The 72,089-nt window shown below is 39.7% G+C and overlaps 1 protein-coding gene and 1 pseudogene across 3 annotated transcripts, besides 5 other annotated features; both read right to left on the bottom strand.

Moving 5' to 3' along the window:
• Positions 1,067-1,925: an enhancer, noted in NCBI's record as "OCT4-NANOG-H3K27ac hESC enhancer chr4:109635605-109636463 (GRCh37/hg19 assembly coordinates)". NCBI's record gives its function as "activates a minimal SCP1, AML or CMV promoter by ChIP-STARR-seq in naive H9 embryonic stem cells {active_cell/tissue: H9 hESC(naive)}" and the evidence as "EXISTENCE:reporter gene assay evidence [ECO:0000049][PMID:30033119]".
• Positions 1,926-2,784: an enhancer, noted in NCBI's record as "OCT4-NANOG-H3K27ac hESC enhancer chr4:109634746-109635604 (GRCh37/hg19 assembly coordinates)". NCBI's record gives its function as "activates a minimal SCP1, AML or CMV promoter by ChIP-STARR-seq in naive H9 embryonic stem cells {active_cell/tissue: H9 hESC(naive)}" and the evidence as "EXISTENCE:reporter gene assay evidence [ECO:0000049][PMID:30033119]".
• On the bottom strand, positions 48,554-65,775 carry OSTC (oligosaccharyltransferase complex non-catalytic subunit). 3 transcript variants are annotated; one of them, NM_001267818.2, is made up of 5 exons: positions 65,580-65,775; positions 60,717-60,810; positions 58,727-58,924; positions 53,068-53,141; positions 48,554-49,127 (listed from the first exon to the last, which is right to left on the bottom strand). In NM_001267818.2, exons 1-5 carry the CDS (start codon positions 65,716-65,718, stop codon positions 49,117-49,119), a joined length of 516 nt encoding a protein of 171 aa, NP_001254747.1. In that variant the 5' UTR covers positions 65,719-65,775; the 3' UTR covers positions 48,554-49,116. The 3 variants fall into 3 exon arrangements, with proteins under 3 accessions (NP_001254747.1, NP_067050.1, NP_001254746.1); NM_021227.4 differs by lacking the exon at positions 53,068-53,141; NM_001267817.2 differs by lacking the exons at positions 53,068-53,141; positions 58,727-58,924.
• Positions 62,865-63,379: an enhancer, noted in NCBI's record as "H3K27ac-H3K4me1 hESC enhancer chr4:109574151-109574665 (GRCh37/hg19 assembly coordinates)". NCBI's record gives its function as "activates a minimal SCP1, AML or CMV promoter by ChIP-STARR-seq in primed H9 embryonic stem cells {active_cell/tissue: H9 hESC(primed)}" and the evidence as "EXISTENCE:reporter gene assay evidence [ECO:0000049][PMID:30033119]".
• RNU6-431P (RNA, U6 small nuclear 431, pseudogene) lies at positions 64,119-64,224 on the bottom strand (annotated as a pseudogene).
• Positions 64,822-64,871: an enhancer, noted in NCBI's record as "active region_21800". NCBI's record gives its function as "activates an Ori minimal core promoter by ATAC-STARR-seq in GM12878 lymphoblastoid cells {active_cell/tissue: GM12878}" and the evidence as "EXISTENCE:reporter gene assay evidence [ECO:0000049][PMID:35858748]".
• Positions 65,486-65,835: an enhancer, noted in NCBI's record as "active region_21799". NCBI's record gives its function as "activates an Ori minimal core promoter by ATAC-STARR-seq in GM12878 lymphoblastoid cells {active_cell/tissue: GM12878}" and the evidence as "EXISTENCE:reporter gene assay evidence [ECO:0000049][PMID:35858748]".

Here is a 72,089-nt window from a genome sequence, read left to right as displayed (position 1 = left end):
ATCAGACGTTTGTATTTTTCTTCAAGAGGGCCAGAGACTGCATAAGTTTTAGGACCCACACAACCTGGATTTGCACCTACATCCATGGTTGTATAATTTGGGACTACATCATGACAATTTCGAAACTTTGATTTAATTATTATTCCTTTTTGATTGTCTGATCTTAATTTTTATCCTCCCTGTTCTTTCTCAATCTTTCCTGCTCTCTCGGGCTCTTTCTATTATTTGCTAGGTCTTCATGGAGGTGGGGACAAAGAAAGGGTGGTAGCGAGGACCACGTTTGTGCCTCAGACTAAAGAACAAAAGGGTCAGAATAAAATGGCAATAGACAAAGTCCTGGGTCTACAAGCTGACAGGCCAAAGCACCTTATTTTCTCTCATTTTTATGTCTTTTTAAAAAGTACTTTAAGGTCATTAATGAAAGGTTAAATGTTAATTTTAACAAACTCCCCATGATTTAGAATTTTTGTATATCTTTCTAAAAATATTACCAAGCTGGGCTTGCTCTTGCTGTATTTGTGCCCCTAAGTACAAGGGTTACGTTCAAGCTGACAGTATCCAATACCCCGACTCTCTAACCCCAGCCTGTGACTGCAGTGTAGACATGTTTAGTAAATGTCAACCCTGAGGAACCATTTTAAAGCCCATCTACACTAAACTAGAGGAGGAAAGGAGAGATGGTATGGTTCACAAGAGACCTGAAGACAAGATGAGGTGACAAAGGCATGATCATCCATGCCTTCGGCAGTTCCTTTTTGGATTTTTCCCATGTTCCTGCCTAGCAGTGTTGGCTTCTACCAGGAGAACAGAGGTAAACAGCACAATGACAGCCCTCCCTTTTACGAGGATTCTTGTGATTACACTAGATCCAGCTGGATAATCCAGAGTAATCTCCCCATCTTGAGATCCTTAACTTGGTCACATCTGCAAAATCTCTTTGCAATATAAGGCAACATTCACAGTTCCAGGGATTCTAATGAGAACATCTCCCAGGACCATTATTCAGCCTGTCACAGTGGTAGCTTCCAAGTGACAAGTCAAATGAAGCCACAAAATACAAGGGAATAGCTTAGAATTAGGGAGCTCTAGGAAGGAAAAATTTAACATTTGATTTTATTTTCCCATATGCAGAATAAGAAACGTGTTACAAATGAGCAGACCATCAACAAATATACTCAGGTGATAGGAATTAGCATTGTGAATGTTGTAGCTTTTTTCTCTTCTTATCCAACGTTTTCACTACAATTTTTGTTTGCTTTAATTACGTAAGTGCTGTAAATCCAGGGTTGCAGTGCCCCACAGAGTCCTGCAAAACATAACAATGCTCTTTCATGAGGCTTTGATTACAATCTCGAAGTTAGCAAATGCTGCAGTGAAAGCACATTGATGTATAGATATTCAGGGAATATATCTTAACTATTTCTCTCTTTGAGGCCCTTGAGAGCAGGAGGTCCTCTGATTCATATTTTTATCTCCCACAGAGTGATACACATTCTACAGTAGACATTTGTTGTCGGGTGTTTCACGCGCGTCTGTGTGAAGAGACCACCAAACAGGCTTTGTGTGAGCAATAAAGCTGTTTATTTCACCTGGGTGCAGGTGGGCTGAGTCCGAAAAGAGAGTCAGCGAAGGGAGATAGGGGTGGGGCCGTTTTATAGGATTTGGGTAGGTAAAGGAAAAAGGGGGGTTGTTCTCTGGCGGGCAGGAGTGGGGGTCACAAGGTACTCAGTGGGGGAGCTTTTGAGCCAGGATGAGCCAGGAGAAGGAATTTCACAAGACGATGTCATCAGTTAAGGCAGAAACAGGCCATTTTCACTTCTTTTGTGGTGGAATGTCATCAGTTAAGGCAGGAACCAGCGATCTGGATGTGTACGTGCAGGTCACAGGGGATATGATGGCTCAGCTTGGGCTCAGAGGCCTGACATTCCTGTCTTCTTATATTAATAAGAAAAATAAAACGAAATAGTGGTAAAGTGTTGAGACAGCGAAAATTTTGGGGGATGGTATGGAGAGATAATGGGCGATGTTTCTCAGGGCTGCTTCGAGCGGGATTAGGGGCGGTGTGGGAAGCTAGAGTGGGAGAGATTAAGCTGAAGGAAGATTTTGTGGTAAGGGGTGATATTGTGGGGTTGTTAGAAGGAACATTTGTAATTTAGAATTATTGGTGATGGCCTGGATACAGTTTTGTATGAATTGAAAAACTAAATGGAATAAGAGAAGGAGAAAAACAGGTATAAAAGGTCTAAGAATTGGGACGACTCAGGACATCTGATTAGAGAGTGCTTAAGGAGATTCAGCATAGTCCTGCCAGCAAAGATTATTTATTTACTTCAAGAGTTAAGAGTGGCAGTTTGGGGATAGCACCAGGAGATATCAGCTGTGATGGCTTGGAGAAACAGTGTAAACCGGCAGTGTAAACAAGAGCAGGGCATGTATGAGTAGTTGAGAACAGTGAATAGGAGTATGACTAGACAGAAGATAGTAGGGATGACAAGTTTTTTTGGGGCACAGACTAAGTTGGTCTGGTGTCTGGAATGAGACTAGGGCCTAATAAAAAGGAACGTCTATACAGGAGCTCAAATGGGCTGTACCTTGTAGCATTCTGAGGACAGGTCTGACTTCTGAGAAGGGAAAGTGGTAAAAGTATTGTCTATTCCTTTTTAAGTGTGTGGCTGAGCTTGGCGAGGTGTGTTTTTAAAAGACCTTTAGTCTGCTCTACTTTTCCTGAAGACTGAGGACTGTAAGGGATATAAAGGTTTCACTGAATACTAAGAGCATGAAAAACTGCTTGGCTGATTTGACTAATAAAGGCTGATCTGTTATCAGACTGTATAGAGGTGGGAAGGCTAAACTGAGGAATTATATCTGACAGAAGGGAAGAAATAACTGCGGTGGCCTTCTCAGACCCTGTGGGAAAGGCCTCTACCTATCTAGTGAAAGTGTCTACTTAGACTAAGAGGTATTTTAGTTTTTGTGACTCGGGGCATGTTGAGTAAAGCTAATTTGCCAGTCCTGGGCGGGGGCAAATCCTTGAGCTTGATGTGTAGGGAAGGGAGGGGGCCTGAATAATCCCTGAGGAGTAGTAGAATAGCAGATGGAACACTGAGAAGTTATTTCCTTGAGGATAGATTTCCACGATGGAAAGGAAATGAGAGGTTCTAAGAGGCGGGCTAGTGGCTTGTACTATAGCATAGCCTGCCTTTGCTGGTGTGTGGCGATTAGGCCTGGTGGAACCGCCATCAATAAATCAAGTGTGATCAGGGTGAGGAACAGGAAGGAAGGCAATATGGGGAAATGGGGTGAATGTCAGGTGGATCAGAGAGATACATTCATAGGGGCCAGGTGTGGTATCAGGAATAATGTGGGAGGCCGGATTGAAGTCCGGGCCAGGAACAATGGTAATTGTGGGACTTAACAAAGAGTGAGTACAGCTGAAGGAGCCGGGGAGCAGAAAGTATATGCATCAGGTATGAGGAAGAAAATAGATTTTGGAAGTTATGAGAAATGTAGAGAGTAAGTTGAGCATAGTTTGTGATTTTGAGGGCCTCTAAAATTATTAGGGCGGCAGCAGCTGCTGCACGGAGACATGATGGCTAGGCTAAAACAGTAAGGTCAAGTTGTTTGGACAGAAAGGCTACAGGGTGTGGTTCTGGCTCTTGTGTAAGAATTCTGACTGCACTAACCATTCCTAGGAAGGAAAGGAGTTGTTGTTTTGTAAGGGATTGAGGTTTGGGAGATTAATTGGACACGATCAGCAGGGAGAGCACGTGTGTTTTTATGAGAATTATGCTGAGATAGGTAACAGATAAGGAAGAAATTTAGGCTGGACTGAAGTAATGGGGGCTGTCTGTGAAGGTTTGCGGCAGTACAGCTCAGGTAATTTGCTGAGCCTGATGGGTGTCAGGGTCAGTCCAAGTGAAAGCGAAGAGAGGCTGGGATGACGGGTGCAAAGGAATAGTAAAGAAAGCATGTTTGAGATCCAGAACAGAATAATGGATTGTGAAGGGAGGTATTGAGGATAGGAGAGTATATGGGTTTGGCACCATGGGGTGGATAGGCAAAACAATTTGGTTGATAAGGCATGGATCCTGAACTAACTTGTAAGGCTTGTCTGGTTTTAGGACAGGTAAAATGGGGGAATTGTAAGGAGAGTTTACAGGCTTTAAAAGGCCATGCTGTAGCAGACGAGTGATAGCAGGCTTTAATCCTTTCAAAGCATGCTGTGGGATGGGATATTGGCATTGAGTGGGGTAAGGGTGATTAGGTTTTAATGAGATGGTAAGTGGTGCATGATCGGTCGCCAAGGAGGGAGTAGAGGTATCTTATAGTTGTCGGTTAAGGTGGGGGGATACAAGAGGAGGACGCAAAGGAGGCTTTGGATTGTGAAGAAGGGCAGCAATGAGATGTAGCTGTAATCCAGGAATAGTCAGGGAAGCAGATAATTTAGTTAAAGTGTCTCAGCCTAATAAGGGAACTGGGCAGGTGGGGATAACTAAAAGGAGTGCTTAAAAGAGTATTGTCTAAGTTGGCAGCAATGAGATGCGGCTGTAGTCCAGGAATAGTCAGGGAAGCAGATAATTTGGTTAAAATATCTTGAGTTAATAAGGGAACTGGGCAGGTGGGGATAACTAAAAAAGAGTGCATAAAAGAGTATTGTCTAAGTTGACACCAGAGTTGGGGAGTTTTAAGAGGTTTAGAAGCCTGGCTGTCAACACCCACAACAGTTATGGAGGCAAGGGAAACAGGCCCTTGAAAAGAAGGTAATGTGGAGTGGGTAGCCTCCGTATTGATTAAGAAGGGGATGGACTTACCCTCCACTGTGAGATTTACCTAAAGCTTGGCATCCGTGATGGTCTACAGGGCTTCTGAGGCGACAGGACAGTGTCAGTCTTCAGCCACTAAGCCAAGAAGGAGTCAGAGAGCCTTGGGCCAGAGTTCCAGGGGCTCTGGGAGTGGCTGCCAGGTGAGTTGAATAGTCCGATTTCCAGTGGGGTCCCACACAGATGGGACATGGCTTAGGAGGAATCCTGGGCTGCAGGCATTCCTTGGCCTGGTGGTCAGATTTCTGGCACTTGTAGCAAGCTCCTGGGGGAGGAGGTTCTGGAGGAACACCTGGCTGCTGCAGTTCAGGCGTTTGGAAGTTCTTGTGTGCTGGAGATGTGGCTGGGGTTTGTCTCACAGTGGAGGCAAGGAATTGCAACTTTTTTCTATTATTGTACACCTTTAAGGCGAGGTTAATTAAATCCTGTTGTGGGGTTTGAGGGCTGGAATTTAATTTTTGGAGTTTTATTTAATGTCGGGAGCAGATTGAGTAATAAAATGTATATTGAGAATAAGACGGCCTTTTGACATTTTAGGGTCTAGGGCTGTAAAGTGTCTCACAGTTGCTGCCAAAGGAGTCATGAACTGGGCTGGATTTTTATATTTGATGAAAAAGAGCCTAAACGCTATCTGATTTGGGATAAAGAAAAAGGAGCATTAACCTTGACTATGCCTTTAGCTCCAGCCACCTTTTAAAGAGTAAATTGCTGGGCAGGTTGGGGAGGGCTAGTCATGGAATGAAACTGTAAGCAGGACCAGGTGTGAGGAGGGGAGGTGATAAAAGGATTATAGGGTGGAGGAGCGGAGGCTGAGGAAGAATTGGGACCGGGCTCGGCCTGGCGAGGAGCAGCCTGGGGAGGAGGGGAGAGGTCAGATTGGTCTGTAGAAAAGGAAGATTAGAAAGACTCAGCGACGCTTGGGGTTGGGACTGAGGGGACAGGTGGGAGGGAAAGAAGGAAGATTTGGGATGAGTTGCATTGGGAACAGAGACTAGAGAGGGACCGATGTGTGAAAGAATGCCTGGACGTCAGGCACCTCAGACCATTTGCCCATTTTACGACAAGAATTATTTAGATCTTGTAGGATGGAAAAATTGAAAGTGCCGTTTTCTGGCTATTTGGAACTACTGTCAAGTTTGTATTGGAGTCAAGCGGCATTGCAGAAGAAAATAAGATGCTTAGATTTTAGGTCAGGTGAGAGTTGAAGAGGTTCTAAGTTCTTAAGAATACAGGCTAAGGGAGAAGAAGGAGGAATGGAAGGTGGAAGCTTGCCCATAGTGAAGGAGGCAAGCCCAGAGAAAAGAGAGAGTAGCAACATGGAGGGAAGGGGTTCAGGGGTTCTTACCTTCCAGAAAAGTGGGAAAGGGGTTGGGGCATGGAAATAAGGGGTTGGGGCACAGAGATATTAGCAAACTGTAGCTAGAGCAATGTAATTTTCATATTAAATATTCTATGTATATGTGTGTGTACATATGGGGGTGTGTGGAATAGTGGGGTCCTCAGACAGGAAAACTGTCTTTCTCAAATCACACTCAAGTCTACGTCCTCACACATTGTAAAACGTCTGATCTCCTTCTCATTCTTGTCTGCACCTAGAGGCTGGAGAGAGCGGCAGTGGCAGAGTAGAAACGAATCCCAGGCTGCCTATTAATGAGGGGGTGGAACCTAGTTGAAAGCTCCTTGCCTGGAGAATCTCCAGCATCGTCAGCCCCATTTGTAGCCACAACCAAACTGCCACCTCCAGGTATCTGAGCCCTCGGACAAGGGTCTTCCTTCCATGAAAGCTCTCCCTCATCTGATAGCGTTGTTTGAGAAAATGGAGAGAAGAAAAGAGTGTGGAAATAGGAGGTACTATATAGGTACGATGTTATTATTCTTGACAACAATAACAATGACAGGAGGCTTGCAAATTGCACCTATGTCCACCCATTCATGCCAGGGTGGATTATCTGGCTGTCCCAGGGTCCAGGGATTCTGAGGAAAATGGCTGAGACACAGCAGTGGTTAACTTTCTGATCTAGAAGGCCAGCAAGTGGTTGTAGTTGCTCAACGAATTCCCCTGGGATGACAGAAGTGGTCGTTAATGGCGGGAGGAGCCTGAGGTGGTGCCCAGAGCCGCGAGTGGGTGGAGTCATGGAGGAGAGCGAGAGGGGCTGCAGTGTCCCACCCACTTCTCGGCCTCTGGCTGAGCAGAGCAATTGCTGGGGAGCTGCACTAGAGTGCGAGCACCCCCAGGCTTGATGCAACTTAGACTTGACCAGTGTGTGAAAACAATCTGATGTATACGAGGGCGTAAAAGTGGATAATGGGCAGGGCTGGGAGGAACTGAGAGAGAGGGTAACTGAGGAAACAGTTATTCACTTTCTTTTTTTTTTTTCTGCCAGTGTTTATTTTATTTTATTTATTTGTTTGTTTGTTTTTTATACTTTAAGTTCCAGGTTACATGTGCAGATCATGCAGTTTTGTTACATAGGTATATACGTGCCCTGGTGGTTTGCTGCACCCATCAACCCGTCACCTACATTAGGTGTTTCTTCTAATGTTATCCCTCACCTAGCCCCCTACCCCGCAACAGGCCCTGGTGTGTGATGTTCCCCTCCCTGTGTCCATGTGTTCTCATTGTTCAACTCCCACTTATGAGAACATGCGGTGTTTGGTTTTCTGATCTTGTGATAGTTTGCTGAGAATGATGGTTTCCAGCTTCATCCATGCCCCTGCAAAGGACATGAACTCAACCTTTTTTAATGGCTGCGTGGTATTCCATAGTGTATATGTGCCATATTTTCTTAATCCAGTCTATCATTGATGGATATTTGGGTTGGTTCCAAGTCTTTGCTATTGTGAATAGTGCCGCAATAAACATACGTGTGCATGTGTCTTTATTGTAGAATGATTTATAATCCTTTGGGTATATATGCCCAGTAATGGGATTGCTGGGTTAAACGGTATGGAAATAGTTATTCGCTTTCTCCCTGTTCCTATTTGCTAGCATTGAGTTCATAGCTAAAGCAAATGAACCATCTACTGTCGTTTGGTAGGCAGATAAGGCAAGTAGCAAGTGGAGGAGAAAGCTAGCCACCAAGTACAGCCTATCCAGCTCTAACCATTGCCTGCCTCCTGCAGGATGTCTGCAAGCTCTAACCATCTGCCTGCTTAGTGCAGGATGTCTGCAATCAGTCCTCTGTGTGGAGGTTGAAAGAGACAGAGGAATTCACACAAGGCTTCCTGACCTGCCTTCTGAGCCACCTATTATACATAGTCTTCTTGATCTGGTCCCAATTTCCAGAAGGAAAATAATTTAGGCCAATTTGAAAGGGAAAGGAGTCTTGGGTAAAACATGGCGGCTCTTCTGTAAAGATGTACCCCGGTAGTTACCAGAAATGATTGGTTGTTGGGCTCTAGAAAATTTCATAGAATGGCTAGGCACGGTGGCTCACGCCTGTAATCCCAGCACTTCGGGAGGCCGAGGCAGGCAGATTACGAGGTCAGGAGTTCGAGACCAGCCTGACAGACATGGTGAAACCCCATCTCTACTAAAAATACAAAAAGAAATTATGCGGGCCTGGTGGCTCATGCCTGTAATCCCAGCTACTCAGGAGGCTGAGGCAAGAGAATCGCTTGAACCTGGGAGGTGGAGGTTGTGGTGAGCCAAGATCGCACCATTGCACTCCAGCCTGGGCAACAAGAGTGAAACTCCATCTCAAAAAAAAAAAAAAAAAAAGAAAAAAAGAGAAAGAAAATTTCATAGAATGAGAAAAGGAGGGGCACTGAGTTTATAAATACAGCAAATTGAAGCTGTAATTGATTACAAAAAAAGATGTTTGATTTCAACCCCTTCTTATTATATAGAAAGAAATAGAGACCTAGGGAGATTAAGTGATGTTCCCAGGGTTGTACAGTGCCCCTCTGAAGTAGACAGCTTTTGGTGGGTCTGCCAAGTCTGTAAGCTAATAACCTCCCCACACCTTCTGTGGGAATTTTCCTTAACACAAGCAGATCCCTAAGAGCCGTGTTTGTGCCCTGTGCACTTAGCCCACTTGCTATAACTGATTGGGCCAGGGATGTATACCCAGCTGTGTCAATCACTTGATTTGCCTCCGTAATTGAACTACCTATGATTAAGACTATGTGGCTAGAAATACAATTTGTAAATTCAAGAAATATCATTTTAAGTATGTTAGACAACCATATTCCCCTGCCTTGTATCTATGTACAAAGGAACAGAGAAACTGGGCAGCATAGTGAAGCAACTGTGCAGAAATTAGAAAAACATGGAGACAGTGAGCCCTAGGCCTTCTCATTCCCCTTTCCAGTCCCTCACTTAGCCCAACTACATTCCTGCTCTTGAGCTCCATGGTGCCTCTTTTCCTCCCTCCCCCTGCCCCTTTCCCCCCTTATATTAATTCAAGTAACTTGCTTCTATTACTTGCAACCAAAGAATACTAATTAATACCTTCCATACTAAGTGCGAGTAGATATTAGTGCTGGGATAACTCTTTCTGCTTGTGCTCTAAACCATCAAGCAGGGAGCCTGTCTGATCCTCTCTTCTCCTGTTGACTGCTGAGGAAACACTGACACAGAGAGACATGGAGAGCTGCTTTACTAGTCCAGAAGGCTAAAGCACGGAAGGGACATTGCTAAGAACACTAGGATGCCCACTTGACGGGGATGCATATAAAAAGCTGGCCACAAGGGCCTAGGCCACAGCTCAGCTTGTCTGATGATCTGGATTACTGCCCTCAAACGCTTCTTTGGACAGCCTAGCAGTGGCTTTCTCCATTTCTCTATCTGCAATCCCATCATGACTACTTGCCGTCACGGTCTCTGTGTGTTCTTGGATCATGTCGTTAGGGCCCTTTCTGCAAGCCTAGCTAATCTGGGTCCCCTCCCAGGAAACAAGCACTGTCTAATGCAGTTCTTCTGCTGTCCCTTCTACCTGACAGACTCAGGACTGTGGACTTGGCATTGTCCAGCAGGAAATAAAATCAAAAGACAAATCACATATGGGGACCCCAGATCCCTGTACGAAGAAGTGACAAGCTCCAGAACCTCGTGACTCATGCTGGTGCTCATCCCTACTCAGCTTCGGCTGTCAGGGAGCAGAATTAGATTCATTTCACCTGATTTTGCACACAGAAGATGCTATTTTGGGGCATTAGTCATGTATGTGTAAAGATGATGGTGTTTGTTGTTAAGAAATAGCGTTACTTCCAAGGCTCTTCCAAGATTTTTTAATCCAGTCTCTCTTTGTCTTTTTTCTTTCATAAATATAAATGCAGCATCAAGAAATCCACAGGACAGAGATATTTGTCCCTCTGTTAAAATGTGTCATAATCAAAAGAGCATGGACTTTGACCCAATCAATTATAGACTTAACTCTAATTCTGCTTTTGTGGCTTAAAAAATCCTTCCAAACCCTGAAGTCATGAAAACATATTCCAATATATTTTCTAAAAGCTTTATAGCTTTAACATTTCAGTATTTAATCATTCTAGCATTGACTTTTGTATTTGGGGATTTTCCTCCATATGGTTACCCAATTGTCCCAACAACGTTTATCAAAAAGACCACCTTTTTCCCACTGGTCTGCAATGTCACCTTCTTACATATCAAGTATCTACATGAATATGAGTTTGATTCAGGCTCTTTTCTGTCCCATTGGTCTATGTGTCCATTCTTGGGGCAACACCACCCTGTCTTCCTCAGTATGGCTTGTAAGTTTTTCTATTTGGTAGAACAGGTTTTCCTACTTTATTATTTTACTTCTAGACTGCTTCACCAATTCTTGGCCTTTTAAATTTCTGTATATATTTTACAATCAACTTGTAACAATAATTATTGGGATTTTGATTGTGATTGTTGAGTCTATAAATCAATTTTGGGAGAATTGACATATTTACAGTATGATTCAATTTTTATAAAATTAAACACCAGTGGTTCTTAGGGGTTGATAAGTTTTAAATATAGCAAGGAATTGATTACTACACAAGTCAGTAGAGTGGTTACCTGTAGGGAGATGTAAGGATCATCATTTGGGAAGGATACATAAGGAGTTTTATTTCTTGACTTGATTATAGTTATATATCTGCTTTATAATTATTTATTAAAATATGTATGTTTTTTGTTTAACTTTTGTGTGTATATTTCATAATGAAATACTTTTAAATTTCCAACTCCACTTCTTAGCTAGTTGTTACATTAGTCCTTGTTCCATTAGTGTCTTTCTCTCCTCAGCTTTCCCATTTGTCAAATGGAGCTAATAACTGCATCACAAATTTGTCTCCTCATACAATACAGTAGTCCCCCCTTATCTGCCCTTGCACTTTCTACAGTCAACTGAGGTTTGAAAGTAGGTGAATACAGTAAAATTATGTAAATATATATAAAACAGCATGACGGTAACCACCCCGTGATTCAATTACTTCCCACTGGGTCCCTCCCATGACATGTGGGGATTATGGGAACTACAATTCCAGAAGAAATTTGTATGAGGACACAGCCAAACCATATCACTGGGATTGCAGACATTCACCACCATGCCCAGCTAATTTTTGTTCTTTTAGTAGAGACAGGGTTTGCTATGTTGGTCAGGCTGATCTCAAACTCCTGGCATCATGTGATCCACTCGCCTCAGCCTCCCAAAGTGCCAGGATTACAGGCATGAGCCACTCAGCCCGGCCATTATATTTTGAGACAGAAAGAGAGAGAGAGAAAGGCCATAGTCACATAACTTTTATTACAGTATATTGGGGGATTTTTTGTTTGTTTTTAAAGTGGAAACGAGTTTATTAAGAAAGTAAAAGAATAAAAGAATGACTACTCCATAGGCAGGGCAGCCCTTTATTACAGTATATTGTTATAATTGTTCTATTTTATTGTTAATTATTGCTGCTAATCTCTTACTGTGCCTAATTTATAGATTAAACTTTATCATAGGTATGTATATATAGAAAAAAGCATAATATACATATATAGGATTCCATACTATCCAAAATTTCACACATCCATTAGGGGTCTCAGAACATAACCCCTGGATAAGAGTGGACTACTGTATTACAAATAGCACATAGTACAGTACTTAGCACATGATAAATAATTTTTTAAAATGCTGATTTCATTCCCCCGCCCCAAAAATCTCTAGTAAGATCAGAGCCAGAGATGAGAGGACAACTTCTACAGGGGTTACATATTCAGGAGTGCCCTACATGCTGTCTTGGACTTACATTCTGTCCTGTACAAAAGCAATGTTGACTGGACAGTGAGGTTACCTCTTGCTCTTTCTGAAAGTCATGACGTCTATCAGTTTTATCACCTTAGGTGTAGGGCAAAGTGAAGCTCGTTCAATAATGCTTATCTCTAAACAAGCCTTCTGCCAAAGCCACCAACTGGCAGAGGGTTTTCTCCCCACCCCTTTTACTCTGCCCTTGAGTCTAGAGAAAGTGAACCTGTAGAATTTGATCCCTATTGGTAAGCACTGCCAGATTGTAACAAATGGAGGTAGAATTTTTTTTTTTTAAGAATTCATCATGAATTGAGATCCCTTTAAAATAATGTCATAAAGCACCTATAAAGACATATATTTAGGTTTTATATATATGTCCTTTGCAGATTTCGTGAGTTAGGGACGAAGATTGGTCTCTTAATAATAAAAACTAAAACAGTAATTGTTAAGATATCTTGAGTGATTATTAAATGTGCCAAGTGTTTTGCTAAGCATTTTAGGTGTATTATTGTGTTTAACCCTCACATGATAATAAGTATTATTTTTCTTCCTCATCTGACAAATAAGTCAACTGGGCCTTAGAGGAGGTATAATTTACTCAATGTCCCACAACTAGTAAACTGGAAACATTTACTCAATATCTAAATTTGTGTAAGGACAAGTTATGGATTGAAATGGTAGATATACACACACACTCATGCATACAATCCAGCTCACATGCCATGTGTTCTATTTCTACAATGAATGACTGTCACAATAATAGTACATTCCCCAACATGTGTCATTTATCTACAGCTGATGGCCACATATCAGTAACTGATTCATCTGATTAGATAAACAGTGAAAAACAGAGAGAGAGAGAATTGGCAAATAACCATGATGTTATTGATGGATGAGTTCTCATTTATCATGGTAAAAATGAGATCATGGAGGAGGAAGAGCACACACCTTATAATCCCAGTTACAAGTACATTTTATAGTCGAATTGTTCCACCATCTGAAGGAAATGAAATTACCAACTGCACACAAAATTAGCTGCTGGTTGGCCTTAGAGAAATTATCTGTGTAGTCACAAGTTATGCCTGACCCAAGACCATTAGGATCCTCTGCTACAAAATCTGAAACTAGAACAAAGAGTGGTTTGAATCTGTTTGTTTAGCCAGAAATGTAGCACATAAACTCAGGAAGTGTGAGGAAACCACATACCCTGTGCCTAGAGGAGCAGAGAAATCTGTTCACCAGAGAAAGAGCAGTAAAACCGTTGTACAAAAAGAAGCAGAAAAGCAGGGTTAGGAGAAGGAACTCTGAGAGTTTGGGGTTTTTCATTCCAGCGGCCCTGGAATCTCCATCCCATCCTATCATCCTTTTCACTTGTATCCGTGTTGGTTGGTTGTGTGTGTGTGTGTGTGTGTTATTTTTTGTAGAGATGGAGTCTCACTATGTTGCTCAGGCTGGTCTCGATCTCCTAAGCTCAAGCAATCCTCCCACCTAGGCCTCCCAAAGTGTTGGGATTACAGGCATGAGCTACCACACCCAGCCAGTTGGTTGGTTTTTGTCTTACACTAGTTTGAATGTAACCAGGAGGTCAAAAAGAAATTTCCTCCTTTTTTCCACAGCAGAGCTTAGAAAATATTTATTTGCCAATCCTTCCAGCAGAGCTCCCTAGCTTTCCTTCATGTCTGTCTTCACTGGGGCTTTTCACTCCTAGTCCAAGCTTCCCTCTCAAGCTCCTCATGTGCGCTTTGAAGGTCATTTAATAACACACCTTACCAGCATTGTCATTTAGCCTTAATTCCAGACTTATATGGTGAGTCCATTTTCACAATAAACAAGATGGACACCAGAACCTGTCCCTTTTAAAAACAATCAAAAAGTACAATTCTCTAATTGGCTAGAGGTGGGCATGGCATAACCCCAGGCTATTTTCCAAAACAAAATTGGAGGCTCAAGCCTGCTATTGGACAGAAAGAAAAGACAGAAAATGAAGGGAATGTAGACAGACGCATGTTGGACTCACCTGGGGAATTTTTAAAAATCATGATGCCATGGTCTCACCCCCAGAGATTCTGATAGAATTAATCTGGGAACCCAGCATCAGAATTTTTAAAACACCCCAACTCATGAGATGATTCTAATGAGCAGCCAAGACTGAGAACCACTGATGTAGAGGGGAGTTGGACAGGTTTTAGGAAAAAAGAAAGTTGATGACAATTACATTGTCTAAATCTCTTACCCTCCACAGCATCTAGTTTCAAGTAATGACTCTCTATGGAGCACATGCTGTATGCCAGAAACTATGCTTTACATTTCTCCTCTCCATTCCTCAGAGGGACCCTGGAGGTTTTTCAGCTAAGGAAGCTGAAACTCAGTGAAGTCAAGTAACTCCACTAAGGACAAACAACTTCTAAGTTGCAGAGTTTGTATCTTTCCTGATTCAGTGTTGTTCTCAGCCTTCTGTGTGCATGAGAATCACGAGGGGTGTGAGCTAACAATGCATTTCTTGGCCCTATCATGCTGGGAGTATATTTGGTAAGTTTAGAGGGGTTCAAGAGTCTTCCTCCCCAGCACCTCAGGTTAATCTGATGCAGGTGGTTTACAGACAACTTTTTGAGAAACTTTTTTTTCTTGACTCTACTGTTTCCTTTAGCAGAGTGTCCCAAATATAGTAGATACTAAAGAAAAAGGAGGAAGGGGGCCAGCTGCGGTGGCTCACACCTGTAATCCTAGCACTTTGGGAGGCCAAGGCAAGCTAATCACCTGAGGTCAGGAGTTCGAGACCAGCCTGGCCAACATGTGGAAATTCCATCTCTACTAAAAATACAAAAAATTAGCTGGGCAAGGTGGGGCACACCTGTAGTCCCAGCTACTCGGGAGGTTAAGGCAGGAGAATTGCTTGAAGCTGGGAGGCGGAGGTTGCAGTGAGCTGAGATCGTGCCACTGCACTCCAGCCTGGGTGACAGAGTGAAACTCTGTCTCAAAAAAAAAAAAGAAAAAAAGAAAAAGGAGGAAGAGAAGAAGGGAGAGGAGGTAGGTGATGGACTTGGGACTTGGCTACAGGAATAACTGAGACAGCGGTGACACAATAGTTAGAAATATTAAACGGTACACTTCACATATCTGTGAGGCTTATTTGTCAGTCTTTCTTTTCATTTGATGTCAAAGATGTAAAATAAGGAATCCTGAAGGTCTGGTGCTTAGAGGCAGAGAAGGGGCCAAGCCAGCAGTTGGAAGCAGATGAGGTGGATATGTCCTTCTGCAGAGCCATCAGCGTGGATTAGATAACAGCAACAGACACATCCTGTTCCAAAGACAGGTCTCTTGAGCACAAAGGTGCTTTCTTGTCCACATACCTACTCTACGTAGCTTGGCTTTGACACTTGTGAATAAAAACATCCATTAACACACATAGGATCTCAGAGAGTGAAGCCTACAATTCTAGCTAGCATTTTAGCTCTGCATAGTAAATAGTACCATCCAGCAAGAAGAATCTCATACTTGAAGAAAAGATTATAGGCAAAGTGGCAAAAACAAACTAGATTTGGAGATTAAATAAGTCTTCCTGCATAAGCAGGAGAGAATCACTCCAAGTTAGATGCCATTGCCTCCAAAATTTCTGTATTGAAAAAAGAATAATTTCCAAGCTCCAGTGGCACACAATATTTCATCCAACCACATTTGTGGCCAATAAAGGAATCTGGAAAGTCCCTCAGAGTCTGTTCTCTGCCAAGGGCAGAATTATATTATAATGTTGACAAAGGGCCAAGCCACATCTCTTCCTGCATCTCCCTTCTCCCCAGTTCTCTACCATCACCATAAATTACCTGTCAAACTGAGTGAAAACAGCTGAGCAGGGACCCAGAGATATAACTTCAGTGAACATTTCCCCTTATAACCAAACATGTGGACACGACTGGTCTATCATGGACTTTCAATATGTGTTTGTTGAGTGAATGAACAAACTAATGAATGAATACATGAAAGAATGCATTAACCATGAGACAGCCCAGGAATCAATGTTAACAATGTTATATAGCAGGAGAAAAAGTCAAATGCTTGGCATTGACTCAGAAATACTGTAGTAGTTGCTCAATAAATGACTGTTAAATGACAAGGGGTAAGTACTTATGAGACACTGACACATAAGAAGCATATTTATTCAAAATCCCAGGGCAATGTTCCATAATTTGCCTACTACTAAAAAGTATCTAGTGTTCTTATTAAAAATACTAATCTGCAAACTCTATTTCTTCAGATCTGTGGCAAAGTCTGAAAATCTATATTTGCAAAATACCTAAGTACCCTAGGGCCACAGTGATAAGGCAGTTTGCTATTTTTCTTCAATCTACTAGAGTTTGACCAATTTATTCATTCATTAAACAAACATTTATTGAATTTTTACTCTATACCAGGCACAGAGTTAGGCACTAGGTATACGGTATGATGAAAAAAATATATAAGGTTTTCTTCCTGATAGGACTTATCCTGGGGGAGATTTGAAAGTCATTAGTAGGAACAAGATAACACTCATCAGCCTCTGAAACCAACACAAACAAAAACCACCTATATAAAGTCCCTGGACTGGTGAATGAGAAAGGGTAGAGGATACACACACACACACACACACACACACACCTCTCTAAAAATGATTAAAATTCAAAGTTTAGGCAGGTGCTAGAATTTGTACTGACTGCCTCTTTTAGGCAGGTGCTAGAATTTGTACCGACTGCCTCTTTTCTTATCATTCCCCATACCTTGGCTGGTGTGGCCTAAGAAGGGAAGCATTCAGGGTCACTTCAGTGACAAAAGGTGACAGTGGGGCCAGGGCTAATGCTCCCCCATGACTTCCAGAACAGGAATGCATCTCTCCCTGGGACCTATGGGACTTGACTAAGAAGAGGTTCCAGAAAATAAATGTTATAATTACTGCAACAGATGAGTGAAGCTTTCATTGCAAGCGGAAGAGCATCTGTTGTGAATGTCTCCTTAGGGAGGTGATTGTGAGCCTGGGGCCCTAGTGTTTCTATCTTTATTTCCAGTAGAAAGTAGGCAGGGCTGAAGTGCAAAATAAGCACCAGTTTTGGGGTTAGGGAGAATTGGAATCCTGATTTCTCCACTTATTTATTGGGTTAGTCAAGGTAATACCTTGAGCCTCAGTTTTCTTGTCCCTCGGTGTCACTGGGGTCATTAAATGACAAAATACATACAAAGTGCTTAGCAGAATTACTGGACCATAATAAGCAATTCACAAATCTTTGCTATTATTTTCATAGGTGTGCAAAAAAGGGTAGCAAGGATCTCCGTCTATATTTACCTATATCTGTGCATATTAATTTTGTAGCTGTCATCTTGACAAGTTTCCTACTTATAGAAGCTTGGAGTTTTCACACTTGCCTTCCAGATTTTCTGTATATGAGATATTCATGAATTGGGGAAGGTTATGAAAGTCGAAAAATAAAGATATTCATGAAAAACTTTCCTTATTCAAAGGTGTAAAAGTGAGGACCTAGTGGGTTTAACACCATCGAAGGAGGATCCTGGAAAGACATGGCTGAAGACATGTTTCTGGGGAGTTCATTTTCACCTGTAATCCCTGCCCAGTGAGAATTTTTTCTGGTATGTAAATCATTAATAGTATTGATTCTTTGGCTAAAGAGAGGGTGGAAAGAGGGCTGAGGGTGTTGGTGGATCACAGAACTTAAACTTTGAGGAAAAGATGGTTTCAATGGTGAGGGGAAGCACCCAAAGTGTTGGGTACCGGAGGCAAGCAGTAAGGATGTGGGGTAAGGGGAGTCCCAAAGGAAGAGAAGATGATGAAAGAGAGGGCAGGACACCTCTCTTAGGTCCTTGGGTACTTTGAGCATTGCCTGGGTCTCACCCTGGCATTGAACCCTGCCAGGTCATTTATTTATGGGTTCATTTGTTTGTTGATTCAACAGATATTTATTATGCACCTATTGTGTAGCTGCTCCTCATTGCAGGTGTATAATAAATGATTGGACTGGATTATCAGGTTGCTCCATGTAATGACTGCCTTTGGGCAGGTTACTTTACCTCCATTCCTAAATTGACTAATTGGTAAAGTGAGTATGATAGTAGTATTTACTTCATAGATATGTGGTGAGGATTAAATTAACACTGTATATGTACAGGGCTAAGAAGAGTGCCTGGCAAATGGTAAATTCTCAATAAATGTTAGCTACTGCTTACTGTTAACACAAGGCCATTTGGGTGTCAAGCTAGGAATGCTATTTTTAGGAGATTATCAGTTCTTTTTTTTTTTTTTTTTTCTTTTGAGACAGTTTCACTCTTGTTGCCCAGGTTGGAGTGCAATGGTGCAATCTCAGCTCACTGCAACCTCTGCCTTCCAGGTTCAAGTGATTCTTCTGTCTCAGCCTCCCAAGTGGCTGGGATTACAGGCACTGGACACGACACCCAGCTAATTTTTGTATTTTTAGTAGAGACGGGTTTTCACCATGTTGGTCAGGCTGGTCTCAAACTCCCGACCTCAGGTGATCCACCCGCCTCGGCCTCCCACAATGTTGGGATTACAGGCGTGAGCCACCACACCTGGCCGAGATTATCAGTTCTTTCCACTATGCTTCCCCTCACAAAACATACTCCAGTTCAAGAATACATGATTTATACAGTTATTTTAGCTTTCCCAGACTTCAAAATTTCAGAGATTTTTCCTTTTCATTCCCCTATATACCTGACATAAGATTCTCCTGTTTGGCCTCATTTTTATTCCTTTATTTAATTTTAGCAGCTTTAGAATTCCTGTTTTTGTTTAGAGTATTCATTTTTTTCTCAAACTTCTTGCCCTCTGCACAGGAATGAGTCCTTACTTCTCTGACACCTATGATTGGAGACAGTTTAAAGAGTTCAAATAGAAAGCGCTCGCTAGATTTTTTTTTCTCTTTCCTCTCATCATTTCTTCTAACATGACTTTTTGTTCTTAAAATCTATGATACAGGTTAAAAATGGCTGGTTCATCTCAAGGTGATTGATAGACTTTAATTCATTCATATACCTCCAAACTGATGACCCTCACGGGATTCAACACAAGATTTACTTATATTTGAGCTATGTCTACAGTTTTCTTCAAATCTCCCTGTCTCCATTTCCCCACTAGGGAGAATGGAAATCTCGTCAAATTCCTGCCGACCTCACAAGGGTGTTATAAAGGTTAATGAGGCAATTTCCCAGCAGTTTTTTGAGTGCCGAGAGTGTATGAATTTTATTATTGCAAGATTATTGAGGCTTTCCGTGCTTATGAAATAGCAGACATTCCCCTCAAACTATTAGATAAGAGTTCTTACTTTTGATTTTTCATATTTGGTAAACTCAGCTTCTTTCATCTTTAGAGTTTTGTTAAGCATTTTGTTAATATTTTGATGAGATGGAATTCTGAAAGTATTATATAAATCAGAATATATAAATACAAATATTTATATACATTTATGTGTGTGTAAATACTTGTGTACCACATCAGTGATTTTACATATAATACTAAAAACATTTTCCAGATAAAATTTTCTCAAAGAATAAATATTAAAGATTTGAGAAAGGAACACTTAACTCTCACTAAACCCTCCATCCAATACCTGAATTCCCCCCAAGACATCCCAACAGTTGTTGTCCTATCTCTGCATGCATCTCTCCATTGACAATGTGTTCCATTCTGTAAACTTCTTATCATGTAGAGATTCCCTCCTTTTGCTAGGAAAGGGCTGTGTCATGTTGTCTTCTCTCCCCTGAAATGTCCAACTCTTCCTCCATCCTCACTAAGTGAACAGTCTTCTTCCTGCTCTGCTGAGGAAACTGAAGCAATCAGAAGAGAACTTCCACAGTCTCCATCATGCTATATTCTGCTTTCACTCCTCTTTCTATGGTTGAATAAACTTTCTGTGCTCCTAGCTAAGGCCTTTCTCTCTCATCTACTTTAGGACATTGCACAAGCATTCTCCTTGCTGTCACTTGCGTCATCCATTTTTCTTTCTCTACTGAATTACTCCTATCAGCATGCAAATGTATTGTTAATTTGCTCGTCTAAAAATAACTTTTTAAATCTCACTTGTCCCACCAGCTAACATTCATTTCTCTTCATCCCTTTTCAGTAAAAGTTCTTATAAGTATTGCGTATACCCACTGATCTGATCTCTCTCCTTCCATTCCATCACAAACACATCATTCAAGTTTCCGCCTCCACTGCTCCCCTGAAACTACTCTTTTTAAGGTCACCAGTGAACTTTGCATTGCTAAACCTGACGATGATTTCCCAGTCCTCACCTTACTTGACCTAGCAGGGTCACTCTTTCCTGCTTAAATACCTTCTTTGCTTGCCTTCCAGGACTTCACATTTGCCTTGTTTTCTTCTGACTTTTCTAGCTGCTCATTCTCAATCTCCCTTGCTTGTTCAGCTTCAAAACATATCACTTCTAGCCCCACCCTGCCTGTCCCTACCCTTATATAAGCTCCTATTATCTGTCACCTACATTATTGCAATTAGCCTCATAATTGATCTTTCAGCTACTGCCCTTACTGCTTTAACAGTAGCCAATTGATGCTGTTAAAATATAAGTCAAGGCCAGGCGCGGTGGCTCATGCCTGTAATCCCAGTACTTTGGGAGGCTGAGGCAGGTGGATCACCTGAGGTCAGGAGTTTGAGACCAGCCTGGCCAACATGGTGAAACCCCATCTCTACTAAAAATACTAAATTAGCCAGGTGTGGTGGCACATGTCTGTAGTTCTAGCTACTTAGGAGGCTGAGACAGGAGAATTGCTTGAACCTGGGAGGTGGAGGCTGCAGTGAGACAAGATCACACCACTGCACTCCAGCCTGGGCAAGACAGTGTGAGACTCCATCTCAAAAAAAAATAAAATATATATATATATATATTCATATTATATGTCAAGCTGAGTTATTCTTCTGTTCAAAACACTCCAGTGGCATCCCATCCCATTTGAAGTAAAAGCCAAAGTCATTATCACGTCCCACCAGGCCCAATGTGATGTGACCCTGTGTTATCTTTCTAACCTCTTCTCTCCTGCTACTCTCCCCTTGTTCACTCAACTCCACCACACCAGCTTGCTCACTGATCCTTGACTCACCAGGTCCACTTCAACCTCAGGACCTTGGTACTTGCTCCTTTTTCTACCCTTCCCTAAAGGACTGCATGATGAGCTCCCTCACTTCTTTCATTTCTTTACTCAAGAGTTACCTTCTTAGTAAGGCCCTCACTGGCCATCATATCAAACACTGTGAACCTTCCCACTCCCCTAGCTCATATTCCCCTTCTCTACCTTTTTCTTCCTTATCAATTCTCATCTACCCACAGTTTACTCATTTGTTTATTATCTGTCTTCCACAAAAGAATATAATCTCCATGAAGACAAGAATTTTGTTGATTTATTTACTGTTTTATCCAGTGCCTAGAATTATGTCTGGAAAACAATAATCACTCATTATAAATATTTGCTAAACAAATGAATGAATAAAGTAAATAAATAAAACCATTTATTAAATCTAGCATATTGTTAAGAAGATAAAATCCAAATATTGATAATCCATATTTGGATTATCCTAATCCATAGATGGATTAGGCCATCTATGTGCCCTGTAGGCTCTGGTGTTACTGAAGCACCTGGCTGAATGACCTTCACCCCAATTCCACAGCATCACTTTCTGGCGACATGCTTCCCTGCAGTAGCTTGGTATGTGCCCAGAGAATACTGGCTCTTTCCCAGGAGTTTGCCAATCTCATCACTGTTAACTAATCGACAGAGGCAAATAGGATTTTGTCCTTTTTCAATATTCAACTATGTTATCAGGTCTCAATCTTATTAGCTTTTGCTTCTTAGTCTTGTTCCCAAATCCAACCGGTGATGATTTCTATTCAGACTTAATTTAACTCTTAGGGAACTGGCTGCATTATAATTTTCTGCTTCTCTAGTTTGCCTAAGTAAGATATCATTCATCAGTCAACAAACACTTATAGAGCTATCAGGTTACAGGCATTGTATAATGGATGCAAAAATAAATAAGGCCCAGTTCTTGCCTTTGAGGAGATCAAAGTCTAGAAGACGAGGGAGACTTGTAGACGGACTCGGTACGTTAGAAGCTCAGTGATAAACAAAGCGTTATGGAAACACTGAGCAGAGAGCAATTAAGTCTGCAGAAGTGAGTTTTGAAGGATGGCAAGATGCTTTCTGAAAAGGTAAAGTGCATTGTAGTCAAAATAACTGCACAAGATTCAACCCACCCTCAATGTCTCCAGCTTTGCACAATACCACATGAGTCACTTTCTGCTTGCCTTGAGGTTGAACAGTGTTCCAGAGCTCCAGTTTAAAATAACTTGAATTTTTACTAAATTGTATATATTTCATATTCATAGCATTTGATCCATCCCTAGGAATTCTCCTCTCTGGAGATCATCAGCCTGGATAAAGTAATCCAAGGTGCCTACTTGGTACATTTTTCACTGTGAACTCACCGACTATTACAGCTGTGAGTTTGGAGACCAACTTTGCCCAAACTTGACCCTCTTCACTGTGGAGAAAGCCAAGGCCCTGAGAAGGTGACAGCCTCCCCAAGTGTGCATGGTGATTTAGGTCACCTCATCTCTCAAAAGAACCTAATCTGAAGATGTATCAATTCATGCAACACATGTCCAGCATCAAGCCTGTTTTACTTCCCTCCAGACTTGAAATAGGCAACATTGCTCTGTTCTACTGCCCTCTCCCGTCTTGGCAATTTGATTGCCAGGGGTCTATGTAGCCAGGAGAAGCCAGTGTCAGCAGTCTGACCTAACCACTTTCCCACATCTTAACACAGTCCTTGAGTCGCCCCAAGCTTTGCTTTTAAAAAGGTTCCAGTGTGTCTTGAAGGTCTATGAGTCAAACTTCATACCTAGGTCTTTGTCGGGTGTTAAAGCCTATCACATCTCAGCATTGCAGACTTTTTCAGATTCTCCAGGGTGTTCCTCACTGACTCAGATTCTCCAGAGCTTGCCTAGATATAGAACAAGAAAAGGAATGACATGTTCCCTGCTCAGTACTTATCTTCCCTACCTGTCTGTAGCTCTGTAAAGTAAATGTATGTAGCCCAGCATCATCTAATGTGAATGTTTGGCTCTTTCAGTTTCCATGCTCAAGTTGCCTCAGTTAATGAGGACTTATTTAAAGTACCAAAGGGAAATAAGAACAGGAAACCCTCTTAGCAGTCAAATCATTGGCCTGTGCAGTCACTCAGGATACCATGGTAGACTGGTAGTCCACCAGTCTGAGTCTGGGCCATCCAGTCATCTCTGCTCTGTTGCCTCCCCTATTCCCCTCCCCTCTGCCTACTTTTTCATCCTTTATTATTGCTTGGTCTACCTCTTCTGCTGCCACCAGTTACCATTTAAAAATATATGATTAAATCATTTTTCACAGTTTAATGCATTTCATTTCTGTTAGTCTTGGTATAGGCCACTAGTTGGTCTCTCTCTCACTGCCTTGGCCTCAGGGAGCATCTGTGGATAGGGTGAGATCAAGGCCGCCAAGCTGCAGCACATGGAGATCTGGACATAAAGAACTACCTGTAATCAATCATCTCAGAAGGGGGCAGGGTAAATGCAGGCCAAATGGCAGGTCTACCCCAAATGGCCTATTCCATACACACAGTTTCAAACTCTGTGGTTTCTTTGAACTCTTCCCTGAAAAACAGCATCTGTGAGAAATGTCATGTAGAGAGGAAAGTATAAGAGCCATATACATGCATGAAGTAGGCAAAATTCCTTATCTTTTTCAGTTTCATCTTCTTAAAACTTGGGCTTAAAATACCCAACTTACAGTACTGTTTGAAGGACTTAAAGTGCTGCACACAAGGCCACACACTGCAATACGAATGTTCATTCCCTTCCTCTAAAGCATACAATTACGCATGTCAAATGTTTAAACAAGATCTGCTCCTCCCTAGCTAAGCCATGGTCTGGCTACTCCTTTGGATCCAGACGAGGGAGAGCAATAGTAACACCTCATGTCTGCTGACAGCTTTACCTATGTTAACTCCTTTATATATAAAACCCCTTTATATATATAACTCCTTTATATATAATATATGTGTATATATGTATATATTGTGCATATATATGTGAATTGTATACCCTGATTCATTTATATATAAAACATGTGTGTGTGTATATATATATGTGCATATATATATTGGTGAAAATAAATATATAATGTCAGGGAGACAAGTGTTATGAAGGAAAATGAATGAAGGTAAGGACATGATGATATATATGTATATATATTTTATATATACACATATATATGTGTGTATATATATTTTATACACATATATGTGTGTATATATATTTTATATACACACATATATGTGTGTATATATATTTTATATACACACATATATGTGTGTATATATATTTTATATACACACATATATGTGTGTATATATATTTTATATATATGTGTATATATATTTTATATATATGTGTATATATATATGTGTATATATATAGATGTGTGTATATATTTTATACACACATCTAGATGTGTGTATATATATATTTTATATACACATATATATGTGTATATATTTTATATATATACACATATATATGTGTGTGTGTATATACATACATATATACATATATACACACACATATGTGTATATGTATATATATACATATGTATATACACACACACACACACATATATATATATATATATATAATCTTGAATGTAATCTCCAAGAGTTTAAGAACCTATGGTTGCTCACTGTTATATTGCCAGGGCCTGCAAGTATACTTGACAATTAGCAGCATCCTTTAAATGTTTGTTGAATAAATAAATTTAACCCACCAATGACCTATGATCCAGGTATTATGATTACCCCTTATTTCAGGAAAGGAAATTTAGCACTGACTAGTCAAGCAAATAGCCCAATTCACATAGCAAATAGGTGATGGAGGGCAAATTAAAACCCAGATTGACCCTGGAATCCCCATGCTTCACCGTTGTCCTCCATGGCCTCTTGGCATATGGGACTGCCCAGGTGCACTGAGAAGAAAGCTTTTCTTTCACTCTGCTTATTCGAATCAGAAGCAGACCTAGTTCAAAAAAACAGAAACAATTGTTATTTTATGAACTAATGCTATTTATGATCACCAGCAGCACAATTTTTACCCGCCCCCCCGACTACAAAAGGAAGCAGCATGGCAATCACTATATCCAAAAACATACCTGGTAAGGGGCCATTGTCAGTTCCAGAGAACCAAACCACCTGGAACCTCAGCAAAAGTGATGAAATACCAGCATCTCAGAAAGTTAAAGTGGATGATCCTTCACAGGGGTTGCCCAATGGTGCTGTAATCTGAACTATTGCACAAATAAAGGCCTTTTGACAGCTGGTTTGTGTTTTTCCAAAAGATGAACCATCAGTTCTTCACAAACAATAAAGAACATGTCCCACATTGATGTGTCCTGAGAGAGGAGTGTCAGGGTCACTTCATTTACAGCCTGTTGAAACTGTCACATCAAGATTGTCACAGAGGAAAAATTTTCAGCTATGTCTAAGGCAACAAAAAACCTTCAAAAACAGAAGTGGCTGGCTAAAGTTGGGTAGTAATACTTTTTTCTCACAAGTAAACATGTCAAGAGAAGAATAATAATGTAATTTAAATGGGATCAGAATTATAGTATTTGAGCTAGACTTAAATGACTTCCCTTTCATATCAATTTATCAAACGTGACTGGTATTTATGGAATACTGTAATTTTGGCCTAATAGCTATATTCTAAGAAATATAATTATTCAAAAATATATATTTCTTTACAGATAAATACATATCTTATCATCTGGGATTTACTTCAAATCAACCTGGGTTGGGAGCGGAGGAATGAGGGTATACATTGATTAAACAAGACTGGCCATACGTTGATAACAGGAGAAGTTAGGCAATGGGTAAGGAGAGGTTTATTAGTACTATTAACTTTGCTTTTACTTATGTTTAAAATGTCCACAATAAAAGTAAAAAGATAAGCAAATAATACAAACAACCTTTAAACAAGACTTACTTAACCCCTACAATGTGCACACTCTGCTCTGTACAATGGGTTGTGCAAAACCAGGTTCTGTCCTCAAGGAGCTTAACAGCCTCATAAAGGAAAGACAGCAAGCACGAACTCACTCAACAAACTGAAATCCAAAGTAAGTGTCAGTACCGAGAGAGAGAGAGAGAGAGAGAGAGAGAGAGAGAGAGAGAGAGAGAGAGAATGCAAGGGGCTCAAGTTCCAGTTGCCCGGTTAGGCTGTGCTAATTGAAACAGCTCTTTCATTAAGAGCTGCAATGCTATTCCTACCTAACTTGCAGTGGCCATGATACTAGTCATATAGAATAAACATCTGACATCTTGCATGTTGTGGGATATGGAGGAAAAGTAGAGAAATTAATTTTCTTCTTGACCAGGATATAGCTACACTCAAGTATAATATTTTAAATAAGATACAAATACTTGGCTAGGAAAAAAGCTGGGGGTTGTAATGACGGACATAGTAAGTGTTGTAGGGATAGTCTCAGATAGAGATTTTATAAGAATTACATAAACTACCTGAGACTAAAAAAGAGTTTAAAATGTTGGGACAAAGTTCGGTTATTTGCAGAAACTCAACAACTTTTATAAGGCTTCAAACAGATGTACTGTGATGCTTCATAACTATATATTACTGACTGTTACTAAAGGCTAATGCCATTACCTGGATTTTTAAAACAGTTTGCATGGCAATGAATATAGCAAGAAAATAAAAAATAAACATATAGGTAGGTACAGCCATTTGATATAAATCTGAACTCATTTCAGTAAATGAAATGGCAAAAGACATGGCACTATCTAAGAAGCTGAACTAATTCATTTCACATATCAAAAAATAATACTAAACGATAAAGTATATAATGAAACTGTGTGCACAATGTCAGTAAAGTAATACATAGCATTAAAAGTGATCCACTTAATTATGCCAACCTTGAAATGCTTTACCAACTAAGTATACGTTGAGAAAGGCAATCCACCATGGGCCCTGAGCATCCTCACAACTTCTTGCTGGGTATGTAAAGCATGCAAGGCCGTGACTGATCTTTACCCAGACCATTGCTCAGGATCATGCTTGCAGCAAGCAACCTTGAGGAATAAGATAATGTCTCCCTCCAGACAGACAGCAGGTTTGCTTACTATAAAAGCAGCATATTCCCTAAGCTTAGTGCTCCCTGGCTGCCACACGAACCAGCTATGTGTAAACATCAACATAGGCCTTTCTGCATTGCCCCTGTGGGACTTGAAGTGTGTTGGAAAACCAAAGCCAACATAAAACTCATTTTACTTGCTCCATTGTGAGTAATAAAGTCCTTTCTCTCTGATCCAGAAGTCTCATGTCTTCTGCCAGTATCCATGAAATAGTAATAGGCTAGCTTACTAGCTTGCAAACGGAATAAAATTCCAGATCCTGACACTGCATTAGCTTTGGAAAAACATAACCAGATTATAAAATACACCAAAGCACGAACTGTAACACAAGTCAGCAGCTCTAGCAATTTACTAAATGTTCATTGGCTCAAGTGGCATAGATGGCAGACAAATTAGTTGAGAATTTATTTTACTTGTAACATCTCACATGATCTAAACATTTTAGATGAAGAAGTCGTTTCCTAACAAGGTGTGGGCTATGTGACTGGTTTTTATGTAGCTTGAATGTATGTACAGTCCTGACCTCTATTGTCAATTATTTGTTAAGTATTCATTAATCAACTATATGTCAAATGTGGCAGCTCATGTCTGAAAATGACTCAAACCTGATTACTTCTTACATTGATTAGTGAATTAGCCAAAGATGCCCCAAAGATGGCTGAACAGAGACAGCTAACGTGAAGTTTTGGAGTTTTACTGACAGATCGTCAGGCGGGCCTCAGGGGCTCCAACTGATAAAATTGCCTCTATGGTTCTAGAAGTTCCTCAGCTTTACACGATCAGAAATGCAGTTTTGCATGCACTTTGAATTATTCAGTCTCAAGAACATGACCATATTTATGAGATTTAATTTGTAAATTCCAATCCCAATTTCTTACGTGAGTGTCTAACATGATGTTTGTCACAACCAAAGCCCTGTCTGAGGTGGCCTTGTGAAAACACACCTCTAGGTATAACTGCCTGGATCAGAAGTGGGCTTCCAATGTGTGGATAACCAAAGCATGAGGCCTGGCTCAGAACGATAAACTAGACGAATTATAATTATCAGTAGAATGAGTCTGCTGCAAATGAAGCTGAAGCTGAAAATATACATAGAGAGAGACTACAAAAAAATCAGGGGACTTAATGTGTAGAGATGAAGTTAGGGATATAAAGAGTTAAGATTAGTTCAAGTTGGCTGGGCAAGGTGGCTCATGCCTGTAATCCCAGCACTTTGGGAGTCCGAGGAGGGCAGATCACGAGGTCAAGAAATCGAGACCATCCTGGCCAATATGGTGAAGCCCCGTCTCTACTAAAAATACAAAATTTAGCTGGGCGTGGTGGCATGCCTCCTGTAGTCCCAGCTACTCGGGAGGCTGAGGCAGGAGAATTGCTTGAACCCAGGAGATGGAGGTTGCAGTGAGCCGAGATTGCGCCACTCCACTCTAGCCTGGCGACAAAGCGAGACTCCGTCTCAAAAAAAAAAGATTAGTTCAAGTTATAAAGAGGAATAGACAATGAGTAAGAAAGTTGTCAGGGAAGATATTTGGCAGAAAAAATTAACTCCAATTGTCCTGAGATGCTTAGATGCTTATAGCAAATCAGCCAATTCTTATATTTTCCTGAAGGGTTACATTGAGCAATTCATTGAATATTTATTGAGCATGTATTATGTCCAGGCACTGATCTATGTCTTGCCTTCATGTAGCTTATATTCTAATCTAGATAAATAAAATGAACAAGGCAATTATATAGTATGATAAACAGCACTGAGTGCTATGGAAAAGAAATTAGAAAGGTAGAAGCTGTAATTTTTAAACAGAGAAGGAAAGCTTCATTGAGAAATGACCTTTGAACAAAGACTTGAAGGAAATGAGGGAATGAGCCATCTGGGTAGAGGGAGAGGAAAGGCCATGAGGCAGGGTGTGATTGGTGTGTTTGAGGAACAGTAAGGAAGGCAGTATGGACAGAATGAACTGGAGGACTAGGAGATGAGATCAAAGGATGGAGAGGGGGAAGAGGCGATGTACAGGGCCTTTGGGGCCACTATTAGGAGTTGGGCTTTTATCATGAAGATTTTATCTGAAAGATTTTAATCAGAGGAATAAAACTTTAGCCAATCAAATCAGGAAGTGGCTTTGGTGAGTAGAGCCAAAACAGTGGGAAATGAGTGAACCTAAAACGTCTCTTAAAGAAGAGTTTGAGGCACTTCTTTCCTTTACTGAAATAATCTTGCAAAGGCTCCTTCTAATCTGGACAGTGCAGGAGAAACCTTGGTTTGGGGGATTTTCTTTTTATGGTCTGGCCTGATCCTCCTGCTTCTATCTCCTGTCTATCTGCAGACCCACCACAGCACAAGTGAACAGATCCCGGGGATCAAACGTAGCTCACCTTGATTGGAGTTGGGTGTTCCCCAAATTTTCAGTTCCACATTATTATGATTTCTCAGCTTATAATCCAAGATAGCGAATCACCTCTATTTTAGGAACATTTTACCAGCTTCATAAAGGGGTTCTCGTTTCTCATTTTTCTAAGTTTATAGTATAGCTTACCTCATTACTGAAGCCATGAACCACCTATATGAGTAAATTTCCTTGATTTATCCTCTTCTCATGCCTGAATTTAGTAAAATGAAATATAAAAGCTGCATTATCAAAAGAAACATATGTACATATAATCTTGCACATACAGTTTGGGTAGAATTAAACTAACATGCTTCCAAAGGGAAGTTATATGAAAAAATACTTTTCTAAATTTCAAATAAATGAGGCCATGTTAAATATCTATAATTAGTCATAGGTAAAGCAATGAACATACCCTTTGTAAACTTTAAAGCATTCTCCAAAAGTTATTTCTATATAAGTCCCCAAACATATGTCAAGATAGATATAAGATATATGTAATATATAATATTATATATTTTTTGGCCATGGTGGCTCACACCTGTAATCCCAGCACTTTGGGAGGCTGAGGTGGGCGATCACTTGAGGTCAGGAGTTCCAGATCAGCCTGGCCAATGTGGTGAAACCCCATCTCTACTAAAAATACAAAAATTAGCTGGGCATGGCGGTGCGTGCCTGTAGTCCCAGCTACTCGGGAGGCTGAGGCATGAGAATCACTTGAACCTGGGAGGAGGAGGTTGCAATGAGCAGGGATTGCACCACTGTACTCCAGCCTGGGTGACAGAGTGAGACTCTGTCTTAATAATAATAATAATAATAATAATAGATACTAACCATTGTGCATATTGCTCAGATGCAAAGGCAAGTGAGACTAAACTGATAAAACTTCTAAGTGCTACGACAAGTGGGTATGAATATATAGCTAGAGGTATGGTGCAGAAAATTTTGTAAAGTAACTAAGAAATAGAATCAGACCCTGAACTTAGGCACTTTCCAATCTAGTCAACTCTTTTTTAAAAAATATTAAAAGATTATTATTCCTTTGAGGCCAAATAAGGACACGTTCCTAGAAGACCCCGTTGTGGTTAGGAGCAGAGGCTATGGATCTCTACTGCAGGCTTGCCACCTAGGACCTGTGCAATCTTTGGCAAGTGACTTAATCTCTCTGAACCTCAGTTTTCTCATCTATGAAATGGCCTTAGTTGTACTATCTCATAGCATTTTATGAGGATGCAGTGAGTTAATATGAAAAGTGCTTGGAACAATATCTGGCATACAGTATTCTCTTAATAAATGTTATGCTCTTAATAAATGTTAGCTATTTTTATTACCCATATTTCCTTGAACAACAAAGCTTTTCACAATCAAAGAATAGCTTCTCAAGGAGAAGAATTAGGGGTTAAAAGGGTTAAAAGTTCTGAAGAATGAATCAGCATTTTTCTCTCCCTTGTCTTTCCCTGTCTGTTTAGCAACACTGATTAACAGCTCAGAGGAAGAGGTCCAGAATGAACTTGAATGACAAGGAAAACAACTAATCTTCCCTAGGCAATATCCTTATTAAAGTTTCACTTTAGTAACAACCAGGTTTTCACTGAGACAGGTTGGTTGGGGTGGGGTGGGTAGAAAAGGAAAAAGTAGGCCAGGCACGGTGGCTCACGCCTGTAATCCCAGGACTTTGGGAGGCTGAGGCAGGCGGATCACCTGAGGTCAGTAGTGCGAGACCAGCCTGGCCAACATGGTGAAACCATGTCTCTACTAAAAATACAAAAATTAGCCAGGTGTGGTGGCAGGCGCCTGTAGTCCCAGCTACTCGGGAGGCTGAGGCAGAGAATTGCTTGAACCAGGGAGGCAGAGGTTGCAGTGAGCCGAGATCGCGCCACTGCACTCAGCCTAGGCAATGAATGAGACTCCATCTCAAAAAAAAAAAAAAAAAAAAAAGGGAAGAGAAAAGAAAAAATAGATCTGCCTCGACATGCGAGACCTGAAAGACCCAGAGATACAGATTCCTTTTCTGGGCCACTTGTCTGCACTTCTGAAAATGCTGACCAGGTGTGGCACACAGGCTATGGGACACCAAACCACATGGTCCAGACAGATGATGAGCGTGCTGTGATTACCTGCACAGTTGACTCATCCTCCGGGTACCTCCATGAAAAAGCATGTACACCAAGGGGGAATATGCCTTTTCCAAAGGGACACATGTCCAGGTTTACTAAATGGAAAAGCTAGTAATTTGTCCTGGCTTCTCTCTGAGAGGTTATCTAAGTGTTTGATGAATCTTATTTGATTGTTCGAGCAGTTTTAAGTGGTATTGCCAGCTTAAGTTCAGCCCCTGTCTTGGGACATCTATAACTTAGAAATGTTAAATACACCTAACTACTACTCTACAATTGAGTGTGGCCTTTTATAAAATAATAACCAATACTGGACAACTATAAGAGAGTTTTGAGAGAGGCAAAGAGAAAAAAAATTTCAGAAACATCTGGATTTTTCTACTCCCTGTTTTGAAGCATCACTTAATTGGTACCTAGGGTAAAAAGATGTTACCTATTTATAGATAAAATATATTAATAATTAAAAATTTATGTATAATTTGAAAATGTTATCAAACTTCTCATGACTTCTGTACCCTATTTATGATCACAATTGCTTTTAAAAATACATTTTCCAGCTACTGATCTCCTGGGAAGTATTTGGAGACCACAGAAAATGAGACATATCAGCTTCTTCACAAAAGAGTCCTGGACTGCTAAGGTCACTTAACCCCAGGCCTCAAATCATGGCAGCTAGCACTGGGAAACATCTCAGAAATCACCTAATCCAGTCTTCTACAGGGAGAAGTTTCTTCTTAATAAAATGGTAAGTGGTCCTTTGAAAACTTTACCACACGTAAAAATAATTTGAGATAGGCCTAAGAACATTATTACGTAAATCTAAAGCAGCAGCAGGATTATGCTTAGGCCAATGCCTGGCACATTATGGTAGGCGCTCAATAAAGGCTTCCTACGACTAATAAATGATGACTGAGCCAGCAAGTAAACTTACGTACTATTCAGGTATCAAAAGCCCCATCTGCTGGTCAAAAAGAATTAATCTGTAGCCCTGCAGATAGTGATAAGAAAACTCATGTTTCAGAAAATTATAAAATATTAAAAGGAATATCAAATAGGAAAGGGGTATTAGGGATCATCTGCTGAACCCACTTACTTTACAAATGAAGACACTTTTTACAACACTGATAAGTTCCCAACCAGAAGCGGAAAAAGTCAAATACTGTAGTTTATCAAAATCATAGTTCACACAGAGTAACTCTGAAAAACATTGACTGTCATACAATGAGTATGAAATTTTGTGAGGTGAAAATAATCTACATATTGAAGATGCTTTCTGGTTTAAAATTGCTTCCTGCTCTTCTCAGGAAAAAAGGTGATTATGAGAGTTTGGACTTGTAGTTAAACTAATGTCCAAATGGAGTTTCCACCATTGCTAGCTATTTCTTGGTTGAAGTATCTCTGTCTTAATATCCTTCATCCTTAATGTGTGAGTCATAATATTCTACCATGAGGATACAAGATCACCTATTTAATGTATAATGGTGGGCACATAGTAGGAATCCCAAAATTGGAGAAAAAGAAAGGGTGGCTGTGGGTGTTGCTACTATTAATACTGTGGACTAAAAATAACTTTCCTACATGCCTCACACCGGGATTGTCAGGAGAATTGAGATAATGTATGTAAAAGTTCTTTGTAAACTGAAAAAGCGCAATACAACTAGAAGTTATTGTGCTTAGACAGAGATAGTGATGTACCAAAGATACAATTTTAATCATCAATTTAACAACAAAATCTTTAAAAAAAAAAAAAAAAAAAAAAAGAATAAGGCTGTGCACGGTGGCTCACGCTGGTAATCCCAGCAGTTTGGGAGGCCGAGGTGGGCAGATCACCTGAGGTCAGGAGTTCGAGACCAGCCTGGGCCAACATGGCAAAACCCTATTTCTACTAAAAATACAAAAATTAGCCGGGCCTTGTGGTGTGTGCCTGTAATCTCAGCTACTTGGGAGGCTGAGGTAGGAGAATCACTTGAACCCGGGAGGCGGAGGTTGCAGTAAGCCGAGATCACACCACTGCACTCCAGCCTGGGTAACAGAGCGAGACTCCATCTCAAAAAAAAAAAAAAAAAAAAAAATAATAATAATAAATAAGTAGCATTTCTTGGATAAGCTGTTTTAAAAACACAAGCTTTCATTTGCTGCCTGGAAAGATTGTTCTGGGCTCTGTTTCCTCTAAATTCAGCTTAGAAACAGAACAAACCTTAGTTCATCTGTCTCTTCTTATATTTCACAATATACAGTACAAGACAGTTGACTTGGCACTTTCTACTTCCTCCCTAGCTGGATCAATGAGTTCATTAGGTGCCCTTTCTATGCCCTCCCACCACCCCTGCCTCACATGGTTAGAGCATTAGCAAATTTCGCCTTTACCTAACAAAGGTCCCTTCTCTTCAGCCTCTAAGGTCATTGACCTCACTGTCTTGAAGCATCAACAGCTCCACTTTCTTTTTTTTTTTTTTTGAGACGGAGTCTCGCTCTGTCGCCCAGGCTGGAGTGCAGTGGCGCGATCTCGGCTCACTGCAAGCTCCGCCTCCCAGGTTCACGCCATTCTCCTGCCTCAGCCTCCCAAGTAGCCGGGACTACAGGCGTCCGCCACCGTGCCCAGCTAATTTTTTGTATTTTTAGTAGAGACGGGGTTTCACCGTGTTAGCCAGGATGGTCTCGATCTCCTGACCTCTATCCGCCTGCCTCGGCCTCCCAAAGAGCTGGGATTACAGGCGTGAGCCACCGTGCCCGGCCAACAGCTCCACTTTCATTGTCTTCTCCAGGCCTTTCTGGCTTTTATTTTTCATCTCTTCAAGACCCTGGAAGTTTCAATCCACTGTTTGGTCCTAAAGCCACACATTCATCCCAGTTCTTGATTGCTCATTAAAAGCAAGCCGAACATTTAGTGGCTGAAAACAGTTTATTCCTATTTCCCAAGGTCCTGCAGGCTGACTGGACTCAGCTGAGTAGTTCTCCCTTGGGGTATCTCACACAGTTGTAGTCAGATGGCAGCTGGGCTAATGTCCATGAAGGCTCCTTTGCAGGACTGGCAGTTGATTGTAGCAGCCAGCTCCGAGCTCAGCTGATGTTGACAGGATTGGCGACATGTGGTTTTTCCATGTGTTTTGGGGTGCTCATGATCCTGCAGCTGGGTTCCAAGAGGGTGCATCCCAAGAACCAGCATTCTCAGACGCAGGAAGCAGAAGCTGCCAAGCTGTTTAAAAACTATGCCCAGCACTGGCAGTCACTTTTGCCATCTTTAACCAGGAAAAGCGATGACAAGGCTGGCCACATTCCACGAACAAGAGAAATCATCTTCTCTTAATAAGGAGCAGCAAGGTCACTTTGTATAAAACATATGAGTTAGGAGTTACTGCTGCAGTCACTTTTGGAAATGACAATCTGCCATTTATAGATGTTTTTAAAAATTCCTATCAACTCAAAAATAATTAGAAGGGGAAATAAACCTTGAAAAGTTAGACAAATAGAATAAAGTGAAGAGGAGATATAGAAAAGTCCAAATATATAATACAGACAGTCCCCGACTTACATTAGTTAAATTTATGACAACTTTATGACAGTGTGAAAGTGTGAAAGTGATAGACATTCAGTAGAAATCATACTTCTAGTACCCATACAACCATTCTGTTTTTCATTTTCAGTAGCATTTTCAATAAATTACGTGAGATATTCAACACTTTATTATAAGATAAACTTTGTGTTAGATGACTTTTCCTAACTAGGGGCTATGTAAGTGTTCCGATCATATTTAAGTTAGACTAGGTTAAACTATGATGTTCAATAGATTAAGTATATTAAATGCATTTTTAACTTTCTATATTTCCAACTAGTAATGGGTTTATTCGGACATGACTCCATCGTAAATTGAGGAGCATCTGTAATCATAATTCCTGAAAGTAGACTGAACTCACTCATTAAAAGACAAGATTGACAGAATAAAACAAAAATAAATCTATATGATATTCATAAGTGATACCCCTAAAATATAAGAACGAAAAAAGTTTCAAAGAAAGTTATAGAAAACAATACATGGCAAAACAACATCTGCAAAGGGTTGAGTCAGCTATATGAACATGAGAGTCCATCAACTTTGAGACAAAAAATTACTATGCTATGAGGAGAGTCACTACACAATGATGAAAACTTGAATTCACCAGAAAGATATGACAATCAGATTTTGTAAAACTGACAATATATTTAAAAATTACAATCATGGTAGAAGATACAACACACAACTTTATTATTATTATTATTATTATTTTTCTTTTTTGAGACGGAGTCTCGCTCTGTCACCCAGGCTGAGAGTGCAGTGGTACGATCTCGGCTCACTACAAGCTCCGCCTCCCGAGTTCAAGCGATTCCCCTGCCTCAGCCTCCCGAGTAGCTGGGACTACAGGCACACACCACCATGCTCGGCTAATTTTTGTGTTTTTAGTAGAGATGGGGTTTCACCGTGTTGGCCAGGCTGGTCTCGAACTCCTGACCACAGGTGATCCACCCGCCTCGGCCTTCCACAGTACTGAGATTACAGGCGTGAGGCACCGTGCCTGGCCCACAACTTTAAATTATTGATGTGTCAAGCAATAACTCAATTGATGTGTCAAGCAAAACAAAATGATATTTAGGTATTCATATATATGTGTTAACACTATTCTTTAAAAAGCAAAGAAGTGCTTTTATATGCATTGAAATACAAAGATAAAAAAGCAAAGATGTGATAAACACCAATTCAGGGCAGTAGATGCTTCTAGAAGGAAGGGAGGGAAGTGGATAAGGATAGAATACAAAGATAGTATTAAGAGTATTGGCAATATTTTAATTCTTATATTGGGTTATAGGTTCACAGGACTTTATGCATTTTATTATGCTTTATAATGTATGACTGCTTCATATATGTTTGAGTATATTAAATATTATAAAGTAAAATGTATGTAAAAGGAGGCCATGTGCTGTGGCTCACACCTATAATCCCACACTTTGGGAGGCTGAGATGAGAGGATTGCTTGAGCCCAGGAGTTCAAGACCAGCCTGAGCAATATAGTGAGACCTCATCTCTACAAAACAAAACAAACAAACAAAATTTAAAAACTAGCCAGGTGTGGTGGCACATGACTTTAGTCCCAGCTACTCGGGAGGCTGAGGCAGAAGGATTGCTTGGGCTCGGAGGTCAAGGCTGCAGTGAGCCAAGATTGTGCCATTGCACTCCAGCCTGAGAGACAGAGCAAGACTGTCTCAAAAAAAAAAAGAAAAGAAAAATTACATGACATCAAGCTTTATAGGAGAAACAAAAGAATGTAAAATGACAAACTACAACTTAATTGAATTAACAATCTGAGTCCTTTTCCATAATCCATTGCTTTAAAAATTTTTTTCTTCTGTCATTTTTTTTCAACCTGATAGGGGCTCTTAAGCTGTGTCTCCGGATAATGTACCTTAGGACATTCATGAGCTCCCTGAAATAACAGGGAAAACTCTGTGTGTGCGAGCGTGTGTGTGTGTGTGAGAGAGAGAGTGTGTGTGTGTGTGGTAGAGGGGTAACAAGGAAATAATAGCATCCACCTCTCAGTGTTATGATACAGCTGAAAGAAGCTAATATATATAAAGAGTTTGGCACCGTTCGTGATACAGAATGTACGTGCTTTGATTATTTCTCTTTTTATTGTAACTTTAATCAAATCTTCAATTCATCCATGACCCAAAAGATTAAGCATCACTCTTAGAAGAAGCAACTCCTTCCCTTGATTCTGTGTATTTGGATCTCATTTATCCATTGTAAATAAGCAAAATGATCATGAGCTCACTTTTTCCACTGCAACATACAGGCACATAAAGAGTTAGATTTTGGAGACAAGTAAGTAAAAAGCTTACACCTTCAAAAGAAAAACTAGCTTTAAAATGTTTCCTATTGAAATATTTCTTACAAACATACATAAAGTGCACAAATCCTAAGTGTACAACTCAGTGGGCTTTCCCAAAGGGTACACGCTCATCTAAGTAGTATCCAAATGAAAAAACAACATTACCAGCAACCCCCTTTACATCCCTTTCTGGTCACTACCCCCACCTCTCAAAGTAACCATTATCCATAGGAAAGATTGACTTTTAATAATGAATTAGAACATAGGATAAGTGTATGATGACCCAGTTGAAAGTACAAGGGTTTTAGAGCTAGACACACTTCAGTTCAATCCCAGCTGGGCCCTATTACAAGGAGACAATAATATCTACCAGAATGGATCGTTGTCAGCGCTGGAAGTCATATGTATAAAGCACCCAGCATGGTACCTTCCCTTGTTGACTTAGTCAGCTCTTTCTGGTTATGATATTAAAAGATCCGGGAGGTGGGTGGGGTCCTTGTTAGAGTAAAATGAGATGATAGATGTGAGGCCACTTTTGAAAGTTGAAATATGTTATTATACAAGTGTAAAGTGTATGTGAAGATATCAGTACAGCAGTTGCCATGGGGGGTTAAACTTGTTACCTATTTTCCTATCATCTCAGTTAAAATAGTGCAGACAGTGCTGGGGACTCTGATTTATAGCTGTTCCTACCTATTAACCTGGTTAGACCTTGAGTGCTCTGTGTGCTCACACTCCACTGTCAAGAGAAAACTTTTTTTCTGAGATGGAGCAGTTGACAACATAAGCACTTAATGACATATGCAAAGGTTCATCCACCACAGGAGGCATCTGAAGAAATGGACTTTATGAAGAGGAGGTGCCATCCATTACCCAAAGGCAGCTCCTTGGCCTTCAGTCGAGCGGTGGCATCATGCTGCTTTGAAACTATTTCCCCCCTGCAACAGATACAACATAAATCATAAAAACACTGTTTTCAATGAACATAGAAATAAAAGCAGACATTCCATGATCCAACTATATTTATCATACCTGCCAATGTATGCACATTTATACCACTTCCATCTCCAGAGGAGAATGTACAATCATGCATTGAAAAAAGTATGGGGTGTGAGTGGGAAAATAACTACAGATAAGTGGAGCACCTCATATGTTCCAGAGGCTGTGCATTATCTCATTTAATTATCAGAACATCCCTATGGGGTAGGTATTGTTATCTTCATTTTACCAAGAGGAAAGTGAGGCTTGGAGAATATTTAACTTGCTAAAGGTGAAACAGCTGGTAACTGGCAAAGGTGGCATACGAATCCAAATCTAATTGGTTAACATAGCTTAGGAGACGTATTTAGCCACCAAAACGGCTATATTGGTCTAATATGCTTTCTAAGAGCAGTACATATTCTTTTGGGGACTTTATTTTCAAATTAACATAGAGAACCTAGACTGCAGTTAGACAAGAGTGATCATAAAGGAACCAGACCTCATGTTTCTGAGCCTGAGAAACTATAAATAGCTAACCTGAGAAAAATGGAGGCACATGACAGGCTTTTAATATTTGAAACGCTGGCTATCATTATGGTGTGCAGCTAAGTATGTTCTGTATAGGCACAAGGATGGAACCAAAACCAATTAACTAAAACAAAAAAAAAGCTTTCCAAAAGAAAAGTGATCTGAAGATGGAATGGATTACCTTGAGAGGTAAGGAAGTTCCCATCACTGATAATGTCAACAGTAGTTAGAACACACCTCATTTTGGCTAATGAAATTATAATTTGAATTTTCTTGTATATTTTATAACAAATTACCTAAACTAAATTCCATAAACTTGATAACAAGTGGACTTCGGGTAATCTTGTAAAGAGGTAGCTAGACCACTGGGTGCAGCAGGACTGAGGGATGGGCAAAGAGGAAGGAAGAAGTAGAAGTTTATAGTCAAGGGTGTGGCCTATTAAAAACTTGACTTTTTAGGCTGGGTACATGGCTCATGCCTGTAATCCCAGCAGTTTGGGAGGCCGAGGCAGGCGGATCACGAGATCAGGAGATTGAGACCATCCTGGCTAACATGGTGAAACCCCGTCTCTACTGGAAAAAAAAAAAAACAAAATTAGCTGGGCGTGGTGGTGTGTGCCTGTAGTCCCAGCTACTCAGGAGGCTGAGGCAGGAGAATGGCGTGAACCCGGGAGGTGGAGCTTGCAGTGAGCCGAGATTGCGCCACTGCACTCCAGCCTAGGCGACAGAGCCAGACTCCGTCTCAAAAACAAACCAAAAAACAAAAAAATTTAAAAAAAACTTGACTTTTTAAAAACAGCTTAAAGATATAATTGACATTTTTTAAAAACTACACATATTTGGGCCAGGCCGGGTGACCCACGACCTGTAATCCCAGCACTTTGGGAGGTTGAGGTGGGAGGATCACTTGAGGCTTGGAGGCCCAGTCCAGCCTGGGCAACACAGGGAGACCTCATCTCTACTAAAAAATGCAAAAAATCAGCCAGGTGTAGTGGTGCGCACCTACAGTCCCAGCTACTTGGGAGGCTGAGGTGGGAGGATCACTTGAGCCCAGAAGATGGAGGCTGCAGTGAGAGCCGTGAACACACCACCGCACCCCAGCTTGGGTGACAGAGTGAGACCTTGTCTCAAAAAAATAATAAACTACATGTATTTAAGATGTGCAATCTGATAAGTTTGACCTCTGTCCTGGAAACCATGCCACAATTAAGATAATGAACATATAATGTGGAATCTAGAAAAGTTGAACAGTAAAATCGTGGTTACTAGAGGCTAGAGAGTAGGAGAATTGGGGAGATGTTGGTCAAGGAGCACAAAATTTCAGTTAGGTGGGAGGAATTAGTTCAAGAGATCTATTGAACATCGTGGTGAATATAGTTAATAACAATATATTGTATACTTGAAAATTACTGAGAGAGTAGATTTTAAGTATTTTCACCAAAACAAAAGGTAAATATGTGAGGTAATTCACACATTAATTAGCTTGCATAGCCATTCCACAATGTGTGTGTGTGTGTGTGTGTGTGTATATATATATATATATATATGCACATCATGTTGTACACTGTAAATGTATACAATATACAATTTTTGCCAATTAATTAAATTTAAAAATATAAACTTAAAATACCGTCAAACATGTTGTATAGATTAATCTTGAATATGACTGACTTATTTTCTTCAAGTCAGACATTTTAAAAGGCCAGAATTATGAAACATTAAATAGAAAAATATTACCCTCACTTCCTTGCTAGGTATGTCCTTGGTGATGTAGGGCTGGACTCACAAAAGAGCACTTCCAACACTACTGTTAATAAAGTCAGGAAAAGATGCCATGTGGCATCCTATTTTTAAAATCTATATTCACTAATGAGTATATATGCGAAGTTATAGCTGGTCTTCACTTGAAATGGTACTTCATAGGCACGTTCCTCAACTTTACTTAGATAACTAAATTTATAGAGTACTATACTTTCTGAATAGAGCCCAGAGTTTTGCTCTTTGATAAGCTGTGTCAAGACAAGACCGTTTTTTATCTCCCCAGAATTCCCTTGGCTATTTTCAAGTCCCACAGACTGGTAGACTATGTGAATTAAAAAGAATTTTTGTCATCTAGAAAGCCAGCTGAGGGGAACTGATCAGCCCAGTAATGTTTTCAGTGCCTCCTCACAGATAGAACCCAACCTCTCTCGGTTAAAAGGCAGCTGGGCCTGTGTCCATTCAGGAGAGGATCCTAGTACTATACTTGTAACCTTTAGTCAAGTTAATGAAAAGCTTGGCATATGGGGGGATAATCTTTGGCGTATGTTTATAATATCCCCTGTATTTTAAAATTTTAAATAATTTTATTAAGATATATCTTGGAGTCCATCGTTTTCGGTCAGTTTTTCCGGTTACTACATGATCTTTCAAAATAGTTTCAAATCTCTTATTTCAGGAAAAATAATTTGTAAGTATAATTTAAGTATTATAATCCTTCCTTCCTTCCTTCCTTCTTTCCCTCCCTCCCTCCCTTCCCTCCCCTCCTTCCCTCCCTCCCTCCCTTTCCTTCCTTCCTTCCTTCCTTCCTTCCTTCCTTCCTTCCTTCCTTCCTTCTTCTATCTTTTTCTTTGCATTTTTAGCTACTGGAAGGGGCTGGGGCCCTGGTGATGCCCTGAGGCATCCTGTTCAATTGATCTTAATGAGCAGCTTCCCATTCTCTTCATCCATGGGTTTCTGATGGTATCCATTTTTTACATCCAATTTTTAATACTATTGATTTCCTTCATAAACTACCAAGGTAGCCTACATTTTTTTTAAAAAAAAAAAAGTAAAATAAAATGAAAATATCCATCACCCAAAAAAGTTTCCTTATGACCTTTTGTCACTCCTCCCTCTCATACCTCCCACTCTTCTCCCCAGACCTCACCCCCACAACCATATACAACTAGATAGAAGTCATTCGTCAGATATATATTTTGCAAGTATCTTCCAACAGCCTGAGGCTTGCCTTTTAATTTTCTTAACAGTATCTTTTGAAAAGAAAAAGTTTTTAATTTTAATCCAGTCTAGTTGATTGATGTTCTTTTCATTTATAGCTTATGCTTTTGTGTATCATATTTAAAAATCTTTGCCAAGCCCAAGGTCACTACATTTTTCATCCATGTTTTCTTCTAGAAGTATTATGATTCAGGCTCTTATATTAAAGTCTGTGATCCATGTCATTCATGAAGTTTTGTAAATGGTGAGGTAAGCGTTGAAGTTTTTTTTTTTTTTTTTTTTTTTTTTGCATATGGTTATCCAATTGCCCCAGCACCATTTGTTAAAAAGGCTATTCTTGCCGGGAGCGGTGACTCACACCTGTAATCCCAGCAATTTGGGAGGCCAAGGTGGGCAGGTCACCTGAGGTCAGGAGTTCGAAAACAGCCTGGCCAACATGGCAAAACCCCATCTCTACTAAAAATTAGCTGGGCATGGTAGCAGGCACCTGTAATCCCAGCTACTCAGGAGGCTGAGGCAGGAGAATCACTTGAACCCAGGAGGTAGAGGTTGCAGTGAGCTGAGATCATGCCACTGCACTCCAGCCTGGGCAACAGAGAGAGACTCTGTCTCAAAAAAAAAAAAAAAAAAAGCTATTTGTTCCTCATTGAATTGCCTTGGAACTTTTACCAAGTCAATGGGTCATATATGTGTGCATCAATTTTTGGACTCTTCTCTGTTTTACTGACCTATTTGTCTATCCTCAGGTAGATTAACTTTTTTCAATCATTTCAAATGTATTACAGCTGCTTTAAGGCCAATCTTACGGACTATCATGGTAAACATATGATGTGCACACCCATTGTTGGGTGTAGAGTTTTGAAAAGGTAAGTTGAATCAAGGTGGTCGATAGTGTGATTCAGGTCTTCTAGGTTCCTGTTAATGACTTGTCTTGTTGTTCTATCAATTTCTAAATAGAAAATGTAAAAATATTCAACTCTGAAACTGCTTCACTCTCCAATTTTGTCAATTTTTGCTTTGTATATGGTGAAGGTCTGTTATTAGCTGCATACAAATCTATTATTGTAATGTCTTACTGCTAAATTCACTCTTTTGACATTATGAAATTGAAATATACATTTTATCTCTGGGGATACTTTTTGTTTTGAAATCTATTTTAGTAGACATTAGTATAGTCAGTCCAAACTTCTAGTGCTACGGTTTGCATAGTGTATCTCTTTTCCCATTTATTTTGAGCTGTGTCTTTATATGAAAAGTAAGTCTCTCATAAACAGCATACAATTATGTATATGTGTGTTTATCCATCCTGACAATCTTAACCTTTCAGTTAAAGTGTTTAATCCCCTAACATTTAATATAATTACGGATATGGTTGTTTGAGCCCACCATTTTATTGTTTTCTATTTGTCTCCTCTGTTTTTTGTTTTTATTCCTCCTTTCCTGCCTCTTCTCAATTTTGTATTATGTGAGGCTGGGCACAGTGTAATTCCATCACTTTGGGAGGCCAAGGCAGGCAGATCACTCGAGGTCAGGAGTTCAAGACCAGCCTGGCCAACACGGCAAAACCTAGTCTCTACTAAAAATGCAAAAATTAGCTGGGTATGGCAGTGTGCACCTCTAATCCCAGTTACTCAGGAGGTTGAGGCATGAGAATCATCTGAACCCAGGAGACAAAGATTGCAGTGAGCCGAGATCATGCCAGTGTACTCCAGCCTAGATGACAGAGACTCTGTCTCAAATATATATATATATTTATATATAATAATAACATATATTATGTACTATAATACAACCTTGCAACTGTAGGCCCAAATCCCATTTCTAATCATTATGCTATCATGTTTATATGTATTACATCTATGTACATTATAAACCCAACAAGATACAGTTGTTATTCTTACTATAAAGTTGTATGTATTAAAAAGAAATCAGGAAAAAAATTAAAAAGCCTTTTGCATTGACCCATATATCTACCATTTCTGACACCCTCCATTGTTTTATAAGGATCTAAATCTCCATTTGCATTATTTCCTTTCAATCTGAAAAGCTTCTTTTAGTGCAGGTCTTTGGACAACGAATTTTTTGTTTTCTTTCATTTGAAAATTGTATTTCATCTTCAGTCTTAAAGAAAATTTTCATTGGTTATAGAATTCTGGGTTAAGCGACTTCCCCACCCTCACCTCTACCCCAAGCCTAAAACACTTACTATCTGGCCCTACTTAGGGCCTGGTCTAAAGCAGTGGTTCTTAAAATGTGGTCATTGGATCAGCAGCATCCAGTACCACCTGGGAACCTGTCAGAAATTCAAACTCTCAGACCTCATACAGACCTACTGAATCAGAAAGTTACTTCACACTTCACAATTCAAATAAACATTAACAAATACAGTATAATCTTTCTAAGCAAAATATAAAGGTACTTAACTAGGAACTAAATTTTTAGGGCCCAGCAATCTGTGTGTTCATAAACTCTCTGCTCTGTTTGAGACCCGCTGGTCTACAGTAGTGTTGTCCAACAGAAATAAGCAAGCTGCATGTTAATTTTCAACTTTTCCAGTAGCTACATTTAAAAAGATAAAAAGATGAAATTAATTTTGAGATTTAACTCAATATACACAAAAATTTCAACTTGTAATCTACATACAAATATTGAGATATTTTACTTTTTGATATGAAGTCTTTAAAATCCAATGTGCATTTCATACTTACAGCACATCTTAATTCAGACTAGCTCCCTTTCCAATACTCAATAGCCATACATAGCCAGCAGCTACTCTATTAGACAGCTACCACATAATGCAATTAATTTGCTCTTTGAGATGGTAGCATTGTTTACTTTAAATTTACTTAATTCTAATTATTGGAATTAATCATTCCAATTTGAATTACTTAAAATTCTAATGATTTGACTGTGTGTGGTGGCTCACGCCTTTGGGAGGCCAAGGCGGGTGGATCACTTGAGGTCAGAAGTTCGAGACCAGCCTGGCCAATGTGGTGAAACCCCATCTCTACAAAAAATACAAAAATTAGCGGGGTGTGATGCCATGTGCCTGTAATCCAGCTACTTGGGAGGCTGAGGCAGGCAAATCACTTGAACCTGGGAGGTGGAGGTTGCAGTGAGCTGAGGGCGCGCCACTGAACTCCAGCCTGGGAGGCAAGTGAGACTCCATCTCAAAAAAAAAAAAAATCCTAATAATCTTAAAGTGACACCTTTTTCAATTAATATGTTGTTAGATAAAAGGATGGCTCTAGTGTTCTGTAGCACAATAGGGTGACTATAGTGAAAAATAATTTATCGTATATTTCAAAGTAACTAAGAGTGGAATTGGAATGTTCCTAACGCAAAGCAATGATAAATGCATGAGGTAATGGATACCCCAATTACCCTGGTTTGATCATTACACATTGTATGCTTGTATCAAAATATCACATGGACCCCATAAATATGTACAATCTTTATGTATCCATGATAATTAAAAATAAGACAAAACCCAAAGACACACATGGTGTATGAAAGCATCTTAGCAAATTTACCAGTGTTATAAGAAATAAAAAATATGGTGAAAAGCCAGTACTATCATCCCTTGGTGCATATTAATGCTTCTACTGTTCAGACCCTGAAGCACAAGCCAACAACCTAACCCAACTCTTTGAATGTATTTTCCAACATGAAAGAACACTCCAGGTAAATACATCAACCAAACTGGTCAACTAGTCTTTTCTCTGGCACTTCTGGACTTTGAATCTGTTATGGAATCAAAGAAATGTCCCCTGTGGTGGCTGAAGGCGTCAAGCATAATAATGAAGATAGGTTAGCAGTCATGATTCTCACCACTCTGAACTGGAAGTGACCAGTTTTATAGAGAGGAAAGCATTACACAGACCCATACAATATATCAGAAATGAACAAGAGTCCTTCCAGTACCACATTCCCCGTTCTAGTACTCCCTGCTGCACTCGTCTTTAGTATCATGTTTCTCCAGAGGATAACATATTATCCTCTTTAAGATAGCCTGAGTTTCTCTTCCTTGCAATTAAGTCTTAGTATGTAAGAAAAACGAGTAAAAGATTTGGACAAACATGTATTAGTGCTCGAAACTTTTAAGCAGATTAGTAACCCATTGTTCCAAAAACAAATTACAGCCTTCCCTTACCTCAAATCTGGGTTTAGGTGTTGCTCCTACAGCAAAGAGAATTTACCTATTTGTGTGTATTCACCAGACTGTAAGTTCCACCTGGACAGATGCTGTATTTTTCTTGCTCATTCTGATGTAATCCAGCATCTGGCACATGCCTTCCTTTGAATAAATAAATGTATATTTCTTATTACTATGTTCAAAGACTGATCTTCTGCACCAGCAAATAGCACATAATGAGAACAACTGCTCTGCTATTCAGAGCAAAATTCAAGCAAAAATAATAATCTTTTTCTTCCAACTTTACCCTTCAGAAATGTACCATTTACTGAGCACCTAAGTTACTTCTAACTTTGCAGTTCAAGTAATCACAGTATAATCATTCTAAGCAAATTATATAGGACTTCTTCATTTTAATTCTATAAATAGGATGTTTTCTTTATAAATTTTGGCAGAGATGTGATGCTCAGATCTCCCCTCAAGAAAGGACGTGCTACCAGCTGCAAGACTTGCTACCCAGCTGTGGCTAGCTGATAGCCTCGTTATTGGCTTTGTCAGAGTTTACCTCAACTTTCTGGCCAGGTGAGGTGATCCCCAGCCAATTACCTGACAATGCAGTGGGACAGTGGTCTAGCCATTTCTGCCTAACATACCACTCTATCAGGGAGTCTCTGCTCCGAAGCTCCCACTAGGCTGACAGCAACTTTGTCAACTCTGCATCACTGTCTGACAGTTTCCCCTAATTCTGCACCCTTCCTTCTCCTTTCGCTGGAGTTAAGCTCTACTAAAACATTTTGCACTTCTAGCTACATTTTAGTATCCTCTCCCTGGGGGGATCTTTCCTGTGACAAAAACAAAGATTCATTTATTTCCAATTTAATCTGTAAACTTAATCTCTCACCTATTTAACCTCTTTTATGTTAATAATGCTTGGCACGCTTTCCCTCAGACTGTGACATTTTGGTTTCATGTTCCCAAAACATTTTAAACCTAGTACAATGAGTTTGTTTCTTCCCATAATCATTGTGCTTTTACCAGCAAAACATTTTACACATTGATTTAAAAGTTTGTATTATTGATATTCTAAAATATAATTATTTTAAATATATTTCACTTTATTTGGTAAAGATACGTGTATTATTCCCCCCAAAAGCCTTAAGAGCTTTGAAACAGAAAAAAAACAACAAACCTTAACAGCACCATCTTATGGTACTTAACTAGGAACTGTTCACTGCTCAATCAATATGACAAAAAGCAGACTTTTGAAGCCATAATCACCCATGAGTTACTTCCTGTCCACCTAGTTTGAACGAGGTTTTAAAATACAGCAAATGACCAAAAAAAAAAAAAAAAAAAAACCAAAAAACAAAAAACAAACCAAAAAGTTCTTACTATTGAATCAAGTCTTTTAAGTTGATAAGTGCATATAGGTCCTGTTTTCCTTTCTCAAGGCTTTGGAAATACTGCAACCCTTTTTCTCCATCTCTCCCATTATTCTCTATAATACAGACCTTCACTTGCCTTGCTTTTTTTCCCCTTTGTTGAATTTACTAGTATCTGACAGTTTAAAACATTTTAAGTCTGCTGATTCCCCACAAGAATGTAAGCTCTATAAGGGCACAGCCTTTATTCATTTTACTCACCATGACATTCTCAGTGCTGCCTAGCATGAAAAAGGTACTCAGAATTTTTGAATAAATAAGTCCTTTTTTACTTAAAGAATGGTTATAATTAAATCAGCCTTGGAATAAGCAGGAAAAAAGCTCACTTGAGAGAAAATTTCACTATAAACTTGAAGATCTTAGGAAAGAATGAATTGAGCCATCAGAGAAGTGAAGCCCATGGCCAGCCAGGGAGAACCAAAAGGCCTGGATAGAAGAAATTAAGACCAGATTGGTCCAGAGATGTTTTTGTTTGTTCGTATTTTTAGTAGAGACAGGGTTTCACCGTGTTGGCCAGGATGGTCTCGATCTCCTGACCTCATGATCCGCCCGCCTCGGCCTCCCAAAGTGCTGGGATTACAGGTGTGAGCCACCACGCCCGGCCCCAGAGATGTTTCTACATGTGCTCATCTAGCACATTCACATTGACAACTCTGACATAGATATGCAGCCTGTGCTTGAATATTTACAAGGATATAAAGATGCTAACTCTCAAGGCATCCTGCCAACCATATTTTGAAATCTTAGGCTACCAAAAGTAGCTAAAGAAAGTCATAAGATGGGTGGGAATGAATGATTAATAGACCAAAAACTTAACACTGTCAGTTAAAAAACAAATATAAAAGGTATTAATTAGAAAAAGTATTTATTTCTGCTCCGTTCATACATCTTATTGTTCAGGAAACAGTTTTACATACATATCTGAAATAATCTACCATCACACACTCTAGTTAAAGGCAAAGCACCATAGGTAAAGCTGATCAACTGTCCAGAGTTCTCAGCTTACGGAATCTTGCTTCTGGATTTTATGTTAATTTCTGAAAATCAGAAATGTCATCTCCAAAAAATGTTAAGAGGGTTGTAAAAAATAATCACTTTATTTGATATTATAGTTGTAGATATGGAATATATTTTAATGAAAAACTAAAAAGAAAATGCCACTCAACATCATTGGTATAGCAATAGGCCAGCAGGAAAAAAAATTCTGTGATAAACTTGTCTCTTTAATACCAAGAAGAAATTCTAGTCCAAGCTTCAATACGCTTCCTGTTTTTTCACTAGATATTTCTTTTACTGCTGCTCTTCATTCTTTTCCACATTTCATATTAGAGGATTGGTACAGCCTTTAAAACTTCATTGACAGGAGCAAATCCAGTATCCACTGATTTCTTCTCAAAGGCACTCTAACCCATCAGATAGCCCCTGCAGAAATATAATTATAAGCACAAAAAGTGAAAAGAATTGTTTTTATATTCTCTTATTATCATAGTATTTCAAAATGCCAAAACAAATTTTATGATATATCAAATAACAATCCAAAAATATAATTGCGTGATTCTTTATTATGGTCCTTATTTCATATTTTGCCCCCCTCACCCCAATATACAAATAAATTACTGAGCCTCAGTTCTACTATCCTTCCCTCTTTTTCCTTTTTTTTTTTGAGATGGAGTTTTGCTCTTGTCACCCAGGCTGGAGTGCAATGGTGTGATCTCAGCTCACTGCAACCTCCGCCTCCCGGGTTCAAGTGGTTCTCCTGCCTCAGCCTCCCAAGTAGCTGGGATTACAGGCGCGTGCCACCACACCTGGCTAACTTTTGTATTTTTATAGAGACAGGTTTTCACCATGTTGGCCAGGTTGGTCTGGAACTCCTGACTTCAGGTGATCCGCCTGCCTTGGCCTTCCAAAGTGCTGGGATTACACGCGTGAAGCCCGGCAAAGTTTTTTTTTTTTTTTTGAGATGGAGTTTTGCTCTTGTTGCCCAGGCTGGAGTGCAATGGTGCAATCTCGGCTCACTGCAACCTCTGCCTCCTGGGTTCAAGCGATTCTCCTGCCTCAGCCTCCCAAGTAGCTGGGATTACAGGTGACCGCCACCACGCCCAGCTAACTTTTTCTATTTTTAGTAGAGACGGGGTTTCACCATCTTGGCCAGGCTGGTCTCAAATGCCCGACCTCAGTTAATCCATCCACCTCGGCCTCCCAAAGTGCTGGGATTACAGGTGTGAGCCACCGCGCCTGGCCCTTCCCTCTTAAAGTTACAAAGCAGTATGCCAAACAACACAGAATAAGAAAAGGAAGTAAAGAAAAGAAAATGATATCTAAAAGTTAAAGTTAAGAGTCAGAATCAATCTATTTTAGGCTCTCAGAAGTGCAACAAAATCAAAATTTTTTTTATGTAAAGAAACTGGTTTGGATTTCTAAAAACTCTAATATTACCAGAAGAGAAGTGGGAGAATCAGAAGCTATTCAGGACTGGGAGGTGAGCCTCTGAGACTTCAAAAAAGTGTGCACAAACATCTGCCCCTGAACCTCTAATACTTCAGGAAATGTCTGGATAACAGTTAGGAGCTTTAGCTGTACCTGCTGGTAAGGTCAAACTTCATGCTGGTCAAACAGGAGATCCTTTTATTAAATGTGCAAGTTAGGCCCTGAAATCCCCTTTAAATTAAAGCATTAAATCTGGTGTTATAAAAGTTCCAAACCTTTCCTTTGGCAATAAACCCTTAAAGTCTATTATTAATTAAGAATCTACAGGATCAGGAAAAAAAAATGGAAAAATTATGTACAAGTATCCACATTAAGAAAGGGTTGGGCTGGGCATGGTAGCTCATGCCTATAATCCCAGCACTTTGGGAAGCCGAGGTAGGTGGAGCACCAGGTCAGGAGTTCGAGACCAGCCTAGCCAACATGGTGAAAACCCACCTCTACTAAAACTACAAAAATTAGCTGGGCGTGGTGACAGACGCCTGTAATCTCAGCTACTTAGGAGGCTGAGGCAGGAGAATTGCTTGAACCCAGGAGGTGGAGGTTGCAGTGAGCCAAGATTGTGCCATTGCACTCCAGCCTGGGCAAACAGAGTGAAACTCCATCTCAAAAAAAAAAAAAAGAAAAAACAAAACAAAACAAAACAAAACACAAAACATCCTGGCTAACATGGTGAAACCCCGTGCTCCAGCCTGGGCAACAGTGCAAGAATCCGTCTCAAAAAAAAAAAAAAAAAAAAGGTTTACAACACCTTATACTCACTGACGGCTTCAGAACGCCTCTTCTTTTGACCCTGCTTCTACCACTTACTGCATGAGCCTGGCAAACCTCACTCAGTTTCCTCATCTGTAAAATGGAGTTACCTCAAAGGGTTTTAAGGATTATAAGAGAATCTACTCATATAGTAATTGCTACTCGTAGTTACATGCACTTCACAAATGTTAGCTGCTATTTTTAGAGTCCCAAGTTTCTTCACTGGTAACGTAAGATTTAAAAACTACTTGACAATACTGAGGTCTCCTCCAGTGCTTGGCACACAGCAAACACTCAAAAATGTGACTTCCCTCCCTTTCAGCTTCTGAACTCACTTGACTCCCTGTATGATTAGACTTATGTTCAGCCAATGCAATCAACCTAGAACTCACACACTCTTCTTTCTGCTGTATCAGCCTGGCCAATCCACACACTCTGAGTAAAGAGAACTTTCATCTAACACAACCACCTTGACAACCAGATACTTCTCACCTCCTCCCAAATCCAAAACTGAACAAAAATTTAAAAATAAAAAGGTTTGGCTGGGCACAGTGGCTCACGCCTGTAATCCCAGCACTTTGGGAGGCTGAGGCAGGCGGATCACGAGGTCAAGAGATTGAAACCATCCTGGCCAACACAGTGAAACCCCGTCTCTACTAAAAATACAAAAATTACCTGGGTGTGGTAGTGCATGCCTGTAGTCCCAGCTACTCAGGACGCCGAGGCAGGAGAATCACTTGAACCTGGGAGGCGGAGATTGCAGTGAACCGAGATCATGCCACCGCACTCCAGCCTGGCAACAGAGCCAGACTCCGTCCCCCACAAAAAAAAAAAAATTAAAAATTAAAAGGTTCTTTGGATATATACATTGAATTTAAAGACCTCACATAAATTTGCTACTATAATGCCTGATGTGTCACAAAAAGGATACTTTAAAACATAAGCTTCACAAGAAAAAAAAAAAAGGTTCAAGAAGATTTTAAGCAAGCATCCACTAATATCTGCACTCTGTAGTAGAAGTTACCCAACAGCTAGCTTACACTATGAAACAAGAGTACTAAAGACTCATTAGGAGTAACTTCTTGTAATTTGCATATACCTATATGTGAATATACACTTTGTACTCTATCTCTTAATATAGCTATATATTATGGTATCCTTCCTTGTAACTAGTGGGTGACCCATGCTTGTCAACCTATATTTAGATAGAAAAGAATATTTAAATAGACATGTCCTGTTCAAAGCTGCCAAACTTAAAATAGTTTTACCTTAAGGACAATTTGGGAGATACTAAGAAATATTATAATGTTATAACGATACCATGTTAGAAAAAAGAAAAGAAGAACAAATACATTACTATACTTCTTGATAAGAAATAAAAATAAAATTGTTGAAATACACTTACTATAATATATACTCAATCATTTAGCCCCCTCTCTTGACCCAGAAAATTTCATAATCTTATATTCAGGCCTGTGAGAATTTTACATAAGTAAAACCGTAGATAAATACAATAAAAAGTAAATCAAGAACTCAAAAACCAACTAGAGACAGGAGAAGCCACCATGAAGGACCTTCTATTTAATCTTTAAGGCCATTCTTTCAATAATCACTCAGTGCCTCTGTATATTAAGGCAAGCTCTGTGCTAGGTTAGCACTAATAGAAGCTTCTCAAAACACTACCACATTCATTATTGCATTTAACCCTTGCAACAATCTTAAAAAGGTGTGTGAAACAAGGATTAGTCTCATTTTACAGATGAAGAGTGTGACAGCAATTAAGTCGTTTGCTCAAAAATCACAAGGCCAGAAAAGAACAAAACCAGCATTAAAACACAAGTCTCCTCACTCCTGGTCTACTACCCACTCCAATGGTCCTAGAAATGGAAACCTCACTTTCTTCTTTTAGAAACAGTAATGGTTTATTCAGGCTGGGCACCTTGGCTCACGCCTGTAATCCTAGCACTTTGGGAGGCCGTGGCAGGCGGATCACGAGGTTAGGAGATCACTGGCTAACACGGTGAAACCCCATCTCTACTAAAAATACAAAAAATGAGCTGGGCATGGTGGTGGGCGCCTGTAGTCCCAGCTACTAGGGAGGCTGAGGCAGGAGAATGGTATGTACCTGGGAGGCAGAGTTTGTAGTGAGCCGAGATCACGCCACTGCACTCCAGCCTGGGCAACAGAGCGAGACTCCGTCTCAATACGAAACAAAACAAAAACAGTAATGGTTTATTCATTTATTTTTGAAACTGTGGCCATAATCTAACTTGAAACAGAACTTTTAGGACTCTATCTTTAGAATGAAAACACTGACATTGATTAACACTTACATTATGATTGAGAGCACACCTTCTCATTTAATGTTGACAACTGTAACTCCCCAAGGTACATTAATACTTCATTTAACAGGTTTGGAACCTGAGGCCAAGAGAGTTCACAGAACTAATCCAAAGTCTCAGAGCTATTAAGTGGCAGGCCAAAACTGGACTCCAAATTCCTCACCCTCTCTACTACACATTGTCCTCAGCAGCTGTACAAATGTTTTGTTTCTTTAGAATGAATTACGTCCCTTATTTGCTAAAAATGAACCTCGGATATCAGCTTTTTAGTCGCTGAAACAATCCAGCTGCTAGTTTCTCTACAGCCTTAACTCTCTAAAATATAGCTCCAAATCTGGAAGGAAATGAAAGAGATTCTCAAACATCTGAAAGTATGGTTACAAAGCCAAGCCATTAAGCTCTCCTTCAGCCAGAACTGATTTAAAAGGTAATTAATAGCTAGGTTATCTATTCCCTCAAGTCATAGAATAACCAGCAAACTGAAAAGAAGAAGAGGGAAAGGATGAAATTACAATAGGTATATACTGATCACCATGACAAGTGACAAGCCAGTGAAATCAACAAAACTGAAAAGTAGTACTATGCATAACAGAAATGTAAAATGACCTCAGTGGAGAAGGTTAAATTATGTTTAATCTCAGTGTCCAGCAAGTAACAGTTATCAAATAAATATTTGCTACATACAAATATGAGTGTTAACGTGTAATACAACACAACAAACGCTTTAGAAAGAGGGTCTGTCGAAAATGAATACAATGTTTTAGTATTTATGTATTTTCAATTACATGGAATCACATATATGCAGCATATCATTCCCTAAATGATGTTAGTTTAAATATTATTACATTCATATTTTTTATTCCTTTCTCCCTTTAAGAGAACTTGTTTTCTGAACTGATCCCATGATCTCAGGATTTATCCAGAAGATCCTTAGCTTTTCTTCTCAAGCTTAATAAACACTAGGTGAAATTGCTAAAAAGCCATTTTTGCCAGCTGAAATAAGGCAGACCTTTTGTCCTCAATTATCTGATAGTATCTATTTCAAGTAGTTTTATACAGCTTTATAACAGACTTGCCTGAATGTAGGAACCCATCCCTCCATCTCCAATTGAACACCTCACCTGACTTTAGGGCATTACCACGCCACCACAGGCCACCTTTTATTTTTATTTTTTTTAAGATTCTGCTTTTGGCCAGGCATGGTGGCTCACGCCTGTAATCCCAGCACTTTGGGAGGCTGAGGCAGGCAGATCACTTGAGGTCAGGAGTTCGAGACCAGCCTCTGCCAAAATGGCAAAACCTCATCTCTACTAAAAATACAAAAATTAGCCTGGCATGGTGGCACATGCCTGTAATCCCAGCTACTCGGGAGGCTGAGGCAGGAGAATGGCTTGAACCTGGGAGGCGGAGGTAGCAGTGAGCCGAGACCGCGCCATTGCACTCTAGCCTGGGTGATAAAGCAAGACTGTCTCAAAAAAGGAAAAAAGAAAAGAAAAGAAAAAGATTCTGCTTTTAAGTTAAAGCTGCCCTAAGAGTGGAGGCTAAAGACAATCTAATGAAGATTCATTATTTTTTCAGAAGAATCAAGTTCAAACGTGTACCAGTCTTCTACTCAGTAACCGAACATTATTTCCTTTGAGTCTATGTATATTTAAAATGCAGTGAACATACAGACGCATACATACATGATTTCACATACATTATCTCATAAATTATATTAGAATATTTTCATTTTCACAATGAAAATTACTCCTTTGAGACTGTACTAATAAAAATATTAGGGACTACGTTTAATTTTTTCCTTTTAAATGTACTGCTATGTGTGCAAAGCTAATAAACAATCATTCTTTATTCTTTTTTTTTTTTTTTTTTGAGATGGAGTCCCACTCTGTCACCAAGCCTGGAATGCAGTGGCACAATTTCGACTCACTGCAACCTCTGCCTCCTGGGTTCATGCAATTCTCGTGCCTCAGCCTCCCAAATAGCTGGGATTACAGGCGTGCACTACCACGCCCAGCTAATTTTTTTATTTTTTAGTAGAGACTGGTTTTCACCACGTTGACCAGGCTGGTCTTGAACTCCTGACCTCAAGTGATCTGCACACCTCGGCCTCCCAAAATGCTGGGATTACAGGCCTGAGCCACTGTGCCCAGCCAACAGTCATTCATTTTCGACGTTTCTTCAAAACTCAAGACATCAAATAAAACATGTTTTAATTAGTAAAATTATATCAATAGGGGAAACATCAGGTCTTTCAAAAAAGCATAAATCAGAAAACAGAACCAGTAATACTGTTTCAGTGCTACTGTTTTCTCCTTTTCAAAGGCATCTCTTGCTAAAGGTAACATCTTTGTAAAAAAGAATTCCACCCTGGAGGTTATCATGGTGCATCTTATGATACAGCCATCCTTTATCTCAGATGCTAGAAACATAGTTGATTTGGAAAAACCAGTGGCTATTGGTGTTTTTTTGACATCTTTTTTATTGTTGTGGTTAGTCCACTCACTATAATCAAACTGTTAGGTCATCATAGATAATTTGCATGAAAGAAGAAAGATACACCCTTTCCTTGCTGGGATAGTAACTACAACCCTGTTGTGTGTAATACAGGCCAACAGTCCTTGCTCATCATCTCCTCTGGGGCCTGCAAATATTCCAGGAAAGATAGTATCATTACTTCCATTTCTTATATAAAACTGTCCATTGTCTCTCCTCACTCCATACCCAAGGTACCAGGCATTAGGAGCTGCAGATGAGAAATGATATCAGAAAGGGAACCATAAATTCATCTTAAAAACTCAAATCCTAGATTTACAAGATACAGAAAATAGCAATTTTCTGTTTGGACCACTGTCCTGTTTTGATTAGATCTAAACATAATCTACAACCGAAACCCAGAAAGTATACCCTTTTTCCCTAGCCTAAAGTTTGGATTTAGTCAACGGTGTTACATACTAGCCTATAGAATGTGGACAGGAAGACAAATGTTCACATAAATGATTGCAAAAGTAAGATGAAGGTAATCCAGAGTATTAAACACTTGTCAAAGCTTTTCTGTCAGTAGCAGATAGCTCTATTATCCTGAAAGTCAAATGCCAAAGCTAAAAGATAACACCTATTTTCTTAATAGACTCATTCCTAGGAAGAGGACGTAAAACTATAAAGAAGGAAAACACTATGTAGAATGAAAACAGTAGGTAGAATGAGAACATATTTGATTCTATAAGCAAAACCAGGACACTTTCTCTGTTCTGACACATGCCTCCAAAGGTTTCTTTTGTTTTGGTTGTAAATTTTCTTTTCTTTTCTTTTCTTTTTTTTGAGATGGAGTCTTACTCTGTCGCCCAGGCTGGAGTGCAGTGGCACGATCTTGGCTCACTGCAAGCTCTGCCTCCTGGGTTCACGCCATTCTCCTGCCTCAGCCTCCCGAGTAGCTGGGACTACAGGCACCCGACACCATGCCTGGCTCATTTTTTGTATTTTTAGTAAGAGATGGGGTTTCACCATGTTAGCCAGGATGGTTTTGATCTCCTGACCTTGTGATCCGCCCGCTTCAGCCTCCCAAAGTGCTGGGATTACAGGCATGAGCCTTTCAGTAACCTCTTTATTCTATCTGGGAGTCTCCTCTTTTCTTGCTCTGCTAATGAAAACTTCAGTCTTTTCTATACAAGTACACCTTACCAGGCTATGGTGACTTACTTCCACTAGGAGCAGAAAAACAAGGAACAATAAGAGGCTGGAGTACCTTAGTCTTCACACAACTTAGCCAATGGCCAGAAATGCCTTCCCCAAATGAAAATAAGAGCTGCTGGCCGGGCACAGTGGCTCACACCTATAATCCCAGCACTTTGGGAGGCTGAGGCGGGTCGATCATGAAGTCAAGCGTTCCAGAACAGCCTGGCCAACATAGTGAAAACTTGTCTCTACTAAAAATACAAAAAAAATTAGCTGGGTGTGGTGGCGGGCGCCTGTAATCCCAGCTACTTGGGAGGCTGAGGCAGGAAAATCTCTTGAACCTGGGAGGCGGAGGTTGCAGTGAGCCGAGATTGCACCACTGCACTCCAGCCTGGGCAATAATGTGAGACTCCATCTCAAAAAAAAAAAAAAAAAAAAAAAAAGAGCTGCTGCCAGAGGAAACTGAGCAGCTATATGGCCACACAGATATTCAGCTGACAAAGAACTCCATGCTTTCCCTCCCATCCTGCCAGGACTAAAATGGGAACATGATGATTGTGGGATCATCATGTACTTTTGCCCATTCTACCCCAGGTGTGTTACAGACAATGGACAGGTTAAGTCACAGAACAAGTGAATTTGTAAAATTCAAACACACTAAGAAATCAGTATAGTTGACACTTGATGTTTAACACAGTCCCTAAAAAATAAAATACTAAAAATAAAATACTAAGAGCTAATATTTGTGGTATGCTTGCCCAAATTTCCTGTCGTTACTGTAGTTACTAATGCATCCATGAATTAAATTAGAATATATGGAAATGTGATTGTATTTGTTCACATTTCAAGTAAATAATCTTAAACAGAATTATGAAAGATGCCATAAACGATCTTATTTTTCCTCTAAAGATATTGAAAAGTTTTCTGAATCAAAATAATCTTTAAATACACATTAAACACGCACACATACACACACACACACACACACAAATATATAAATATCCTTTTCCTATCTTTTTGAAGGGCAATAACTCTCTTTTCCCTTACAAGGCATAATGGGTTTTCTTCCTACCAATATTCAAAGAGCAGCAACAGTGAGTGATCTGAAGCTATTCCCTACCATTAATACTACTGGAATTCTGTGTTACAGATTAGCCAAAAGGCATTTTAAAGTAACAGTGACAGCTGGGCGCCGTAGCTCATGCCTATAATCCCAGCACTTTGGAAGGCCGAGGCAGGAGGATCACCTGAGGTCAGGAGTTCAAGATCAGCCTGGTCAACATTGTGAAACCCCACCTCTACTAAAAATACAAAAAATAGCTGAGTGCTGTGGTGCATGCCTGTAATCCTGGCTACTCAGAAGGCTGAGGCAGGAGCATCACTTGAGCCCGGGAGGCAGAGGTTGCAGTGAGCCAAGATTGTGCCATTGCATTTCCAGCCTGGGCAACAAGAGCGAAACTCCGTCTCAAAAAAAAAAAAAAAAAAAAAAAAAAAAAAGAAACAATGACTATCTTCAGTCATTGATGCCAGGACAAAGTAACTAAATTTTCTCTCATGAACATTCATGGGGATAACAACTAAGAAGATCTATTAGTTTCAATTTTTATTAACTATAGCTGTAACCTGACCAAGTTACAAATATATTTGGTTTCTGGATTTTTCACCCATGTAAATGAAAGTTAAATTAAATGTCCTATGACTTTACATTTTCCAGGTAATCATTTTACCAATTTGCAACATAAGGTGCTGATTACACAAATAACTTACGGCAGTTTCATTCTCATGAATACTCTAGCCATGAAAAAACTCAATAGGACACAGACGAATCCAATGAACAGAAGAAGGAATCTATTGAGTTTTGGGATATTTGGTGCATTCGATCGGTCCAGGATTATGAAACCTAAACCTCCCATTGTAAATAGGAAGCTGGATGCAAGTCCTTCCATAATATATTGTCCATTTACTCTGGAAAAGAAAAGAATGACCATAGAAAGATAACAAATAGAAATGTTTCCCTTAAATTGAAATTCCTATTTCCGTTTTTGTGCCAAAACATTTTTGTGCTATATTTCTTATTCTTAGCCTTACAACTATTTTACTATACCTCTGGATATTCATCTGTCCATTCAACAGATATTTATTGAGTCTATTAGGTAGCAAGCACTGTTTTAGGTTCTGGGGGATATACAACAATGAATAAAACAGACAAAAATCTTTGTCTTCATGGAGTTCACATTCAAAAAATGTCGTAAAACCTCAACTAACACAACTGTTTATGTAAAATAAATACTCATATTTTATGTATACGAACGCTTTACCCAGAACTTTAGCTTAGCTTTTTTTTTTTTTTGAGATTGAGTCTTGCTGTCGCCCAGGCTGGAGTGCTGTGGCACGATCTCGGCTCACTGCAACCTCCACCTCCCAGATCGCTGGGACTACAGGCGCGTGCCACCACGCCTGGCTAATTTTTTGTATTTTTAGGGGAGACAGGGTTTCACCGGGTTAGCCAGGATAGTCCCAATCTCCTGACCTCGTGATCCGCCCATCTCGGCCTCCCAAAGTGCTGGGATTACAGGCGTGAGCCACTGCGCCCGGTCTAGGTTAGCTTTTTTTAAAAAGTTATGCTATTTAAATTTCTACTATCAATTCAAACTAATTTTGAATTGGTTAGATGTGTTTCTTGAAGTTTTATGTTAATAATAATAAACTTCTTGTTTCAAATGGAAATATTTTAAAAAGAAACTGTTCTTAAATAAGGCTCCATGGGTCCCATAAGAACTTCAGTGAACTACAAACCCCTCTAATTATATGTAAAAGTGTGTGTGTGTGTGATTTTTCTAGGGATACAGAGCTTTTATCAAATTCTCATAGTTCAAGGACCTCAAGAAGAAAATTTCTCGTTAAAGGGATGATTATACATAGGCATATGTAAACAGGGTATTTTTTTTTTTTTTTGGTCAATTGTTTTCATTGAAAACACAATATATGTACCAAGTTCAAAATTCAAACAGTGTGAAAGAGGGCACTATGAAGAGCCACCCTACCATCAACCTGTCATTAACTCCCCTCCACAGAGAATACTAATAAATCTTTCCAGAAATATTCTATGCATAAATAGCATTACTGCAAATATAAACATATAGCTATGTTTTGGTAGATATTAAGTAAATTTTAGAAAGCAATATAAGCATTGTTCAGGTGAACAAAACCACACTGGAACGGGGTTTCACTGATGAAACAGAACCCTCAAAGTCTCAAAAATACTTTTGTTATTTAATGGTATAGACCAGGGTATAGTCCAAAAATATTTTCTTAAATACCCATATAGTAAATATCTTAGGCTTGTGGGGTATATGGTTTGTGTCATACTTATTCAGCTCAGCCACTCTAGCTTAAAAGCAGCCATAGATCATATAAAACACATGGGCATACTTACTTCCAATAAAACTTTTTTGGGGAAAAGAAAAAAAAAGCAGCTATAGTTCACTGACCCCCAGAACAATCTATAAATGTAGTTTAAACTGACACCCTACTGTAAATTGGTGATACATCATTATGAAATACTTTATTTCTTAATAAATAAATAATATACTCTTGTTTTTGACTCACTTTCTGCCATTTCAGAATCCAGCATTTTAAAACAGCTGTTGTCTAAATACACATGGATCCCATAGGTTTTACTCTATTTTTAAATAAGTGGGCATACCACAGCAACCTTCTTTCCCACCACCAAATCATTCAAAAAGGTATCTTTTACCTGTAGGCCAAGAAAGCTACTGGCCTCTGATGCCCATGTTCATCAGTCATAGAACCGACACTTGGAGGTTCAACAATAACATCATAAATTATTCCTATAAGAAAGACAACAGAACAGATTAGATTGTATTACTAATTTTTGAAAACAGGATTATAGTTTTCATTGTCTCTTAAGGTTCATTTACTTTTTTTGAGACAGAGTCTCACTCTGTCGCCCAGGTTGAGAGTGCAGTGGCGCCACTTGGCTTACTGCCAAACTCCGCCACCCAAGTTGAAGCAATTCTCCTGCCTCAGCCTCCCAAGTAGCTGGGACTACAGGCGCCCACCACCATGCCCAGCTAATTTTTGTATTTTTAGTAGAGACGGGATTTCACCATATTGGTCAGGCTGGTCTCGAACTCCTGACCTCAGGTGATCCACCTGCCTCAGTCTCCCAAAGTGCTGGGATTACAGGTGTGAGCCACTGCACCCGGCCAAGTTTCATTTACTTTTAAATAGGAATGCTTTGATTGTATTATTATAACCAAATGTGGCCCAACTCATCTAAAGTTCTGATAAATCATTCAGACATTCAACTCAATGTTTTAGAATTACTTTGAAAACTGTATGATATCTAAATGAAGTACAAATTTCATAAAGGAAATTCATCCAATAAGAGTTGCTAATACTCAGGAATGACTTTAGTATAAAGGGGATTTAAAACTAAAGGCTCTACTTCGGTTCACAAAAATTGTCTCAGATATGCTTAGATTTGTTTCTATAAATTGAAAAATAACTAGAGAAATTGCTTAAATGTAAAACAAGGAGACATTTTAAAACCACGCCATCAGGCAGAATGGCAATACTAGAGATTCATAATCATTAACATTAATGTCCACCATTATGTCATAATGTCATCGTGATCATTAACATTAATGTTCATCAGCACTAATAGTTTTCTCAATCTCCCACTGTCAACATCTACTCTACCTTCTCCACTGTTCTCAAACATCTTCATCTCCAGCTTTTCTTAAGCATAACAAGCCTATCTCCCTTATCCTAGCCTGACAAAACAATCCTATAGGAATTCCCTTGTCTTTTCCCCACCAAATCTACAAATACCTGGTACCTGCATCCATCCTCACCTCCTTCTTTCCAGCTACAAAGAGGAAGATTCCCACCTCCTATAATGTGGGATCCCTTTTGCAATTACCAGGAGTCCATTCCCACTTGGACTCTCAGGGACTTTATTCCTTTGGATATCTCTCCTCTCTCCTGTATTTTCAAGCTCTCCTTCCCTACATCAACCCTCCTTGACTTCAGATCCTCTTAGCTAACATCCTATTTCTATCTTTGCTTTCTGAAAGGGAGTCAGACTTTCTTCTGGAAGACTTAGGCAAACTTGCCATCTCCCCTTTCTTACTTACCCTTCATTCTTCAACTCAATCCAATCTGGCTTCTGCAACCATTGATACTGCTCTTTCTAAGGTCACCAATGATCTCCATGTTGTCAAATTCAATAGACACTTTTCAGTTCTCATCTTAGGGGACTTCTCAGAAGCACTCAATCCAGTTTACTAAACCAATTTCTTGAAAAACACCTCTTCTTATGGCTTTTGTGATACTCCTCTTCATGTTTTCTTGCTACCTCTCTATTGGGCCTCTTCTTTTATAAAAGAACTAAATGTTGGAGGCCCTCAGGGATTGGTCCACTGTCCTCTTCTACTTTTCTCCAAAATGAACTCCCAGGGCTTTCAATTTCATGTGCTAAAGACTCTCAATGTGATGTGCCAAGGCCTCTCAAATAATGCCAGTACCATTAGAATTACATGTAAGCTCCTCAAGAACAGAGACTTTGGACTTTGCCTATACTCTTCAATGTCTCATGGGAGTTCCAGAAATGTCTGTTAGTTGACCAACTTCAACACAGGCCTCTTTTCTCAGGTCTAGACTCCCATCTGCACATGTGACATATCCAACTAATTTTACCCCAAAACAACCTCTGGTGCACCATTTTCCACCAAAAACTTTGTTTTCTCAATCTCAGGAAATGATACTTCCATCTATTCAGGAGCTCAAACCAGAAACCTGTAAGATTCCTTCCCACTTCATTCTTCCCCTACACCCAGTGAATTCAAGACCTACTGAATCTACTTCCAACATATCTTTCATTATATTATCCTAATCTCCACTACCATAAACCTTGTATAGTCTAAGTCAACTACAAAGGCCACCTAATTGGTCTTTTGGTCTCACATTTGCCCTACGTTTCCCTCTGCCTAGCATATCCTTTCCCCGAACTCTTCAGATTTTGGCTTACATATCATTTCCTCAGGAATCATATCGAATCCAATCCAGATGATGCTTCCAACTCCCTTTAGTTTCTCAAAAACCTCTTGTTCTTTTCTTTCACTGTATTTATAACCATTGTTTGTTTGTTTTTATTTTTTGAGAGAGGGTCGGGTCTTGCTCTGTCACCCTGGCTGGAGTGCAGTGGTGCCATCACAGCTTACTGCAGCCTCAGCTTCCCAGGCTCAGGCGATCCTCCCACTTCAAACTCCTGCACCATAGTCCCAGCTACTTGGGACTACAGGCGTGCGCCACCAGGCTCAGCTAATTTTGGGGTTTGTTTTTTGTTTCTGAAACAGGGCCTTGCTCTGTTGCCCAGGCTGGAGTGCAGTGGCACCATCTCGGCTCACTGCAACCTTCACCTCCCGGGTACAAGCAATTCTCCTGCCTCAGCCTCACAAGTAGCTGGGACTACAGGCGTGTACCACCACGCCTGGTTAATTTTTTGTATTTTCAGTAGAGACAGGGTTTCGCCATGTTGCCCAGGCTGGCCTCGAACTCCTGGGCTCAAATGATCCAACTGGCTCAGGCTCCCAAAGTGTTGGATTACAGGCGTGAGCCACTGCGCCTGGCCTGTTTTTGTGAACATTTTTAACGGACAAAAAAATTAAGTGACATTTAATATGTCTCATCTATGACATTATAAGCTTCAGGAGGTCAGGGTCCTTATGTTTTGTTCTATTATCTCCAGTACCTAGTGCCTGAAACTTAACGGGACTCAGTATCTATTTGCTGACTATTTGTCAGCAACAAATAGTTTATTTATAAAGGTGCACTCAGTTTTTAGAAGAGACTTCTTCCCTTCCAGTGGCAAAACCAATTCATCATACAAGATACCTCATAGACCTGGCCACTAAAAAGCAACCTTTCCACTTTCCCCCAATGGTTGGGACAAAGAATCTCCCCATTACAATAATCAACAGGAGAAAAAAGAGGGCCACAAAGAAAACTGAGGCTTCTCGCAAAGAATCCGACTCCAAGGGAAGTAAGGGTTACAGGAAAGAAACTAGCATTATTCATTATTATTATTGAATAATGACTTTTTTTTTGTCCAACGACCTTCGTGAACTGTGCAAAAATATGGAACGCTTCACGAATTTGCGAGTCATTCTTGCACAGGGGCCATGGTAATCTTCTCCCTATCATTCCAATTTTAGTATATGTGCTGCCGAAGCGAGCACTCAATAATAATACTGAATTATTCTATATTATTTATTTTTAAAAGTCTATTATTTTTAAAAGCCACATGCATTTTAAATTTTGTTTATTCAGTACAGTAGCTATTAACTTGATGAGCAAATGTTAATGGTTAATGCTAATGCAATGCTAGATAGTATCTTGTTACCAAATAAGTATTTAAATGTAACTCAAATATTTAAATGTAATTTATTTAAATGAACGTAAGTTAATTCTCACTATTCTAGATTGGGGGAAGGAGGTAAATTCAAAGGTGCTTTCTAGAACTCAGCTCTCTCAGTTTGAATCCTCCCCCTTCAGTGCCAACTATTCTCACAAAACATCTATGAAAATAACAATTATATGGCCACTCCCTTAAAAGTAGAACTACTTTTGCTATCCCAAATCCGTAGCTTTAATTTTATAATTTCCAGGTTAAGTACACCACTTCCCAAAATCTAAATTAATTTTATAATTTCCAAGTTAAGTACACCACTTCCCCAAATCTAAATGTACACAGTAGCACAGTTCTAAGTAAATCTTGGAACTGTGGCCTGAAAGGGTAGTGGCTCTGAAAAGACTAGCCGGATTGCCAACTCACCAGTACATAAGGCAACGCCCCTTTGCAATTTTCTATTTGAAAAGGACAGAATAAGATGATAGACAATTCAGAAGCGTTTAATAGTAATGCTATTTATCTTATTTTTTTAATTCTCAACTTCTGCCCACTGAAATACAGTATCGTCTGCAAATCTCATCTCCAATCTCAAATATTTATCAAACCTGTGATTTCAGAAAATTCCATTGATATTTATTGTAGGTCATGCAAAAGGCAACACAGAACCCTAGGTTTGAGCCAACAAAACTAAAGATTGTCAAGTCTCTTCCAAGATTCCAGGACAAAGATAAGTTTAAAAGTCCCACAAGCTCTTGACCAACCATGGAAGCGGAGTTGGCCAAATTAGACCTTCCCAGGACCTTTATCAAACAACCAACCATGGAAACGGAGTTTGCCAAATTAGGCTTTCCCAGGACATTTATCAAACAACGTATGGCAAGCAACAAAAAGAGCAACAATTTGGCCTTGAAAAATATATTTGACTCGGATCCCTGGGATGGGAGGGCTAGAAGGAGAAGAAAGGCAATGGGAGTGAGAACACGAATTCTCTTAAGACAGGGCGTGAAGGCGAATAAACTTGGACGTTAACACTTCGGACCCCAGAACTCCCCTCCACCCTCAGAAAAGATCCAAAGCAGAGCTATGCTTCCCCCGGGGCTGAGAGTCAGCGGAACAGACGCGCCTCCCGGGGCGGGTCAGTTCTCCGCTCCTCAGCCTCTCGGGCCCGACAGCCCGAGTTACCTCCGGTGATGAGGAAGTAAGACACCACCACCAGAGCATACACAGTCATGGCCGACGGCATGTGCAACCAGGGCGGCTTCTTCAGCTTCAGGTTGGGACATTCGAGCACTAAGAACGGGACACGGTACAAAGTCTCCATGTTGGTGGCAGCAAGGGCCGTTCTCGGCCTCAAGCCCCACGCGCCTCCCGGAAACAGGCCCGCCCTCCCTAACAAGTGCGCGTGCGCGAGGAAAGGACCCGCAGATCCGTAAAGCTCGGAGGTGGTTACTATACTCATAGAAGAAAATAAGAAACTAAATAAAACAAATAAATGATATGAATAAAGTGTTGTAAATTATTTAATCTAATTAAACTTACATTGTGATAATGTACTCTACATTTTTCTAATGGATATATAGGTGATTTGTGTACCTTCAAGGACCTGCGGGACTTCTAACGTGGCCAAGCCGGAGAAGCGGAGGCCAAGGAATCTAGGTGAGCCCCGCCCACTCGCTGACGCAGGGGATTTGAAAGCTGATTGGACAGGGGGCGCTCCCGGTTCCCAGAGCGGGAGATGAATGGGAACTTTTGGATATAAATGCCTTTTATATTAGAGGTTTTTTCAAGGGTTAGGAAAAGCCGGAGGCTGCTGAGCTTTTACTTCCCGATGTAGTCGTGGTAATAATAAGAATTAATAATAGTTGCTAAAGTAATATGTTACCAATTTTTTTTAAACATCCAGCCTGGATCACAAATGTCAACAGGACATCTCTACAGGGATGCCTTAATGCTGATAGCTTGGCGTGACCATAATACTATTTTGAATAACTCATCCTCTCAACTTTGCTCTTCCCTTGGTCATCTGTATGTCGCTAAAAGGTAAAATCCCTCTGGCCAAAAATCTTAAAGTCGTCTGGATTTCTCTCCTTACTAACCTTCTGCATCCAAAATATTAGTAGGTCTCTTTGGCTGTACTACCAAAATATCTCCAATTCATCTGCCCCTCACCATTCCACCACTGACACCCTAGTGTGAACCACCGCCATCTCTGGTCTGGGCAACATTTACAATCCAAATAGATGAAAATATATGATGGAGAATTAGTCATTAGGGATGGACTAGAAGGTCTAAAAGATTTTTTGTTTTCTGTTTTGCTTTTCTTTTTTATATAATCTTTTAAGACTCTACAAATGTTAACTTCCTTTTGGAGCAAGAGTTAAGAGTCACTGATTACATAAGTCCAGAGCATATTGACACATTATAGAGCCAATGTTTTTATATTTTTTTATTTGCTTGTTACTAAGCCCGTGGTTATTTTTACAGGATGCCATGTATTGGTTCTGCACTTCTAATTAGCTAACAACTCAATTGTTAAGAAATTGCTTGAAGACGGTAATGAAAATACTATCAAAACATTGTAGTATCCAATTCTAAGTACAGTTGAGGCTTGCTGCCCTTACTGTTCATTAGTGAGAGTCTCTCCCAGAGTCATATTGCCTATGTCTTAACGGAGCCACACGAATCTTAGGTTATGTAAAGGCCAATGATAACACCAATAATGAATGCATTTACACCAAAACCAGCGTTTATATGTAGGAAGTTTCTCTGGGCACTGTAAAGCAGAATGTTTCTGAAATTCCCACAGTTTTATAAGTAAGGAACACTTTGGAACAATTAAAATATTTTGCTTTGGTATGAAGAAAAAAATAAAAATAAAACATTTTGCTTTGGAAAAACATAGGGATTAAAGGTTTTTAAATTTCCTTTATAGCTTAAAAAGGAATCTAACATTAATTAACCACTGCTTGGCAGGTACTATGTTAAGTGATTTACATTTGTGCTTATATACTCTTCATGACAATTCTGTTAGGTAAATACTAGTATAACTGCTTTACATATGACAAAAGTGGCTCCTGGGAAGGGAAATAAACTCAAAAAGTGTAGTATAGTCTGTGACTGGATGAGACCTAAAAGGCAATTGCTGTAGAAGTAAATAGATTTAAGACGTTTAAAATGGTATACGTTTATATACTTATCCTTCTTCCTGTGTATACTAGGGACACATAATTTCTACCTACATTGTGGAAAACATATAAATTATTAATATATAATTTTTAAATGAAAAATTAATTTCATAAATAATAAAACTGCCAAGTCAGAACACACTGCATTCATCTATATGTTAAATTATTACTATCACTTTCCAAAAAGTAAGTTTGCTCCAGGAACCAATTCATTATTATTTTTTAACCTCTTAAGCTTTGAAATATTTTTCAACATGAGTTTGTAATATTCTATAAGCCACGTATAAAAGAGACCTTTCATGAGTAAGATATGCATATCTGTTATCATCCATGTCCTAACCCACAATTCCTACAGAAAAATGTTCTATTTAAACATAACATAAACTCTGTAACTGAAAACCAAAGAAATAATGAATATAGCAGTGGGCATTAGAGCATGCCCTTAAATAAACATATAATCAATCATTCAGTGGTTTTCTATTTATAGATGAAGAAGGAAAAATGTTGAGAGAAACACAGTTTACAATATAATATGCAGTAGAGCTGTCATCTTAAGCTACATATAAAAGCAAATGTTAATAATTCTTACTGTGCACAAGCAAATATATATTCAAAGAAGAAAAAAGTGTAAAGATGGTATCTACCAAGCTTTCTGTGTTCATTGTAGAATATTTTAATAAAAAGCCTTGAAGTCAGAAATGGTTCTGCCAGCCAAAAGAGAGGGAGAGCTCCACAAATAAGTTTTTAACTAAATTCTAAACAAACTAGAATTACAAAGGCTACAAATATTGTTGATTTCTGTTTATTTAAATATGTGTTGGAGAGGAAATTAGTAGCTTTGTTTTTTGTAGGATAATAATACTAATATTAACCTGGATTTTTATTTATGAAGACATTTTGCAGTTTGGTTGACAGTGTCTTGAATTATGTTCTTTCGCGCTAGGTTCTGTATAAGCATGAGTACGAAGCACTATTATGTCTCATGATCTAAATAAAAACTCTTTCTAATGCAATATTGTGGGGTTTGGTGTTATTGTTGTAGTTATTTTACATTTTGAAGGTTGTTTTTAAAATTATATGCAAGTAATGGCTGGGCACGGTGGCTCATGCCTGTAATCCCAGCACTTTGGGAGGCCTCCTCACCTGAGGTCAGCAGTTCGAACCCAGCCTGACTAACATGATGAAACCCCATCTTTACTAAAAAATACAAAATTAGCTGGGCATGGTGGTGTATGCCTCTAATCCCAGCTACTTGCAAGGCTGAGGCAGGAGAATGGCTTGAACCCGAGTGGCGGACGTTGCAGTGAGCCGAGATCGTGCCATTGCACTCCAGCCTGGGCAACAAGAGAGAAACTCCATCTCTAAAAATAAATGAATAAACAAATAAATAATGAAAATAAGAAATAAAATTATGCAAGTAAAACATAGGAACCTGCCCAATGTAAAATAATTAATTTATTCAAATATTAGAGACACATATGGAACGAGTTTCCCATTATCACTATTCTAATTTTAGTTCTCCTTCCAGAGGTAGTGAGATCACTGAGTTCTAGAATGTACAATTGGGATAAATGTACTCAGCAAATGGAAAAATCACCATATTGGTTTCCTGACCCATATTATGAGGGCTTTTATGGCAGGAAAGTCTAAGTGTAACCAGTAGAACTGCTTTTACCTACAGAAATAATAAATCTAAAGTGACTTCAGTGGCTGATGTGCTATCAAAGACTTGAAAGATGCTGAGTAGTGATTTCTGCCACATTTCGCTCAATTAACTTGGCCCTTGCAAAAGAAAGATGGACCTTGGAGAACAACAGTGGATTATTGTAAATTTAATCATGTGGTGACTCCAACTGCTGCTGCTATTCCACTTGTGGTTTTGTCGCTGGAGCACATCAACACATCTCGTGGCACCTGTTAGCTGTTCTGGCAAATGCTGTTTCTACTTATGCCTATGGTAAAGATCATCAGAAGAAGTTTGCTTTCAACTGGCAGAGTCAGCAACACACCTCCATTTCAGAATTATATCAATTCCCCAGCTCTATGTCATAATCTGATTTGCAGGAACTTTGATTGCCTTCTCATTCACAGAATATCACACTATGACATTGCATTGATAATATGCTCATTAGACAGTGATCTAAGTAGCAACTACAGTAGATATATTGTTAGGACAAATGCATGCCAGAGGATGGAAAAATAAGCACAATAAAATGTCAGGGTCTCCTCAGGGAAATGTCTAGGGGTTAAGTGATCTGTAATACATAGAAAGCTCTTTCAAAATAAAGGATATTTGCTGCACAATGCTCAATGGATGGACCACTTGCAACATATACTTCATTTGGTCATACCATTTTGATGTATTTGCTGAGCAATCCAATAAGCTGCTAGTTTTGATTGGGATCCTGAATAAGCAAAGGTTCTTCAATAGCAAACTGCTCTGCCACTTGGGCCATACAACTTAGTAGATCCAGTATTACTTGTAACGTCTGTGGTAGATAGGCATGCTTTATGAAGCTTTTGACAAGCCACTGTAGCACAGAGCCTTAGAGCTTTGGCGCAAACCTATGTCATCCTCTGTCAAGAAATAATCTCCAGGCTTGCCACTGAGATTATTTCACAGGCAGTCATTGACAAATGACTCTAGGCTTGCCACTGAACCTTAGTAGAGATGAAACTATTGACCGTGGGCAACAAGCTACCATGAAACTTGAACTACCCATCATTTGACAATTTGGCATTGTCTAATCTATCATCCAATAAACGTGGGTGTCTACAGCAGCATTCTATCATCAAATGAAAGCGTTGTGCATAAGATCAAGCTCAAGTAGATCTTGAAGGTACAAGTAAGTTGTACAAAAAATAGTTTCAAATGCATATGGCCCACATTCCTGCCACATTGTCTCTTTTCTCTCAACCTATATCTATGGCATTATACCTTCAGGCAACCTATGACCAGTTGACTGAAGAAGAAAGCCTGATTTACAGATAGTTCCACACAATGTGCTGGCACTCTCTGAAAGTAGATGGCTTTGCACAACAGCCTCACTATGAAGGAGAGTGGTAGGCCTGAAGGAAAGTGGTGAGGAAAAATCTTCCCATTGGGCAGAACTTTAGCAGTGTACCTGGTTGTTCATTTTGCCTGGAAGGAGCAACAGCAAGAATTGCAGATCAATCATTTAGTTAGATTGATGGGCAGTTCAATCATTTAGTCAGATGGTTGAAAAATGGGAAGGAACACAATAGGAAAATTACTGAGGAGGTCTGGAGGAGAGGCATGTGGATAGACCTTCCTGTAGGGGTCTATCCCTACAGGATATCTATGTAAAGATATTTGTGCCTTATGTGAGTGCTTACCAAAGAGCAATCTCTGCATAGGAAGATCTTTATAATTAGGTGGACAAGATGGCCCATTCTGTGGACATCAGTCAGCCTCTTTCCATATCCATTTGTGACCTTGCCCAAAGGACCTACAGATGAAGTGGCCATGGCAGGAGGGATGGAAGCTATGCATGGCCTTTCATTCACTAAGGCTGATCTGGCTAGAACCACTGCTGAGTGCCCAGCCTGCCACAGGAGAAACCAACAATGAGCCCACAATATGGCACTATTCTACAGGAGGATGAGCCAGACCTGGTGGCAAGTTAATTATATAGGACCAGGTCCAGTAGGCACTTGGTTTTTACTGAAGTAAACACACTAGAACAAAGTTTCCTTCCTTACGCATGATGCTGCTACCAAAATCACTATTCTGTAGGCCTAGGGAATGCCATAATCATCACCATGGTTTACTATACAGCATTGCTTCTGGCCAAGGAACTCATTTAACAGCAAATGAGTTGTGGCCATTGGCTCATGTTCATGAAACTTACTAGTCTTAGTATGTGAAATGGTGGAATGGTCTTTTGAAAACTCAGTTATGATGGCAACCCCTTTGGGAGCAGGTCCGTGTTTTCTAAGATACATATATGCAGTAAATCAGTAAGCAACATATTTCTCTCACAGTTAGAATTCACAAGTCCAGAAATCATGTGTAGGGAATGGGAATGGCTCCTCTTGCTTTTACTCAACTTAGGGCTCTACTGATCTAGAAGTATTAGTACCAAAGAAGAATACTTCCACCAAGGAACACATTAATGGTTCCATTAATTTGAGAGATGAGACTGTCAGCTAGCCACTTCACAAGTCCTCGTGCCAATGAATCAAGAAACAGATAAAAGAATACTTTATGGGCTAGGCAGATTTATCTTGACAATCAAGAGGAAATTAGATTGTCATCACAAAATAGTAGTAAGGAGGAGTATGTCTGGAATGCAGTAGATCCCCTGAGATGCCTTAGTAATCCCATATCCTGTGATAAACTTCAATGGAAAATTACAACAACCCAATAGAGCCAGGACTGTTAGTGGCTTAGACCTTTCAGGGATTAAGGTTTAGGTCACTCCAACAGGCAAGAAACCACAACCAGCTGAGATTTTTGCTGAGGGCAAAGACAATATGAAATGGG

This window comes from Homo sapiens, chromosome 4, assembly GCF_000001405.40.
Source record: "Homo sapiens chromosome 4, GRCh38.p14 Primary Assembly".
NCBI classification, from domain to species: domain Eukaryota; kingdom Metazoa; phylum Chordata; class Mammalia; order Primates; family Hominidae; genus Homo; species Homo sapiens.
Note: the sequence above shows the minus strand (reverse complement) of the source record. Positions and strands in the feature narration are given on the sequence as shown.

Excerpts from the sequence above, each read along its gene's own strand:
- OSTC (NM_001267818.2), bottom strand. The coding sequence starts at position 65,718 with ATGGAGACTTTGTACCGTGTCCCGTTCTTAGTGCTCGAATGTCCCAAC. Across the intron at positions 60,811-65,579 it reads TTACTTCCTCATCACCGGAG|GAATAATTTATGATGTTATT; the intron begins GTAACTCGGGCT and ends TCTTTCTTATAG. Across the intron at positions 53,142-58,726 it reads TTCATGAGAATGAAACTGCC|ACGGAGTCTCGCTCTGTTGC; the intron begins GTAAGTTATTTG and ends TTTCGTATTGAG.